Source organism: Arachis stenosperma, chromosome 10 (assembly GCF_014773155.1).
Source record: "Arachis stenosperma cultivar V10309 chromosome 10, arast.V10309.gnm1.PFL2, whole genome shotgun sequence".
NCBI classification, from domain to species: domain Eukaryota; kingdom Viridiplantae; phylum Streptophyta; class Magnoliopsida; order Fabales; family Fabaceae; genus Arachis; species Arachis stenosperma.
The window spans coordinates 6,040,394-6,098,468 of NC_080386.1; the positions used below are offsets into that span (position 1 = coordinate 6,040,394).

General features: G+C 35.2%; 5 protein-coding genes and 1 long non-coding RNA gene across 12 annotated transcripts in view; 3 read left to right on the forward strand and 3 right to left on the reverse strand.

Annotated features, from left to right (window-relative positions):
• The window catches only part of LOC130955283 (uncharacterized), a 7,333-nt gene extending 715 nt beyond the window's left edge, over nt 1-6,618 (forward strand). Inside the window, exons 2-5 of one of the 3 annotated variants that reach the window (XR_009076701.1) lie at nt 214-270; nt 846-1,134; nt 1,372-1,497; nt 6,055-6,618. This is a non-coding gene — a long non-coding RNA (uncharacterized LOC130955283). Of the gene's footprint in view, nt 1-213; nt 271-845; nt 1,135-1,371; nt 1,498-3,955; nt 5,744-6,054 lie in introns of those variants that run through there. The other 2 variants (XR_009076703.1, XR_009076702.1) reach the window with 2 other exon arrangements.
• A 4-nt stretch (nt 6,619-6,622) lies between these two features.
• LOC130955282 (pentatricopeptide repeat-containing protein At2g36240-like) lies at nt 6,623-10,481 on the reverse strand. 4 transcript variants are annotated; one of them, XM_057882116.1, is made up of 3 exons: nt 7,955-10,481; nt 7,378-7,567; nt 6,623-7,233 (listed from the first exon to the last, which is right to left on the reverse strand). In XM_057882116.1, exons 1-2 carry the CDS (start codon nt 9,138-9,140, stop codon nt 7,533-7,535), a joined length of 1,221 nt encoding a protein of 406 aa, XP_057738099.1. In that variant the 5' UTR covers nt 9,141-10,481; the 3' UTR covers nt 6,623-7,233; nt 7,378-7,532. The 4 variants fall into 4 exon arrangements, with proteins under 4 accessions (XP_057738099.1, XP_057738098.1, XP_057738097.1 ...); XM_057882115.1 differs by having other exon boundaries at nt 6,626-7,233; nt 7,500-7,567; XM_057882113.1 differs by having other exon boundaries at nt 6,677-7,233; nt 7,500-9,189; nt 10,142-10,481.
• A 1,769-nt stretch (nt 10,482-12,250) lies between these two features.
• LOC130955397 (copper-transporting ATPase PAA1, chloroplastic-like) lies at nt 12,251-13,424 on the forward strand. Its single transcript, XM_057882246.1, has 3 exons — nt 12,251-12,632; nt 12,709-12,862; nt 13,095-13,424. Exons 1-3 carry the CDS (start codon nt 12,345-12,347, stop codon nt 13,100-13,102), a joined length of 450 nt encoding a protein of 149 aa, XP_057738229.1. The 5' UTR covers nt 12,251-12,344; the 3' UTR covers nt 13,103-13,424.
• LOC130955396 (potassium transporter 7-like) lies at nt 13,399-19,425 on the reverse strand. The gene is made up of 10 exons (XM_057882245.1): nt 18,984-19,425; nt 18,024-18,252; nt 17,675-17,923; nt 17,430-17,480; nt 16,710-16,970; nt 16,294-16,346; nt 16,072-16,186; nt 15,731-15,985; nt 14,640-15,162; nt 13,399-14,388 (listed from the first exon to the last, which is right to left on the reverse strand). Exons 1-10 carry the CDS (start codon nt 19,272-19,274, stop codon nt 13,872-13,874), a joined length of 2,544 nt encoding a protein of 847 aa, XP_057738228.1. The 5' UTR covers nt 19,275-19,425; the 3' UTR covers nt 13,399-13,871.
• A 4,084-nt stretch (nt 19,426-23,509) lies between these two features.
• Nucleotides 23,510-26,413, forward strand: LOC130955077 (serine/arginine-rich splicing factor SC35-like). 2 transcript variants are annotated; one of them, XR_009076581.1, is made up of 6 exons: nt 23,510-24,027; nt 24,143-24,379; nt 24,569-24,758; nt 24,872-25,008; nt 25,267-25,456; nt 25,847-26,413. XR_009076581.1 is itself a non-coding variant. In XM_057881854.1 (4 exons), the coding sequence occupies exons 1-4, from the start codon at nt 23,663-23,665 to the stop codon at nt 24,875-24,877; spliced, it is 798 nt and encodes a 265-aa protein (XP_057737837.1). In that variant the 5' UTR covers nt 23,510-23,662; the 3' UTR covers nt 24,878-25,118. The 2 variants fall into 2 exon arrangements, 1 of the variants encoding a protein (XP_057737837.1); XM_057881854.1 differs by lacking the exons at nt 25,267-25,456; nt 25,847-26,413 and having other exon boundaries at nt 24,872-25,118.
• Nucleotides 26,414-27,027: 614 nt separating this feature from the next.
• LOC130955076 (uncharacterized) lies at nt 27,028-31,502 on the reverse strand. The gene is made up of 10 exons (XM_057881853.1): nt 31,265-31,502; nt 30,887-31,109; nt 29,891-30,016; nt 29,654-29,806; nt 29,025-29,151; nt 28,801-28,842; nt 28,123-28,422; nt 27,926-27,968; nt 27,649-27,726; nt 27,028-27,420 (listed from the first exon to the last, which is right to left on the reverse strand). The coding sequence occupies exons 1-10, from the start codon at nt 31,339-31,341 to the stop codon at nt 27,354-27,356; spliced, it is 1,236 nt and encodes a 411-aa protein (XP_057737836.1). The 5' UTR covers nt 31,342-31,502; the 3' UTR covers nt 27,028-27,353.
• Between the last annotated feature and the right edge of the window lie 26,573 nt (nt 31,503-58,075).

The window sequence follows — 58,075 nt, forward strand, 5'->3', positions numbered from 1 at the left end:
TAGCTCATGAGAATTTAGATAAATGTAAAAACTGCTTTAACTCATGGTTTTCATCTTTCTTCGCTGCATTCTCAGTTATTTAGTGATGTTTCTTCTGTGTGTGTGTTTTTTCTTCCATATGTTTACTAATAAAATTTATCTCTTATATGTTTTGGGATTTATTAATTTGCTTAATATCTTAACATGGTTACCAATAATTTTCCGCGATGATAGACGGCTAAGATGACTTTTCAGCAATTTTTGAGGAGGAAACGCCAATCTCACTTTCATGTAAGCATTATCTCTGCCTTTTCGGTTTTTTTTTGGTATTATAAGGAGTATTTACTTTTGGATCTGTGTTTTCTGTGAAAGATGCACTTGAGAATGAAAAAATGATTTTATCTCTTACCTCCGAGTTTAGAATTAATAGCAGTATCTTTTTGTTTCCTCAAATTCTTTCACTACTTGTTGGAAATGTATCACTTTGCGTTAATCCTATTTGATTGAAACGCTCTTATTTCTGTAAAATAAATTTACAATATATTCAAATAAGACTGCCTCATTTGTGAAAAGCAACTGCACTTGGGCTTTTATATACTAATGCTAGGTTATTATATACTGACAATGCTATGTTTTCATATCTTAATAGTTAATAGTGAGTGAAATAACAAAATTTGTTTCATTCAATAATAGTTATTATGTGAAACTATAGAATTTTAAATTTTAATAGGTTAAAAATTATTAAATTTACATATTTGAAATTATATATAGAATTTTTAATAATTTTGTTTAATATTTAATCAAATTAGTTGAACTCCGGTTAAACCTCAGTCAAATCATAAACTAGTGAACCAGTACTCTTACAGGTTTATTGACCGGTCCAGTTCTCGCAACCTTGGTCGGAACCAACATAGCCTCAGACCCTTTTGTTTAGTCCCTCGCCTCACCACACTTCAACCCTAATTTCCTCTTCCAATCTTCCTCCTACTCCAACGAAGAGCAGCCGCCACCATCACCGTATCCACTCCTCACCGTGGGTCGTCGGTGTGTCTCCCCTCCTCGCCCTGTTCCTCATCGTTTCTGGCTGTCACCTCTTCTATGCTTCCGTCAGTCTTCCTGACTTCATCGCTGGCACTAGAATTGAGGAAATCACAGGTTGTATGATCTTCTTCCTTCATATGTTAATATGTTATGATTTTGATCAAGTGAATTTTCTGGAGGAATAATTCTCCCCATTGATTTTGAATATTGCTATGAGGGAATTGCCTTGCATCCTACCTTTTCACCGAACACTTATCTTTCGATTTTTCTATTTCTTTGAACTCAAGATTACGTAACATGGAACTACCTTCTATGGACCTAAGTTTTTTAATTAATTTCTACCTTTTGTAGTTGCAGTTTGTATCAAGCTGTCCAAATATTGTTTCACAAAGGCTTATATGGAGAAAGGCCTTCAGCAAAAAGTTGAAACGAAAGCAAAGGGAGCGCATGCAACCGAAAATGGATATAGACTATCAGGTTCCATCTGAATACTTCACTCGGTTTTCTAAAAGTTATTTTTCTATAAAATAAATAAAAAACTAAGCTATGAAAATTTAGTACTAATATGGTGCGTTAGCAAAGACACCTTTATGAGAGGCGTTTTCAGTATTGGAGAGTTAATTCGCATATCCGGTTAGTGCCTTCTACATGGAAATTACGATCTCGTTCAGCGTCTTTAGTGGTAAAGGCGCCACCCGGTTCAGTGCATCCTAGTCAACAATGCCAAAAAAAGGATACAGTTGCCACCATGGCAAAAAGAGCGGCTGAGCAGTATATTTCAAAAGGATGACAATTTGATCAATAATTTGCAAAACTTAAAAATATTATAGTTGATAACAGACATGAAAAATGTTTTGATTGACAAATTTTTGTTTAGGTATCATAAAGGGGCCTAACCCAAGGAAAAGAAACAAAAACAATCACAAACACAAATACAACTACTAACTAGTTCATTGTCACGTTAGAAGGAAGTGAAATGTAAAACTCATTAACATCATCAGTCAAAAAAGGGGCTAGTTCTCCAGGAGCATCCAGAAAGTGGAATCCTGAGTAACTCCAAGCTTTGTTTCTCTCTACGTATGTGCAAACTTGATCTTCCATAGTCTCTTTTGCGTTTGATCTATCCTTTTGAGAATAGGGTTTTGATTCAATCTGCACCCAAAATGGGAGTTCAACAAAACCATACGATCAATACATAGCATTTACAATATTCCTTTGGCGATGCTGTCCATCCGTATCAATAGAAAAAGGAACACCATTTGGATTGAAATTTTGGCTTGAAAAACAACATACAAAGTTAGTTCTATAATACACATAAGCACTTTTAATGAGATTCTTATGCAGTGTTTAGTTCCAATGATCCAGCTATGAGTCAATATCTTGTTTTAAAATAATTAGTATTTTATGCGTGTGAACAAGTCCTGATCTCACTCATCAAAAGCAAAAGAAGTGAGTAAAAGCACCACTAAAAATAACTATTTTATAAGTTTCATTCAATAAATAATCAGAAAATAAAAAAGAATTCACAATTACTCAAAAATAATTCAATAAATTACTAAACAAATCATATTCAGGTTTCCCATCCAAGAATCTATTCCACCCCATGGGAGTCATATCCTTGGAATCAGAAATGAGAACAACAAAAGCAGTGGGTGGATATATAATGTATTCTTTTCAATTAACTTGGAAACAAATCATTTCACCTGATTGCTAAGAAGACTTTCACTCTTTCACGGAGAAGTTTTCATGCTTCCTCATTCATATTTCTATGGAAAAGAGCCATGATTACTCATTCATATTTTTATGGAAAAGAGCCATGATTATTGGATTATAACTATCAAAATTTGGAAGGCCACCATTGCCTTTCATCTTAGAAATTAAGGCCTTTGTTTCATTAATAAACCCCTCTTTGGTAAGCCCACAATCCACATATCATAATATTATAAATATCAATATTACAACAATTTTTGACCAAAAACCCTAAAAAAAACTCTCTTGCATCCCTTCCTCTTCCACATTTTCACAAACCATTCAAAGAAGTATTGCACATGGATTGATATGGAGTAATCTTTGTTATTATAAACTTTGTGAAATAGTACAATTATTTTATCAGGACGATGGTTTATGCAAAACAAACATAGTATGCAACAAGTGATTAAATTAGGGAATTGTCTCATTTTTTTCTATCCCATCAAGAAGAGCTTTGACTTGATGAAAGCATCCCTGATTTGCATAAATCACAAATTAAGAAATTGTGCGTTTCAATATCAGGAGCTACACCTTTGGTTCGGATCTTGTTAAAGAGACTAATGGCTTTATCTATCTTTTTGTTCCTGAAATAGCCATTAATCATAATGTTGCAACAATGAATATCGGGTGCCAAACTTTCTCATATAATCCTGTCAAACTAACTTTTTTGTATCATTCACTTTCTTAATTAGAAAGTAACCATCAATTAATACACTATAAAACACAACATTAGGCATATAGTCTTGTTTTAACATCATACTAAGTATTTTTTGAACTTGTCCAACTTTTCTTCTACACAAAGTATTGAATTAATATACTTAATGTATATTCATTTGGTTTGATGCTGTCTTTCATCCTTTTTCTTCAACAATTTATTCTAATTGATTAACACCATTCGTAAATTAAAGAGGAATAAATGAACTCATTGGGAGAAATTTCTCTTGAAATCAAATCTTTGGCCTTCTCTACAAGTCTAATTTTGCATAATGCATCAACAACGGTGCTGTATATTATTAAGTTGGGCTTAGTTGGTTTCTATTCCAGTATTTGCAATGGCTTTTTTATCTGATTTTTCTCACAAATTCTCTTGATTAATGTCCCATAAGTGACTTCGTTAAGTTGAAATCCCATGACATCTACCTTAACGTGAAGCTCCAATGTTTTGATAAGCTTCATGTTTATACAGAATCTTTTTACAAGGATAGTCGGATTAATGACATCTATTTGATGATCCAACTTGATAATCTTGGCCATGCAGAGGAAGCGAAATTCATTTGACCCAAAAGACAGGAAACTTATGGAAGGGTTCTGTATAAACATGAACCTTACGGACGTTAATCAAGGGGATTTGTGAGGAAGGTCGGATAGAAGAAGTCATTGAAGTGCTGCAAATACTAGAGCAAAAACCAACTAAAGTCCAACTTAATAATCTACAGCATCGTTGTTGATGCATTATGCAAAATTGGGCTTGGCCGAAGATTTGATTTCAAGAATGACTGCATGGAGAATTTCTCTCAATATGTTCATTTATTTTTCTTTGATTTATACTGTGGTGATAATAAATCATGAGCAACTGTTAAATTGTTGAGAAAAATGATGAAATGCAACATCAAGCCAAATGAATATACATTAAGTATATTAATGGATGCTTTGTATAGAAGAGGAAGAGTTGCAGAAGCTCAAAAAGTACTTAGTATGATGTTGAAATAAGGCTATATGCCTAATGTTGTGATTTATAGTATATTAATTGATGATTACTTCTTAATTAAGGAAGTGAATGAGGCAGAAAAGTTGTTTGACAAGATGATCAGAGAAGGTTTGGCGTCCGATGTTCAGAGTTGCTACATTATGATTAATGATTATTACAGGAACAAAAAGATAGACCAAGCCATTAGTCTCTTTAAAAAGATTGCTTACCAAAGGTGTAGCTCATGATATTATAAAGTATAATTTTTTAATTTGTGGTTTATGCAAATTAGGGATGCTTTCATCAGTCAAAACTCTTCTTGATGAGATGGAAGAAAGGAGACAATTCCTTAATTTAATCACTTGTTGCATACTGATAGCTTTTTGCATAAACCAACGTTTGATGAAGCAATTGTACTATTTCACAAAATTTATAATAACAAAGAGAGTACTCCATATCTGTCCATGTGCAGTACTCTTCTTGATGAGATGGAAGAAAGGGATGCAAAATAGTTTTTTGAGGGTCTTTTGGCCAAAAATTGTTGTAATATTGATATCTATAATATTATGATATATGAGCTTACCAAAAAGGGGTTTATTGATGAAGCAATGACCTTAGTTTCTAAGATGAAAGGCAATAGTTGCCTTCCAAATTTTGATAGTTATAATTTAATAATTATGGTTTTTTTCATAGAAATATGAACGAGGAAGCATGGAAGCTTCTGCGTGAAATTCAGGGTGAAGGTCTTCTTAGCAAGATTTGTTACAAAGTTAATTGAAAAGAATACATTATATATCCACCCGACCAGAACTTTTTGTTCTCGTTCTTGTTTAGGATTCCAAGATTATGACTCCCCGTGGGGTGGGAAATATTCTTGGATGGAATGTAATTTATTGAATTTATTACGAGTAATTGTGAATTCTTTTTTATTTTGTGATATTTTTTAGATGAAAATTACAAAATAGTTATTTTCTAGTGGTGCTTTTACTCACTTTTTTTTACCTTTGATGAGTGAGATCAAGGGCCGTTTCACACGCATAAAATACTAATTATTTTAAAACAAGAAATTGACTCATGGCTTGATCATTGGAACTAAACACTACATAAGAATTTGATTATGTGTATCATATAACTAACTTTGTAAGTTGTTTTTCAAGTCAGAGTTTCAATCCAAATGTTGTTCTTTTTTCTATTGATACTGATGGGAAGAATCGCTAAAGGAAATATTGTACATGCTATGTATAATGTATTGGCTTTGTTGAACTCTCATTTGGGTGCAGATTGAATCAAAACCCTATTCTCAGAGAATAAATCAACATGCAAAAGAGATCATGGGAGATTAAATTTGTACATACTTAGAGAGAAGAAAAGCTTGGAATAACCTCAGGGATTCCACTTTTTGGATTTTGCCCCGGATAACTTGCCCCTTTCTTGACTGATGATGTTAATAAGTGTTACATTTCACTCCCTCCTAAAGTGACAATGAACTGATGTTGTACTTGTGTTTATGATTGTTTTTGTTTCCTTTTCTTGGGTTAGGCCCCTTTTCATTTATGTAATGATTGTATCGTTTTGTTGAACTCCCACTTGGGGTGCAGATTGAATAAAAATCCTATTCTCAGAGGGATAAATCAAATGCAAAAGAGACCATGGGAGATCAAGTTCGTATATACTTACAGAGAACGAAGCTTGGAGTAACCTCAGGATTCCACTTTCAGGATGCTGCTCCTGGAGAACTCGCCCCTTTCCTGACTGATGATGTTAATGAATTTCACTTTATACTTTCATTTAAACTCTAGTTTGACAAAGGCCAATCTAAACAGGAGGTTGAAGGGTGAACAATGGAGTCAAAGTCTACAGATTGCAATTGTTTCACGAACCTCACTGGTTATTAGTGTGGCCACCGGTCCAATTGACCAAGAGATTAGTTTCGATTAGTTTACGAGGTCTCTATTTTCCTTTTGAGATCTTTGAGTCACCATATTAGTGTGGTCATCGGTCCTATTTGATGGTCAAGTTTTGAGATAGTGTCAGGTGTTATTGTATAGCTTTAAGAGCCATTTTTGGACCTACTTGTTCTCCATTGCTTCCCTTGTCTTTGGAAACACTATATTCTCAAAAAATCATGTCAAATCATATTCACAAAACCTTATTTTATTAATTAAATTTGGTACTGCTAATATATAAACTAGTTATAGTTAAAGCTACCTTTACAGTAGTTTATACACTATGTAAAACGTTAGCAAGTTTCTCTGGGATTTTATAAAATAATAATTGGAGCCCAACTTCCTGTTTTTGCTTAATGATTTCTTCAGATTTTGTATAATTTGAAGGTACTTAATTGCCCACTGCACTTCAATTTCATTAGAAACACATACTGTATGTCGTCTTGCTACACTTTCAACTTGTAGCATGATGATGAAGATGCTATTGATCTGGTATTTTTGTTTCCTCTCAAGGTGCTGGTATTGTCCTGTGTTTTTTACTCCTCCTAATCCTATCTGTAGCAATGTTAATTTACACAATTTGGGAAAGATAGAGAAACACGGCAATACTTAAGTAATGGTATTGCAATTATCCAAAGTACTCAGCAACCACTAGTGTATGCTGCCTAGCTTGGATTGTCTTTTCAACTTCAGCATTCCCTTTCAAAAATGAGAATCACAGCGCATACCTCCAAAAATATCTCCCCAGGTCCTTAGCCGGGGTTATGTGATGGCACATTGGCACCCACATCACCACTTCTATTCTGCTATTAGATCCAATAGGACATCCTCCTGAAAGAATCAATATAATGTGTAAAACAAAAATTACAAAGGCTCAAGGAAAGAAGCCAACAACTAAAATGTATCTGAAAAATACCACTATTCAAGGTATCGTAAATACACAACAGCAAATTCAAATTAGTAGTAAATACCTACAGTTAAAATAATGTCTTGTAATTCAAAGGATTTAGGTTGTGTGTAACAGGGACAATTCCATATAAATCTATAATCTTGTAATATAATCAAATAGGCTAAGAGGATGCAAGTTGAGTACGGACCATCTTCAGAGAAGACTTGCGGATTAACTTCATTCATGCTCCAGCTGACTTCACATGATGGATGACAACTGTCATTAATAAATCATTCATATTAAGCTCTCAATCATTCATATATCATTTATCCTAGGCTTACACTTGTATTATGTGTGGTCAAGTTTGTTAGGCTGACGGGGGGGTAGAGTGTGGTTGACATGTGGATAGTGCATTCATTAATTCATTATATGAAGCAAGATCAGGTATGAATCCCCTATCCAACATCTCATTCACCACTGACTCTCCTTCCATTTTCCGGCCCTCTCCTGTGTATCCATTAACCAAAATTTTATATGTCATGTCGTCTGGTTCCAAACCCTTGCTCGAAGCAAGTAATCTTAATTTATTTGCTTCCTCTGTTCTTCCCACTTTGCAAATATCCTGAAGCACAAAATTAAAAGTCATAACATCCAGTATCATACCCTCTTTAAGCATCTTTTCCACTAATCTCCAAGCTTCTTTAGTGTTCCTCGATCTTCTCAACCCATCAATCATCACAATGCAAGCAATCAAGCTAGGCACACATCCTTTCTCCCACAACTCATAAATTAGCCTCAATGCTCTATCAACATCTCCATTCCCACACAGAGCATCCACCAAATCAAAATAATCATACCGTTTAGGCAAAACGCCCTTTCTGGAGAAATCAACTAACATCTCACACGCCTGCAAAACCTTTCCTTTCTCGCAAAGTCCACGAACCAGAATCTCACAAGTGACATTGGAGAACTCACACCCCAAATAAATCATCTCATGAGCCATCCCAATCCCTTCTTCAACCTTCCCCTCCCTAAACATCCCCTTAATCAAAGTGTTGAAAGTAACCACATTTGGCTCACACCCCATCTTTCTCATCTCCTTGAACATCTCCAATGCTAACCCAAACTTCAAATTCCTACAATAACCACTGATCAAGATGTTAAAAGTGAACAAATCAGGCCTAATCCTAACCCCAACAATCTCATCATAAAACTCCAGAGCCCTATCAAGCATGCCCCATTTCACAAATCCATGAATTATGATATTACAAACGGCAACATTAGGCCTACCGTCGATCAACCTGCACATGGAACGGAACGAGGAGACAGCTTCGTCCAATTTGCCGGCTTTGCAGTAAGCGTGGATGGCGAAGCGGAAGATGGATTCGGTGTGGGGGCAGGAGAAGATGGAGTCGGAGCAGGGGCAAGGGTTGGAGGCAATGAAATCAAGGAGGATGCGGAGGTGGTGGAAGCGGTGGGAGAGAGCTAGGGTTTGGGCCATCCAATGGAAAGTGGAGTGGTTGTGGCGGAAGGAGTCGACGAAGGAGGCCCAGGTGAAGACGTGGAAGTCGTAGTGGGAAAAGGAAGGGTGGTGGTGGAGCTTGGATTTGAGGAAATGGAGGAGGGATTCTGGGGTGAAAGGTGGGGAAAGATGGGTCTTGAGAAAGTTGAGGAGGCGGTGGTATTGGGAGTTGGGGATTGGGGTCACTGTGAGTGTTGGTGGTGGCGGGGGGAGGGAGGGATCTGGCGGCGGAGATGGGAGAGGAGGGTTTGGAAGAGGAGAGAGTGGGTGCGGCGACGGTAGGTGTAGTGGTGTTGCTATTGGTCTGAGCATTTTCTTCAACCCCATTCCTCAACTGTGCATACTACTTCCTCTGCTTCTTCCCTGAGCCTGAAAGCTGCATCCAAAAGGTGGGAAGAAGAATACGTGTGCATATAATATAATAATATAATTGATACATGAATATATTCCAACTCATAGTTATCAAAACCAAACCGGTAATCAACCTGGTTGATCCGGTCACAATTAAACATAAATATAAAATTACAAAAAATAAGCTTAAAATTAAAAAAGCATGGCTTCACAAACACATTAATAACAAACAAGTATTAATTCTTAAACATAACTAATGATGTAAAAATAGAAAATAAATTAGTTACCAGTACAAAATACTTTCTCAATTTAAATGAAGAGAGCAAAACATAACACAATAACTAAATCAAGTCCAAGGAGTGATCTCAAAATCGGCATCTATATCTTTATCGGACAAATTTGGAGCTTGCCCAACATTGCCTTCATTTTGATTTGCATCTATATCTTCCATAGCATTCTTACCAACTAATTAAAAACTAAATTCAACTAATTATACCAAATCAATACTGCCTGTGTAGGAATCAACTCAATCAATACTAAAAATAAAATCTATTCTTACAGCAAAAAATTCAGTTCATTGATAACTTTCAGCAACAAATTCAACTATGATAACTTTCAGCAACAAAAAGTTTAGCTCCAAACATTATTTACAGTGGCAAAAAATTTAGCTAAATGATTATTTCAGCAAGACTGCAACAAATTCAAGGTTCAGTGATAATCAGCAACAAATTCAACTTAGAGATGATTTTCATGAATCAAAAAATCAGGCCAGTGATATTTTCAGCAACAAATTCAACCTAAAATAACAAATTCAGTAACAAATTCAACTTACAACAACAAATTCAACAATTCCTAATTCAGTCATGATTTACAGCAACATTTAGATTAACAAGGCAAATTAATTGATTTTAGCAATTCAGCAACATCTCAAAATACAGGGAAAAGAAAAATCTGCAAGAGAGAGAACGGGGACTCACCAACGGTCCACGGTCCACGGCGATGACGACGAACAGAAACCAGAAGATGACGATCTCACGGAACGCGACGAAGCAAGCCACGACCCCACGAGTAGCCTCTGCCGCCGGCGACGATGAGCCCAGGGATGAGACTCGAGTGAGACGACGAGGAAGGCCGCGAGACGTCGGCAAGATGAACAACGAGACGCCGGCGAGTGTGACTGAGACGAGACTCGAGTGAGATTGAAAGAGACTCTAGTGGGCTAGGCAGTGAGAGAGGAGAGAATTTTGAGTCTGAGAACTGAGGGAGACAGAGCCACAGAGGTTCCGAGGGTGTTAGGGTAAGCTCACAATGATTCCAACCCTGTTTAACCTCACAATTATTTTTGGAATTCTTGGTAATAAGTATGAGTAAATAGTCAAATTGGTCCCCGAAAGATAGCCCAATCTTCAAACGAGTTTCCGTAAAAAAAAGATAATAAAATTTGTCCCCGAAAAATTTAAAATTGGTAACGTTAGTCCTTCCGTTAGTTGGATAATGACGTGTCACGTTAAGTGCCACGTGGCATATGATGACGTGGAGGGCTAATGCCACGTGTCACAAGATGATTGGTTGACATGTCAGATCGGTGACACCTGGCATGCCACGTGTCAGGTCAGTGACACGTGGCACTTGACATGTAAAAAAGTTATTTATAATCAAAATAGTCCTTGAAAGTTCAGACGTAAGTCATTTTCATCCCTAAAATTTTAAAAATTAATCAAATTAGTCCTTATATAATTTTTTTATTTTTTCTTGATAATATTAAATTTAAAATATTTTTTGATACTACTAATTTTAATAGAAATGTAATTGACAATAAAAAAATTAGTAATTGTATCTTTTCTTCTTAAAAATTTGTTCAATAAAATTATCTCTCTCCTCTAATTCTTGTCAAAATCTCTCTTTTTCTTTTCTATTCTAAAACATTTTTCTTACATTATTACATTTTGCTGGAATATATATATATATATATATATACTCAAAATTGAAATGTATGTATTTGTTACCCTAAATAAAGTTATATGCTCAAAATAAAAATTTATGTATGTTAACCTAAACAAATTTAATAAAAATTTATACATCTTTTTTTTCATTACGTTATTACTTTCATTTAGATTAACATACATAAATTTTGATTTTGAGCATATAACTTTGTTTAGGTTAACAAATACCTACATTTCAATTTTGAGTATATATATATATATTCCAACAAAATATAATAATGTAAAAAAAATGTTTTATAATAGAAAAGAATAAGAGAGATTTTGACAAAAATTAAAGGAGAGATATAATTTTATTGAACAAATTTTTAAGAAGAAAAGATACAATTACATTTCTATTAAAATTAATAGTATCAAAAAATATTTTAAATTTAATATTATCAAGAAAAAATAAAAAAAATTATATAAGGACTAATTTGATTAATTTTTAAAATTTTAGGGATGAAAATGACTTACGTCTGAACTTTCAAGGACTATTTTGATTATAAATAACTTTTTTACATGTCAAGTGCCACGTGGCATGCCACGTGTCACTGACCTGACACGTGGCATGCCAGGTGTCACCGATCTGACATGTCAACCAATCATCTTGTGACACGTGGCATTAGCCCTCCACGTCATCATATGCCACGTGGCACTTAACGTGACACGTCATCATCCAACTAACGGAAGGACTAACGTTACCAATTTTAAATTTTTCGAGGACAAATTTTATTATCTTTTTCTTACGGGGACTCGTTTGAAGATTGGGCTATCTTTCGGGGACCAATTTAACTATTTACTCTAATAAGTATAAATGAATTTTTTTGTATATATTTTCAACGCATTTTTAACTTCATTATTTAATTTTTATTTTTAATTAATGTTTTATTTTTATTTTTAGAGTATTTTATTTTCAAAATTCCATAAAAAAATTATTATTTTTAATTTTTTTACTTCAAATTTTTTAAAAGCAAAAAATAATAATAAGTTCATTAGTTTATTCAGTCACCAAAAAAGTTCATTAGTTTATTAATGTTCTACATGTTTAATTAATTAATCAACTGTATTAATGTTCAACATGTTTATATTATTGTGGTTCGACCCGAATTGGCTACACTAATAAGTAAACAGCTTTCTTTAGAGGATCTATTGAGAGTTCTAACCTGTGACTTTGGTGAGAAGTGCTGTAATCGCAATTATGGAATCTGCTTTGTGCCTCAACATGCCGATGCAGATACAGATGAATTTAAAGCCACTCTTCAAACCTCTCAACCGTCAATTCGCCACGTGGACGATTCAATCAGCAGCGAAACAGAAGCCATCACTCGTCTTCCGCTTCAACCACTCGTCTCAGCTGCCTCCTCTACGCTGCGTTTCCAGCTCAGCTGGTGGTGGTGACATTCCCTCCGATGCTATTGTTCTCAACGTTGAGGGTATGATGTGCGACGGCTGCGCCAATAACGTCAGGAAGCTTCTAGAAAGTCGAGTATGCTCTTCCTTTTTCTATTCCATTTTTTTTATCTTTTATATATTAATAATGAAATGAAATGATGAACGGGCAGCCACAAGTGTCATCTGCTACTGTGAATCTAACCGCCGCTAAAGCAGTAGTGTCTGCCGTATCCGAAGAAAAAGGTTCCCCCAACTGGCAGAAGCAATTAGGAGAAGCACTTGCTCAGCATTTAACTAACTGCGGTTTCAATTCTACCTTTCAAGGTATGATTTTGCTAATTATCGTTCTCTTCTAGTTTTTATCTGAATAAAACTAAGCTTTGGATTACCGTTTAGAAGTTACCAATCAATTGCTTTACTTTTTGCCAATACCGTACTCTTTTAGATGATGAACGCTAGTTACATGTTAGTTACAGCACGCACATGAATTTCGTAGCGTTGATTTGGTTTGGTTTGGTTTGCAATTTTTCATGAACCTTGGTGGATTAATTGGCAGGCGAGTGATGCTATCAAGAATTGTATGGACTCGATTCATGTGAAGTTAGCTGTGTTCATGTATTAGTCTTCTTTAACAGAGCAACCTGAATTGGGATGGCTATTGTTTTTGTGGACGTGGAAAATTAAAAAATTGTGATGTGTTAATTTCTTTTATCCATATGTTCAATGATCAAGCAAAATATATTTTCATGACAGTACAACAAGGTAGGAATTGGACACACCGAATATCAATACACGTTTTAGGAACAAAAGCAAGTGAAACAAATAAAGCTTATCAATCTTAATTCTTTCACAGGAAAATAAAGGTTTAAATCCCATCTACTGAATTGAGCAAGTCAAATTGAAATATTAGCTATTTGAGATGCAGTAATGTCATGAGATATGGCATTATTTACCGCAAAGTTGACAGAAGAATAAAATGGGCAAAATGCCACTGTACAGTACACGGTGTCCATACTTACATTGGCGTGAAATTTGACCCATTCACGAAGTGCCTATATAATTAACCAAGTACAGTTTTTCTCATTTCTGTTTCTTTATGTTATCAGCCTATTCCAACTACATACATAAATATGCAGATGGCAAAGCTCGCAACCACAAAACTTCCTCTATACGAGAGATGGGAACCGGAAAGATATTTAAACAATTTGGAGATCCAAACTAGAAATGATCAGATCAAGGAAACACTTAAGATTGCATTCGAAGTATGATCTTTCTGATCCTCGCTCTCTGCTATCGAAGTCTAGTTTCTAAGAAAATTGTCATCTGTTTTCTTTCAAACCATGTATGTCATGCCAACTTGCATCAGATTTGAGTGAGGTACAGTTAAAGTCGTGATACCCCTCCTGCTGTTCCTTCTCAAAAATGCATAGAAGTAGTTTATTACAAGCTTCTTGATAAACCATGAGTCCTTCCTTGCCCTTATATCCCCATGACCAAGAAGATAAACAACTCCAGATTCTTTAGCCTTGTGAATAAAAGATAACTCCCACTCAAGGCTCTGCTCAGCATCAAGTGCCGGGGTTACCTCCTCTGAAGTGCTTGCTTCTAAAGTGAGCTTTTTTGTGTCCTTATGACCAGCCAGAAGAGGAACCCCAAGTGAGTAAACACTCCCATTGGGAGCTACAAGAACCCTGGAATCATAGTGCCCTTCCTCTGAGTCAGAATCTTCATCCCCATCACTCTCCAGTGACCTCTCTTGAGCCTCACGTCGTATAAATTTTTCTAGGCTTTCAATCAGCAGCTGCTCAAAAGTCTGGTGATTTTCTTTACGGACATCCTTATAACCATACCTGTAGAAATTACAGAAGTCTGCATTTGTAAGATAAAAAGACATCTTCATTATGTGGATAGACATAATTTAACGAAGTTATTGATGTTCACGTGAAGCTACTGTATGCTTTGTTTGTAAAAGTAACTTTTAAGGTCACATTTTCATCATTCAAACAACTTTCCCAAGGTAAAAGTCAATTAGCTTGGATTTTGAGATTCATATCTAAACTGATCTCATGCCAAAATAATTCAATTAGACAGATCTAGTTACCTGGCAATACAACGGAATATATGATAGCTTTTTGGGCAGACTCTCCGGAAAAGGAACCTTTCACTTTGAGGCACCACAGAAACAGGAACATACTTAATACTCACAAAAATGATCATGGAGTGTATTGCTGGAAGCGTAGTCAAAAAATGGCCAAAAACTCCTGGGATTCCTTTGACTAACTCATTATAGAGAAGACCAATTCCAGGAGCCCGTATTGTGCCTAGATTGCTACCTAATTCTCGCATCAAATCCATTGACAGCTTTTGTTTGACTTCAGTTTCATACTTGAGCTTGCTTCCATAATTCCAAACATACATGATAAAAAACATTATCACAGCAAGGACCAATATAATCCAACTTCCATCTGCCACACTCCCCAAAACAGATGAGAAGAAAATCAACTCCAATCCCAAGAAGAATACCACAAATGTCAGCACTATGATGATGTGTATTTGCCATATAAGAAGCATAACAAGGGTTACTAAAATAGTGGTCATCATCATCACTCCAAGCTCCGCAATACCTGAAAGAGGACCAAGGATCAACCTGAATACAAATTCATTATAATATTACATATAATTTAGTAGCAGCAAAGGAAGTGCAGTGTTTAAAATACTATGGAAAGCTAAACTATGCAGTCTCCATATCCTTGTACTCTGTTTACCCAGTCAAACTGTTATTGATGTATTCACTATGTGAATTCAGAGGTATGCGACAGACATCCATTTAAAATAAAATTATAATAACAACTAGCTGATTGACCTGCGTGCGTGTGTGTGTGCAGAAATTGTGTTCCGACCTTATGATCAGTGCAAAGCAAGCACGGTAATAATGGAGTTTAGGGTTTCTTGAAGCAAATGGGTCTTCTTACAGAAGACTTAAGTTGTATTATTATCTCTCCGATGTAGTTGAGAACATGAAAAATGAAATATTGGTAGAAGAGTTCGAAAATTTTTAATAGTCCGAGTAAACTAAGTTTCCTATGCAGACTATTATATTACGATGCTTTATTCCACTAGGGGTAAATCAATGTGCTTGATAAATCTAATGAATAAATGTGGTGATTATAAAAATAAACAGAAACACATTACCATAAGCATTTCCAATCTCATCAATGCTGGATATAGTGCAGACCAAAACCAGAGAAACAGCCAAGAGAAACCAGTTTAGGACAGGAATATAGATCTGGCCCATAAATTTCCGGGAGGTATGAACGATCTTAAGACGAGGGAAACAACCAAGTGCTGTTGATTGTTTTATGCATGAAAATGTTGCTGTTGTCATAGTCCGACTTGCAATTAGTGCAGCAACGTTTGCAATGAGGAAGGTTGGCCAGAATGCACCACCTGCACACATGGAATGCGATTGCTTATAGATCCTGTAAATTGCAAAGACAGGCCTATGTAAAGAATGAAATGATAAAAACACTCACTTGGAACAGAAGAGAAAAAGGCTCGACCAGCATCAGCATGGTTTTCCATAAGGTATGCAGCTTGACCCAAATAACCCAATACTAGGCACGGCAAAACAAGAAAGACAAAAGAAAGCTGCCAATTACCACAATTAGTTTTTATCAGCACATAGTTGACATGACAAATGAAATAAAAGAAATGATTAAATGAAAGAAGCCTAATGGTCTAACATAGTTTGTTACCTGAACTGATTGTACAGAAAAGTAGCAAAGATCTGCAAACATGGCCTCTGAACCTGCAAAATGGCCCAATAAGTGATGTTAATCAATGGATGAAGAGTTTTGCATATGCAACCACAGCGACATTATACTGTATATTCATCATACTACATATTATAGTGGATGTTTACAGCGATAGATCAAGCTCTGGTTGAATTATTATTATCGATGAACCTTGAAATTTGGACTGTTCCACTCAAATAGTAACAAAGACTAAATGAAAACTTTGACACTGACCATCATACTTGCTACCAATGTATTGCCTTCGGAACAAATATAAAAGACTCACTAGGAAAACCAAATCTACAAATCTACATGACAAGGCAATGTATTTAGTATTATTGCATCCCTGTACCAAGATCCAGGATATATGTATTTACCAGTAGCACAAAGGAGACAACCCCCAAGAGAATACCATGCTTTAGTTGAGTTCCTCTTGAAAAAATAGTAGATGTGAATAGGATTAAATGCCTTCAAGACACCAGTATCATATTTGAGAAGATTGTATATCCCAATTCCAGCAAGAGAACAAAACCATATGAACAAAGCAGGTCCTACTAAAAGTCCCACTTTACTTGTTCCATACTTCTGTACACTGAACAAAATTATAAGGGATGCAACTGAAATCATCACCACTTCATCTGCATGGTTGAAAATCAACACAAGATTAATGCAACTATAAAAAATGCCTGCCAAATAAGGATATGAATAAACTCATGAATATGGCAACCTCCCTAATGAACGAGAAAATAAGACTATTGCAACTAAGAATGTCATCTCCATACAGAGAGTTAAATTACTATAGCCAAATCACAGCTAGGTAATTATCACCCTCAATAAATAATGCATGGGCAAGCCACTCAAGGGTGCATCTAACCTAACCACGAACATATACTTTGTAGATCAAATGATAACTGGCATAATATTGAATGCATTTTACAAGTACCCAATACACCCTTCTCTCTTTCCCACTAATCACAGCACCAGAATCAACCTTAGATCAAATATCTGTTCACTCCTTACAAGCACTCAATTCTCCCCCCAAAAACAAACAATAGAAAATACAGATAGTGGATTTTATTAGTAGCTTAAGGCAATACCTTGCTCGATTGCATCTACCCCAACTTTTAAACCACCAACAGAGGAAAGTACTGCAGGAAGACATAGATATAAAGTGAGACTAACTATAAAGAACAGAAGATTAGAGCTTGTTAATGAAACAACATCTGGCCAAGAAAACAAGCAAAAATTTAATATTACAAGTAACATGGGAATCATCCCAAACACTAGCACCAAATAGCCTGGAAAAATTGCAAAAATGAATAAAGTAGCAGCAGCAACTAACCTGACATTGCCGGTGTAACAACCCCATTAGCAATCACCATAGAAGTACCAGCAAGAACTAATATTAGTAGAATCTTCTTCAGAGTCAAAGAACTCTCAAGTCTTTCCTTGATTTTTAGGGACCTTTCAAGCTCAGCAGATGGGACCTTTAGTCTAAAGCTTGATATACGGGCATCTGATGGTAATTGATTGGGGAGAAGGCTCACTTTAGCATGACGACATATCAATGAGTACAAGGCAAAAGTACCACCTGTAGTGTTTGACAACGTAAGTGTTAGCAAACTAAGTTCAGAAGACAGAGAAAGACAAAGAACATTGGAGGCTTATTTAGAATATGTAACTTAATATACCTTCACCATCATCATTGGCCCACAGAACGACCAGCACATACTTCAATAAGGGAATCAGGATTAAAGTGTACAACACAAGTGATAATGCTCCAAGAATGTCCTCATCTCCATTGATGGGTGCCTTTCTAAACATGACACTAAAGGTATATAATGGACTTGTTCCCACATCACCAAAGACAACGCCAAGAGTCTGAAAAGCCAGCACGATTTTCTTTCCCATACTGATATCCTGCAAAGGAATATAAAGAAGAAAACAAGCAAAAAACATTGACATAGATTGTTCTAGTAGAGCTATATAATCTTATCATGAGCCATTACAGATTTTTAAGAGAAGGACAGTGACTGTTGGGCACATAGAATTTCAAGTACTCAAGGTAATTACAAACTAAAATTCATGTATTTCAGAAACTCAACAAGAGAATCAACACCAAGTATCTTTCTTTTTTCTACGTTACTCGTGTAGCTACTCTTTATGATCTTGATTGAACATAGTGAAATTTCTCTCTATCTTGCTCATGAATGTATATTTGCTGTAGATCACCATGGTAATTTTTGTTTGTGCCCCCAAAAAAAAAAAAAAAAAAAAAAAAAACAGACGCACACACAGAATATAAGCAAGAAAGCTCTCAGGTTGTATTCAATTTTTCTTTTCCTCGTGTAAATTCGACCTCCCATCATAACATTGAAGCTCACAGCTTTCTCATTTCTCAACTCGTCCACCCACTTCAACAACTTGTACTCTCTTCTTAGTTTCTATGAGCACACTATTCAAGTATCCCATGCCTTCATAAGAAGGATATCACACCATTCAAATCTTAACTTCCTTTTCATGCTTATAATTACTGCGTACATGCTAATTCTTAACCGAGTAAAGAAACTTGCACATAGATAGAAAATTGAATCAGCTACGACACAATAATTCCATAAAAGAAAAGCAAACCAAAATTTGAGAAGCAGCACCTCATAGTCAGTTCTATGAGCACCGGGGACATCAAGAGCCTCGACGTCGAAGGAATCAATTCGAGGTCCAGTTCGAATGAGTCTCTGCTCACCAATGTCCTCATCGTCAGAATCAAGCACGGAAGCGTAGCGACGGGTGTGATGGTGTCTCAAATCGGCGTTGAATTCTTCTATGTCGGAGTTATCCTCCTCGTCCCCCTGAAAAACCCACCTGGATTCGGTTGATTCCATGGAGTGTCCGCCATTGATATCACCTCTCTCCGGATCCCCTTCCTCCGTCGCCATGGCCATTGAATATACTGCTTTCTTCAGAAGCTATGAAAATGAGGACAAAATTTCTGTGAATTTTGAGCTCTGTTTTCTGCAAGTGAAGAAGGTGGTGAAGTGCGAAATTGCGCGCATCACGGCTTAAGGGACAAAAATGGAATTTTCCCAGTGGGGAACTGTGGATCACTGTGTCTTCGTGTCTAGAGAAGTTCAATAAATAATTAACTGTGATTTTATATTTTTTATATTTTACTTTGGGTTACTAAAATAATTAATAATTATTCTTATCCATTATCAATATCTTATGGGCCTATGGTGTGCCCATGTATATTATGCGAGGTGCCTTCAACAATTGATCACCTTTCATTGTTTTCGGATGATGGGTTGTTTGTATTGTTTTAAGACAGAATCCGAACAATGTGGTTTTATATTAATGTATGAAAAGTGACACATTCTTTATATATTATTTTCTTATTCATTTTAAAATATAAGTTTGTTACTTATTTATTATTTTGTTATTATATAAAGTATTTGAGTTCATTTTTATATTAATAATTTTGCATATTGATTGTAAATTTATTTAAAAAATACTGATCAAGTTCAAGATCAAAATTAGATATTTAAACATAAATGACTTACATATATCTAGGTGTATTTAAATATATTTAAAGAATATTTTTATTTTTATTAAGACAAAATACATAAAAATACGTGTGCTAAAAGCACACAAATATATGTTGAACATCACATAAATATACTAAATTAATAAATTATTTATAGAATATTTGAGTTAAGTTTTAAAGTGGTCTCTAAAATTATATTTGATATTTAAAGTGGCTCCTATAATTAATAATTTTTTATTTTTATCTTTAAAGTTGTACTCTAAAACTCATAGTAGTCTCTTAAAAAGTTTTCGGTCATTATTTATCATTGAAAAATTGAAGTGAATTGCATCCTGCGATGTTAGTATTGTAACGACTAACTGATATGACAAAAAAAACTCTTTTTCTATGATCCGATTTTTTTCTCCCTCTTAAAATCCTAACTCCCAAATTTTGTTCATTCTCTATAGAAAATCACATTTTTTTTAACAATCATTCATACTTTCACAAGATATTCCTACACACATAAACACATTTTTTTTCGCTAATTCTTGTTATAGTCTCAATAAAGAGTATGTACTACTCTTAATTTAGTTAAGATTAAATAGATACAAAATCTATAAACTTTTTGATAAATCTCTTTACATGAGCAGACAAGAAACTTGAGATTCAATTGCAAGTCTTTTCATATTTTTTGTATATCCAAAAATCACAATTTTTTTTTACTGTTGCAACTCGTCAATGACATCAATACAAAGATTAAGAACTTATTACTTAAATTACTCTACTCTGGATTCAACAATTGCAAAAAAATAATATTTTTATCATTTTGCACAAATCTCTTCTTATACTTTACAACTATAACCATCTTGGAGAGTATCTTTGTCATCATTTTTGTAACCTCGAATGATTTTGCATTTAAAATTTTAATAAGTTCTGCCATGAATTTGATTAAACATTATTGAAATTCTCAATCAAATACTACAGATAGAAGGCAGCAATAATTTTTTCAGTCTCACTTGAACACTCTAAAATTTTAACCAAAGACACAACACCAACACTAACAATAACTCCTTTATGAGAATTATACCTCACAATAAAATAAATTACTTTTGCAAACTCTTGTTGAATCTCCAACTCAAAAGACCCACAAAATCAACAAGAACATGAACAATATTACTAATTTGAACAATCACCTTCACGTATTTGTCATCTTTCGAAAACAACTTCGTGGAGGTTGATCAATCTTGAAGTTTGGAGTTTTAAAAAGGAAAAAGGGACCAGATTAAAAGAGAAAAAGAAAGAGTTTCTTTCACTACATTAGCCAGTTGTTACATTGTTATCGTGGCAGTTCAGTCCACTTTAATTTTTCGATGATCAGTAATGAATATGAGAAGGTAGAAACTCAGGTACAATCGACTTCATGTGAAGTTGATACTTAAGAGTCGTTAGATGATTTGACTGATTTGACTAAATTTTTCAATTTCACGTGAAATCTACTTCACCTGAATTTTCACCATATGAGAAACTGTTATAAAATTTAGAATGCAATTTTAAAGATAAAATTATTAATTGCTAATTTTAATGATTATTTTAAATTTTGAATATTTCAGAAACTATTTTAAAATTTAAATTAAGAAATTTAAAAAAATTAAATAGTATACCAAGATGTTCCACTTTGAAACAAATCTTTTATTAAAGTTTTAAAGCATTTAATTTAAGGAAACATATTTCAATTTATATTTATATGCGTTGGGTAAAAGCTGTATTTTGATTCTTACAATTGAGTTTAATTTATGAAAAAAATCCTCTAAAGTGATAATACTAGTAAAGTAGTAAAGTAATACTTTAATCAATATTTATTATTTGTGAGTCCTATTATCTTAATTCAAAAATAATTAATGATGTATTTTTTTTCTAAAGTAACAATATAACTTTAGAAAAGTTAGATCTATAATTTATTATATCAAATTTCTAATAAATTTTAAAAATTAGAATGACAAGATGTTTTCCTACTAAACAAATACACTTAATTCCTTTTAAAGAAAATCTAGTTAAATAATTACTTTAATTCTTAATATTCTTTAAAAAAAAGAACTCTTGTCATTATGTATCATTTTATGATAATTTTTTCTCTAAAATTAAACTCTCTTTATTTGTCATTAACTGATATGAAATTATAAAAAATATAATATTTAATTTATGAACAATGGAATCAAAAGACCTAAAAAATAAAAAAACTACTTACCTAAGAGTTTGGGAAATGGGAATAGCGATTTTTCTAAAATCACCTCCAAATTAAAATCAATTCTCATAAAAGTAATACTTATTTTATTGGAAAAATTATTGTAAAGGACCGTTAGGAAGATTTAATTATTAAAAAGGACTTTTGATATTAAAATTATTAAGAAGGACCAAATCTTTTTATAATATTTAAGAAGAAGAACCAAATCTTTCTATAAAGAGACAAATATATCTTTAATTATTTTTTATTTATTTTTATAATTTTTATATTAACAATTTTTTTCTAAAATTTTAGTAATTTTTATTATTTATTTATGTATTTTTTTACTTTTCTGATTTTTTAGCTTTATTTTTCTTGTTGGATAAAGATCACAAAATTAAAAAAATAAATAAAAATTATTAAAATTTTAAGAAAAATAAAATTTATCAACATAAAGATTATAATTTTTAGAGACCCTACATTTTATATTTTCTTTGGGGTATAGCATTCATGTTAATTTTTTTTTAAGAGGTCGCGGATTCGAGTCTTCTATCTTTGGAAAAAAAAAGCATTCATGTTAATTTAGCCATTAAATTATAATAATAAAACATGATATAAATTCAAAGATAATTTACGTTAATAAATAGAGATTAAAGTTATACAGATGTCCTACATAAAATTATTTGATTACACATCTGTTTTAAATATATCTATATAAATTAAATTAGATAAATTTAATTATTAATAAGATAAAATATCTAAATAAATCAAATTAGGCCATTTCAATTTATTAAAACAAGTGAAAAATTATATCTGCACTAAATTCTTTAATAAATCTAATCAATCCAATTTAATTTATTATTATAGAAAATACATGATAAATTGAATCAGTTTATAAACTCAATTTACTATAATACATAACACGAAATAAGTATTATTGTGTAAGTATCTGAAGAATAATTATTAATTTAAAATTTTAGATGACCAATTTTAGAAAATAATATTTAGTAAAACTGTTATTAAAATTTTATTTTTTATTATTATTTTAGTAATTTTTATTATTTAAGGGAAAATTATAAAAAATAAATAAAAAATAATTAAAGATATATTTGTTTCTTTATAAAAAGATTTGGTTCTTCTTCTTAAATATTATAAGAAGATTTGGTCCTTTTTAATAATTTTAATATTAAAAGTCCTTTTTAATAATTAAATCTTCCTAGCGGTCCTTTACAATAATTTTTCCTAATATTTAATTACATTTTTATGTTTTAAAATAGTTTTATTTAAATATAATAAGTTATGGTTAATAATTTACGAGAAATAATGTCTTTGCCAACTTTTGTTTAGGTTCAATTTACTAAAAGTAATTAGAAATAAATAACCGATAATAAGTCAAATTCGAATAATAATATTTTTTTAAGATATGCGGCAACGTATTATCTTCGTCATTGAGCTCAGTCTCTGAAGTGCGTAAGTGTTGAAGACGCTCGTGCGGCTCACAAACCCTAATTCAAATCCCTAATCCCCAAAACCAATAGCATTGGGTGTGGCTATTGCTGTTGCTGCAATCTGCAAAGGCACCAACCATGTCTCACTTCGGAAGGTCAGGTCCACCAGACATTAGCGACACATACTCCCTTCTCGTTCTCAACATCACCTTCCGTACAACCGCCGACGACCTCTTCCCTCTCTTTCACAAGTACGGCGACGTCGTCGACATTTTCATTCCCAAGGACCGCCGCACCGGCGACTCCAGGGGCTTCGCATTTGTTCGCTACAAGTATGCCGACGAGGCTCAAAAGGCTGTCGAGCGCCTCGACGGCAGGGTCGTCGACGGCCGCGAAATCACCGTCCAGTTCGCCAAGTACGGTCCCAACGCCGAGCGCATCCACAAAGGTAGGATTGTCGAATCTGCTCCCAGATCTAAGCGCAGCCGCAGTCCCAGGAGAAGGTAGCGTTTCGAATTTTGTATTTCTTTTCACTAGTTCCCGTAGTTTGTTTTCGAGTGATATGTTTTGCTATGGTTTTGCATTCACGGTTCGCTTTGATGCTTGAATCGGATGCAGGTATCGTGATGATGATTACAGAGAGAAGGATTATAGGAGGAGGAGTCGCAGCAGGAGTTACGATAGGTATGAGCGTGACAGGCACCGTGGCAGGGACAGGGATTATCGTCGCCGGAGCCGGAGTCGTAGTGCCAGTCCGGACAAGGGTCGTGGAAGGGGACGCTATGATGATGATGACCGCCCTATCCGTAGTATAAGCCGTAGCCGGAGTCGGAGCCGGAGCCGGAGCGTAGATAGGTCTTCTCATGCTCATAATTAACTTATTCAACTTTTTGTTATGATGGTGTTATAGATTGTTATAGGAGCATGCTTGGGTTTGATTAGTTTTTAAGAAGCTTTTATCATAAGCTGTTTTTGACTCCAAATAAGCTCGTGTAATGTACATTGACTTTTCCATTGTTGCTGCTGTTGTTTATTTCCCTGTAGCCGCTCTCCTGCTAGGCGCAGCCCCAGTCCTCAAAGGAGTCCATCCCCTAGGACAAGTGCTTCCCCAAGGAAGAAGAGCCCTAGGGGTGAAAGCCCTAGGACTCGCAATGGACACTCCCCTACACCTGTCTCGCCACGTGGTCGTCCTGATGCTTCCCGTAGTCCATCACCTAGAAATTCTGATGGTGATGTGAGTAACACTAATATTCACCTTAAAAGTCTCCAGAGAATGTCATACTTGTTTTTATCAAGTGCTTCCTTTTGGCCTGTTCTGACTGTTAGATTCTACTATTCTTTTTTCAGGCATGAGCTATGTTTCTTGAAAATTCGGGAGACACCTTGAGTAATGCAGATATGGCTATTTTGCTTATGTTGGATGTTTTGATCATTGTGAACGGTCTTGTTGGAGTCAAGAATTTTAAGAACTATGTGCTGGTTTGGTAGCATCATACTTCCTCAATGTTTGAATGCTATTCATATTTTGATGTTTCTTATACTTTGGTATTTGGTAATTATTGCACCTTGTAGTTGGTAGATTGATCTTTCATTCCATGACAATTGTTTCTTTTGTTTCATCCTGTTTGCATTTTTTTTATTCGGGTTGCATGTCACTTTATAGGAAGCTGTGATTATGACTTAATTTAAGCTCAGTTAATAGAAGTCGCAATTTATGCTGAACAAATTTTTTGGTTATATAGCTATGATCGGGAAAAGTGAAATGGACTGATAGTGTCATGTTGAGATTGCTGCCGTTGATGCTAATTCTGTGTTGTTGATGATTGACCGTGAAGTTGGTGCTGGTTGCAAGAAAATGCTGGTTTTAGAACTATGATTGTTGGTTTGAGAGATTTAGCTGATTTGGTTTACACCTGAATAATATGATTATTGGTAAGATATTTGGTTTGGTTCCTTATTTCTTCAAAACACGCTCATAACCATTCAGATTTTTTATATATTTATTTGGTAACAACATTGTCCTGCAAATATTTCTGCAACTTGATGTACACAAGTTGAACATATTTTTGTATGAAGTAGGAATCCTAGTCTATCGTAGTGAGTCCTAATTTAGTGTAGCATTTCCAGTCAGAGGGTGTTGGGAACATTATGGTGACACTTTATGGCCTGTTTGTTTTCCATGCCAAAAGCAATGACATGCTTCCTTTTGGCAAGAACTGCTTGGAAAGTGTAATGGCAGAAAACAAACGGGACATCAGTATGGTATTTTGGGGGGATATTTTGCACTTGTCATTGGTTATAACTTTTTCCTATTTAATGTAGTTAGGTATGTTATATATAAGCACGCACGTGGCCGAAGTGACGTGGTAGCTGATACATCTTATGTATGATATGCTTTTGTTCGTGAATAATATGAAGAATTAATCAATAGCTGCTGCTTGTGGCTGGCTGTTGCTGCCTTTTTTGGGTTGGTCGGTTTGGCAGTGGTATTATCACTTGGCACTGAACATGGCTATCTAGCTTTGCTACTTCAAAGATACTTAACACATGTTTTTACTGTTAATAGTTTATGAAGCAGCATTCTCATCTATTCTCTTATGTCATCTGAAGATACATAAATTTGTCAATTAGGAAATCGTGGCGCCATATGTGATCACAATTACTGTTCTTTAATGATTAATGTGTCATAGGATAGTGCATGAACCGTCCATCCCCCTTGTTTGATATCCTTATGATATTTTAGTAACTAATTTAGTAAAACTTATGCTGGCATTGTCGTAAGCCTAAAGATTTTATTGGTATGAATTAAATAGATGGCAGTGACTGGTTCTCCAACATATTCATTCTTAGACTTTGATATTGGAGTTAAGTGATTTAATGCGTTGATATTTTGGACTCATTTTGTAAATCTAAAGTCTCACCCATTTTTAATGCCTGTATCTCTTTCTCTCTGCGTTGAAAGAATCTGTTTCTTCGTGAAGTACAAGCATAGTGTTTCAAAGGCTGTAAAAATTACGAAAGATTGAAAACTAGGTTAGCAGTTAAAAAGGTCGGATATTGAAATACATGAATCTGTCGGGTTGTAAATATTTGAATTTCTGTGCTTTATTAGGGATTTGGAGTCCGTAACTTTTTTAAAAAATTCTCATAGATATTTGATCATTTAACGGTGTATCTAACTATTTGTCATAAAAGATGATTGTTTTCTATGCATGTGTGTATGTATATGGTGATGGCTAGTTTTTATATATTATTGTAATATATTATAAAATATTCCATGTACTAAGAAAAATTACATTAAAATTTGACTTGCATGCAAACGACGGCCCGTGTCAATGAAATGAATAAGCACGTGTGTTTGCAGAGAACTAGGGATGGACGAGATCAACAGACCGTCGGCAGTTATACCTTACAGGTTAATAACTACCACATATCAGAAGCTCCAGTAAATTTAATGTCACTTGAATGCCATTCTGCGTACTCACAAGTTACGATTAACGGCATGAGCTAAATATTGTTCCAATACATTATGAATAATGAATGATTGTGCTTTTCATTATGTAAAGGCAAAACTGCATAAGTCTCGCAATCGTAATTGCTCCTATCAGTCTAACAGCTATGTCGTAATTCTACGTGACTTTTCTGCACAAAAGCAACTTTAAATAGAGAAACACTGTTGGGAAGCATAGTACCAAGTAACAAGAAAGTCCCACGCTAAAGGGTAAAGAAAAACTCAAGAAAGCTTCTGTCTGTACATATGGCCAGGGAAACGAAGGTGGATATATTCTTCCGAATTTCCAATAGTCAATACTTGGGCAGAAACAGTCCATCAACTGGTATTGGATGCAACCTCCTTAACTTCGTCATATGTGTTAGTCTCCTCATTAAATGAATACCTGCGTTTAACATTCCAAGTAAGCTAGTCACAATTATAAACATATAACTCTCATACTGCTTGATATTATCTTCTATTACCATATATCTATCTATCAAATAAACAAAAAAATGAATAAAAGGGGGTAAAGTTTTAATCAATGCATGACTTAGCAAAGTCATTAAATAAAGACGTCAAATATCAAGATGAATGCAGGCGTACAACACAAGCTGTGATAAATGTGCAGTACCATTGGCCCGACACCGCAGAACAATATAGTCCTGAGTTTGGGTCGTAATAATAGCCCAAACTACTGCTGTAGTAGTACCTGGACCAAAAAAGAAATTGATATCAGATCAAGATTTGAACAACATTTCAAGTTCAAAAAATAAAAAAGAACGTCATTTTAATAAAAGAATTCATTCATGGAAAGAAGAAATGTAGATATGTATCCTTATTCTCTTGTGACTAACGTCACACTTTTGAAACTATCTACTAAAAAGTAAAACACAAGAGAAGAGTCATACCCAGAAGATTCGTCATACACATAATCATTTTGTAATGCTCCACCTGGTAAGAAAAGTACAGCCATATCAAGTTAAAAACTAGTTTCATTTTTTTGATAGAATTGTTGAAAACCAATTTAATAACTATCAGCAGCAATAATTTCTACTGCAAATGCAAAATCTGTTTATGAAACGAAAATATCTTACACACACTTTACCTGAATTTACGGCATCCGTAGATGGTTGACTAACTAAATTATTTTCATCGCTATGCTTAGTGGTAGTATTCTCATCATCAGCAAACATATCATAATCATCTGCACCACTGCCAGAGACTTCGGCAGAAGCTAAATTTGGATTTGATGTGCCCATGGCCGCAGTGGAGAATGTTGCAGAGGGCAAACCAGAATCCATGTCATCAGAAAGCAAGCTTTTCTCCCCATTTAGAGAAGTATTCGCTTCAGTGGAAGGCATAGATGTGCCTACTCCTTTTGCCCGAGCCAGTTTTTCATATCCTTCTGGAAAAGGGAGATTATGGAATATGTAAGCACCAAGCATTTTATTTCTACAGTGCAAAGGTTCGCTTGCTTGCTCCTCATAAAACAATAGATATCATCAATTAAGGGTGATAGGTCAAAGAGAATGTTGAATAAAAACTGTCAAGGACCACTCTGAAAAGGAGAAAGCTAAAGCTATTATGTGGATGTCCAAATATGATTTTCACTACCACAGTACCACATACAAAAAGAATTAAAAAAAAAAAGAAAAGAAAAGAAAGAGATCATATAAAAGCAAGTTCTATCTCACATTATAACCAACATGAAAAATTTAATCCCTGCAACATAAAGTAAATAATATAAATAATAGAGTATAATGCCATTATAGACTATGCTTACCTGCCTCGCGCTCAAAAACCTCTTTCTTTTCATGATAAACATCTGCAAAAGGTGGGGGGGATAGGAATTGAAAATAAGCATCATGTAGAAATACACAACTATTAGAAATCGAAAAATAAATAAATGAAACAAGGCAATTTGCACAACACCGAGGATCTCAATAGGCTATTATAACAAGTATATTTTTCAATTATGCCTAATCTAGTTGGTCAGAATAACTTAACTGTATTCACCATTCTCCATCAGCTTCATCGCATCCTCAGTTAGTTGGTCAAACACAATCTTAGTCTCGGCAGACATTTTTGCCTTTCTGTCACTGTTACCTTTTAACCTTCTCAAGGCTTGTAAAACCTATTGGAAGAAGTTTGAGTTAATACAACGCAGAAGACCACCAAGCCACTTAATAAAAATAAACGTAAGTATAAATTCAATCCTGCTTAAGCACAATGATCTACAATTAGCTACAGAGAGAAAGCAACTGATCATGATATAAAATTAGTGATGAAAGTAAGTTATCCATTGCATATAAATTTATCATAACCCTTTTCTCTGGGTGAAAAGGAATCTGCCAACAATGAATGAGATGGGAAAATACAATTGCAATATTTCAAATTTTCTGTATTTCATTGTTCATTGTTTAAAGTTACACTGGCAGATCTGCATATTCTGGACAGGTTAAAGTATAAATCAATTTTTACAACTCATGGTCATAACTAAACCAATTTCCACCTAAATAAATAACACAAAAATGAGTTGTTGAATAAATGTGTTGTACTCTACAATCATGCCTCAGTAGAGGAAAGACTTCAAAATCAAAGACCAGAAAATTAAGAGTGGGGGAACATAGGCTGACCATTTCCCCAGGTTCAAGAGCATTTGCAATCCGCCTCTTCATGGTTCCAATATCTTTAGAAGAAAGGTCTTCCACCTCCTCTTCCTCATTAGTTGCTTCATAGCTTAATGCAGCATACTTTGGATCAACTTCAACATTATCAAGCCATGCATCCTACAATAGTCCACAATAATTTATCGACAGGATCAAAAGGAAATAGAAATGAAGCAAAAGTGAAAAACAGTATAAATGCCATACCTTGATTTCTTTCTCTCTAACATATTCAACAAAATTTCCAGCTGCATCAAAATAGCCTTCTTCCCTTTCTTTATCTAGGTTGAAGGGTTCAATTTGGATTCCATCATCAACAAAATTCTCATTATCCTGTTGAAGTAATCAACTATCATGACCTGCCTATCACTTAGATGAATAAAATAAAAGGCGAACATTGGAACACCTTGAATATAGCAATAACTGCAGAGTTCCGATAGTCTGATACTAAAAGTACATAAAAACAACATCCTACACGCAACAAACTTCAAAACAATATAATTTACGTTAATAAATCTTCCAAGTTCTAATGTTAATTGGAATATATCAAAAGACTGGATACAGCAAGTTTAGGTTAAACTCCAACTAATAGCAGGGTGCATAAATGCAAAATGAAACTGTCAACACCGTCCATCAATCATATAAAATGTAACCTGCTAACAAAATTCTATCACTCTAGATTATTATCAATTCCATTCCACAGACAAAAATCGGCCACGAAGTAATGTATAGTCACCCTAGTTTTCATTTGGATAAATCTACAAATCACTCAAGGTAATCTCAACTCCTTTAGGCTGCGTTTGTTTATAGGCACAGAATACAAAATCGTGTTTGGCAGATGAGACATGAACAAATATATTGTGACCAGAGACACTACTGAATTAGTGTATTTTCTGTCCATCCTGATAGAAATGACACAAAGACACTAACAAGAGACACCACTTATGTTTTATTTTTTCTTTCATTATTCTTGTTAATTTTTCATAATTATACTTTTTATTATTATATTTTCCTTCTCAAATCTTTTGAATGAAAATAAATAAATAAATAAATAAAACTTTCATAATTTGTTCTAGTTGATTACCAAACAATATACAATAACACTAATTTGTATCTCTCTATCCTTTGTGTTTTTGTTCAGTGTTGCTTTCAAAGGTATACTATCAACAAAACAAGTGAAGGAAAACTCTTTCAAGAACAAACCTCATATGTGACTTCAGCAGCAGTTACATCATTTGAGGCGCCTCCAGTGTCATCAGTAAAGAGTTCAGAAGTGATCTGGCTCCTGCGTTTGGCGCGCTCTTTGGCAGCAACTTGGGGGTTCAACAAGTCAGTTGGTTCCTCCTCCTCAGCCTTTGCTTTCTCCACCACTACTTCCTCTCCTGGCTTCACTTTCTTACCCTTTGGAAACCTAACCCTTTTTGCTCTGCATACATACATTCACAAATTCAATGCAAGCGTAACGAAAAGTCATAGCACGCATGAACATCATGCAACTTCGAGGGAGCTCAATTCGCAATATTCCGGAAAAATTGTTATTGAATGAGATTAGGGTTTAAGGGTGTGATGAAGAGAGATTACGGTGGCTTTTTGTCGAGATCGTCAGCATCTTCCACGAAGGGACGTTTACCGCTACTGCGAGATGATTCACCCGCCATTGATGCTGCCCAACGACAACAATGACAAATTCAACAGATTTGAGCTGCTCAGAGAGAAAGAGAGAGAGTTATAACTCGCGCCGAGTCGCCGACTCGTCCTCGTGGGATTTTTTGCAGGGTGCACTCGCCCGAACGTTCTCTCACTAGTCACTACTCTCCCCTTTTTTTTCTCAAAAAAAAATTGATTAATTAAATATATATCTACTTAATATACTAAAACTGGGTTTTCCCCAGCTAATAAGGGTGATGTGTCGATCTCTCGTGAGTTCATTTTCCCTCCAAAACGAATGAAATTTTTCATCTATTCTAAATTATTTTATAAAAAATACCTTTATTATAATTATATTATTATATTATAATTAATATTTAATGAATACTACATAATTATACTAATTTAGAAACATATTTTCATTGTAATTATATCAAATCAATATTTAATGCACTATTAAACTACTTATCAATTATAATGCGTAATTACTGTACATAATAAAAAATTGCCTTAATAAAAAGTAATTTACATATTTATTTTTGTTTTACTAAAGTCTATAAATAGTGTTTTTCTGTGGTACATGAATCTAAATTTGAGAGTCAGCTCATAATTTTATATTTAGTATTTTTTTACTACTTCGTAGAATAAGAATGTATTTTTCATTTTTTTATTGAAGTTTATCCTTTTAAGGTACAATTTATAATTTTTTATAATATTTTTCATATACTCATTCTATTATATTATTCTTTTAATAATTTATTAATTATTGTTACTCTAAGTTATTCTTATCGTCTAATGTTCCAGTTCGATTATCTTTTACCACAATCGTTTACAATGTATCATATCCATGAAATACCTCATCGAGTTGTCTTCACTGATTTAGGTTCCAACTACATGGATGTAAGCGTTCAAAGAAGGAGCAATAATCTCTACTTTTTCGAAGGATGGTTGGATCTACTCACCTATTATGACCAACTTAATGGAATGTGGTTAAAGTTAGCTTTCTTGGGAGGAGCTCGATTTTTTATTGAGGGATTGCATCCACGGAATTTTACAGGGCAAGTTCAAGTTCCATCCCCTCCATGCTTTTTTACGTCTGTCCAAAAATATTCAAAGTGGAGCACATAATGAGATTGAATTCTCTCAATTTAAGTTCAGTTTTGCTAAATTTGTGACAAACTCGGATATGCAATTTTAACGATTGGTAATATATTTAAATTTTCTTATTTTAATTTGTTCATTATTAGAATAATTTTATAACATATTGTGATTTTTTTTCAGAAATTACCAGCTTTCTTTTGCATGCATGCAATGCCATTCAGAGGAATAAGGGTTAGTTTGATTTCTCGGGGTGGCAATTCTATACCTTGCCACATTGCATAGATAGCGAATGATGAAGCTTATTTAACAAGAGGATGGTTTGAATTTGCACGAATTCTAAATGTTGATATTTACGATGTTATTTCAATAGGTTATCGTTACGAGAATGACTCTATATTATACGTGACTAAGAACTAGAATAGATTCAATATTGTTTAAGTAATTTGGTTTTAATATTAGTATTTGATTAAATTATAATTAGAAAATTTTAAATTATTGCATCAATTTATATATTATGAGTATTTTTCGTGGATGTACTATTTTTAAATAATTTAATAATTAATAAAATGAAGTGATGCCAGATATATTATTTAAGTTTGTTTTTATCCTTTATTTCTTTATTTGTATTTTCATTATATTTGACAAAATATCTCTACCTAAATATATAGTTTTCGTTGACCTAAACACAATTTAGTTGCCAATAAAAACCGATTTTATCTATAAAAAAAAATAACATGTATCTTTTGATATTATATTAGTAAGTAGACATTATGATATAATATTTTTAATTGTATTTTTTCATTATATATTATTTTTTATTTTTTCAAATTATATCAATATATTTATTATGATAAAATATGTTAATTATAACTATATCATAAAATTAATAATTACGATAGTTATATATTTTAATCATTTATGTAAGTAAATAAATTAGAAAACAATTAAATCAAATCATGATGGTAAATAATAATATAGAATATATTACATTTAATTGTATTATAATTAGCTCATGAATATGTATGATTATATTATTTTAGAAAAATATTTTTATTATAATTATATCAAATTAATATTTAATATATTATTTAAATTTATCTTTTATATAACAATAATATTATATATATTTATATCACTTTTTTAAACTTATTCTTACAAATATTGGCATATATATAATTAATATAGATAACATATATACTTAATAAATATCTTTATTAAATTAATTATAATGATTAATATAAGATAATCTCATAAGTATAACCTAATTATAGCAAGAATTTTCATAAAAATAATTGACTACTAATTTGAATATAATTGATATAGTTAAATTGATACAACCGATAAGATTGAGAATATGTAGCAATTATAGCAATTATTATATCAATTATATCTATTCTACTTTATTCTATTATATAAAAATAGAATTTTTGCATTTAATGATGGAACAGATGTGGCATGCTCTTGAGGTGTTTCCAAATCAATTTCATTTAATTCGTCAAAGCAAATCAATTATAATTAATTAATTATATCAATTAATTAATTTGATTAGCCATTCAAATCTCACCATTTATTATAATTTATATAAATTAATTAATTATAATCAATATTCAATGCGTTATTAAACTACGTATCAATTATCGATATTTTTAATCATTCTAATTATATCAATTGATATAGTTATAATTTGCATTTAAGTATAATAATTTTATTAGAAGATAGTTGATGCACATATTAATAGTGACCTATTTAATTTGATATCAATTAGTGGATAATAATAATAATAATAATAATAATAATAATAATAATAATAATAATAATAATATAATAATAAAAGGTACATAATACATGCATATTTTAAAAAGGTAAAATATATTTTTAAAAAAATAGGATCAATAATTAATTGTGATTAATATCAACATCAATAATTAATTCTTATAATTTTTTTGTACGACTAAAAATTACGTATAGTGTTTTTTTTGTAGAATAAAAAAGTTTGTGATTCATAACATTTTTATAAACACAAGATTAATTAGATAACAAATTAAATTTAATTATATTTTATTTTGTTCATATTTTTCATTAATTATCTTACTTTTTATATTTACAGTAAATATTGAATGTAAAAAGAAAAAATAATATTGAATGTTATCTATTTTATTTATTTAGAGTCATAATTAAATTTGATATAATTATAGCAAGTATCTAGAATTAATAATAACATGATACTACAATTTTAAGTTGTATAATATAATAAAAAAATGTATCAATTTATGTATGCTTCCTATTAGGACCGTCAAAATGGGCTAAACTAATCGGACCAACCCGTTTACCCATTTAAATGGGTGGACTTTGCCTCTAAAATTAAACCCGTTTAAATTTCGGGCTAAACGGGCTAGCCTGTGTGCTAAATGGGTGGCCCGTTTATTTTTTTTTTACATTTTTTTCAAAAAAATCAGTACTTTTAGTCGATATTTCTCTCGATTCGACCTAAAAATCAGACCTATCAACTAAATAAAAAATTTATTTTTAAAAATTTTTGACCTAAAAGTGATTTTTTTGTCAAAATATTTTTCAAAAAATAAAATTAAATGATAAATGGGCTGGCCCGTTTAACCCATCGGACTGACCATAAACGGTCCGGGCTAGAAATTAAAATTCTGGCCTGCGAATAAAGTGGGCTTAAATGGGCTAGCCCATTTAATCCACTGACTTAATGGGTCAGGCCTAAATGGACCGGACTAGCCCGTTTGACAGCCCTACTTCCTATATAGCAATGATATTATATATCTCCTCTTTTAGCTCTTTTCTAAAAATATTGGCATATAATTAATGTAGATAACATATATATTGAGTAAGTATATCTATTGAATTAATCATAAAGGTTAATAAAATATAATGAAATAAATTTCACCTAATTGTAGTAAGTATCTCCATTAAAGATATTTGCTAATTATTACCGTGTATAATTAGTGTATAATATATATATATATATATATATATATATATATATATATATATATATATATATATATATATATATATATATATAGAAGGAGTAATAGTGAATTGTTACAATTATTTAATTTATCATCTAGAAATTTGTACCTCAGACATAAATTTTCTTCTGTTTATTATTTTTCATACCTAAGGGCTACTAATTACGATTCTATCAACAATGTTACCTATGGTACGGTAGATTATGTAATAAAAAAGTTTGAAAAATAAAGGCAAGAATTATAAGGTTATGGAAAGTCCCATACAAATTTGACAAGAACAAGACGACTTACGTAGAAATGGTTCTCATGGATGATAAGATAAGTTGATTATTTTCCATGATTCTTTCAAGTGATGCTAGATCTATTTTATAAATATTTTTTATTTATATTTTAAGTTTATTTGACAAGTAAACCCTCGCACGAATTAAAGAAAGTGCGATTTTATAGATTTATAAGTGTTAATAGTCTTTATATTTAATTTATTTAATAGTGTGATAATATAGCTAATATATTTGTTGGTGGATTTAACTATTATTACTATATTATTTATGATCACATTCAGTATATATGTGTGATTTATTGAAGAAAGTAAATTATTAAAACCGATTAATAACTATTTTAGAATTAATCCAATTAACACTGAATTAGAAAAAAAACAAACAATGCATAACATGTTACTTTTTTATTGATCAAATTATTATAATTCAAATTAATTTTAAAAAAATAATTTAAAATTATAATTTCAATATTCTCACGTGCATGGCACGGGTAATTATACTTGTTAGTAGGATTTAATTTTCATACATTAACATCAAAAAATGTTATATAGATATTCAATTAAATTAATAGTGAATTTAAAAATTAATTATTATTTATTAATATGATAATATATAATTAAATGTTTGTGTAAACTTATTATATAATTTATGTATAAAAATTAAATTCTTATTATTTCAAAAATTTATTATCCTGTTCAATTAAAAAGGAAGCTAGATTTTGTTTTTTTATTGGGTAAGGGTTATTATAATCGGGTTGTAGTCTGGTACCATTGGGCCCAAGGGGGCGAGGAACCAAAGCCCAATATTGGATTCGGACTTGCTTACTTAGTATAAAAATTGACTTGGCCCGTTTTAATATCTTGAAAGCTTGCATGACCAAAAACAAAAAAAGAAACCTTGAAATACAAAGGGTTACTGCTCCACAACCAAAAAAAAAAGGGGTTGCTGCTACATATTACGTGGCTCTAAAGCAACATTCTCAAATTAGGGGTATGATTAAGGAGAAATCTGGTTTTTGTTTTCAGCACTGTTCATGTGCATGACAATGATATCGTTAAATAAAAAAAGTGTCTTGAACAGACCAAGCAGCAATTAACTGAGTAAAGAATTGAAGTTTGTAAAAGATTACCAAAGTGAGGCTTCACATATCACAATTTGGCTGCAGAGTTCTCTATTATTGCACGCTGTATTGTGAATAATTGTTGGAATTTGAAGTGTATAACTAGAAAAATGTGAAGTTATTAACTTATTATTATTGAGACCATCTAGCTCTTCTCACTGCTGTCATCAGGATCTTATTCTTATACCTACATTCATCATATATAATCAATCAATATCTATAGAAAAAGTATAGGTAACCAACAATATTTTTGAACAATGTGAATTAATAGGGTTAAAAGAGTAAATTTAATGAGTAGCATTAAATTAAGGTATAATATATTTGTATTTGATTGGTAGTTGTTCATGTTGTTCAAGATAGTCATTATTTATCTAGCACTTCACATATCTATATCTATATAGTACTAATTTTTTTAGTGAAATGGCCAAAGATGAAGTTATGAATAAACTGTGACAGAATATTAATAATCTAGCTAGAAACAATAAATGATTATTGGAATGGTTACGTTCTCCTATGCAGTTTTCTTGGCAATTGAAAAGTGAACGAAAAAACAAAATGCTTGATCTATGCATATATGTATGGACACAATATGGTTGTTAATGAAAAATCTCGGTCTACAACACTGTACTGTAGACAACACAACCTACGTATATTCAATTCACGTAAGGAAATTACACGTGCGTTAGATCATCAGTTGTCTTGTCGGATAATATACACAAGACTCATATTTTTTAAAAGATATATTTTTAATTATAAAAAATGTAAAGAAAAGATACATAAAAAAGAATATATAGCAATAAAAGATTTAATACCTATGTTTTTGTTTTAAAAATATATTTCATTCTTACTAGTTATCTAAACTAATTTTATATTTATTGTAATAATTTTACATATTTAGTGAACAAAAATGTAAATTAATGGATACATTAGTACTGTGCTATGAATATATACATTACAAGGAAAAAAGGAAAGGAAAAACATAGAGAATAGGAACGTGTAATGTTCTATAAAGAAAAGTTTCATGGCCAGTTAAGCCAAACATACAGTCATACATCATGGCAGGAAATGAAAAAAAAAAGGAAAAAATGATAAGCATACGCAAGTCTTTTTGGAAAAAAAAAAAAACATAACGTCGGCAATACCAGCGAGTATTCTTATTGGTTTATTGTTCAGCTTTTTATCATAGAGAAATGAGTTCCATGATTTCATTGATTTGTACCACTGTTATATGAAAATATTTCAAGTGTTTAAAGTTACAGTGATTAATATTCACGTATGGATTCAATGATCTTTTTAAAATCGAGTGCTATTACTATCACTCATCTGTCATAAATAATACTATTTTTTTTTTTAATTTATGTCATATTTAAGCCTTACATAATTTATGAATTTCGAAAAACAAATACTTGTGCAAATAAATTGACATGATAAGGACATGAGCTTTAATTAAAATGTTTTTTTTTTATTCTCGTATATTATTTTAAAATTTTGATACAAATTTTATTGGAATTGCTTTCTCTAAGATAATTTTTGTCTAATTTTCTTTTTTTTTTTCGGACTTTATATCCCAATAATGTCTATAAAAAAATACAATGATTTTAGCTATTTATTTCAATTATATATATACTTGTTAAATATATTATAATTTATGTTTTTCTTTTTACACGTTATTTAAATTTTTAGAATTAAAAAGTTTATAATTCGATTTTTGTGAAATAAAAAATCTACAAAAATCCAGTATAAAGAAAATAAAAAATAAAAAAATTATATAAAAAATTCATTTTAAATTTAAAATTTTGAAAAAAAAATAATTTGTTAAGAGAAATTAAAAGGCAAAATTACTGAAACAGTTGAAATATTTTTCTATTATATATATGTAATGGCTTTGCTTTTGTAACTTTTTTAAGAAGGAAATAATGGACATATATATGCAGTAGTGGCTCCACATGAATCACCAAGTGTGCAAACTAAACGAAAGCGAATGCATGCAAACTCCATTTCCTTTTCAATTTTGCATCATTTCATTTGGTTACCTTGCCAATGTGGCGGACTAGTTCAGTTGAAAGTGATCGACACTTTTCATGTACATTCCAAAATAGCAACTTATTTATATATATCTATGTGTCGTACAAGCAGGGAAATCATCTAGGTTGCGTTTGTTTATAAAGACACGACACTAAGACACGACATTAGATATGGATACAGAGATATAAAATTATGTTTGGTAGAGAATACATGAATAGTGTATCCAGAGGTACTGAATTAATATATTTTATGTCCATCTTGATAGGAAGAACACATGGACACTAACAAAAAATACAACTTAATTTTCATTTTTTTTTATTATTTTTGTTAATTTTTTATAATTATATTTTTTATTATTATATTTTTCATCTCAAATTTTTTAAATAAAAAAAATTAAAAATAAATTAAATTTTTATAATTTATTCTAATTTATCACCAAACAAAATATAAGAATTGTCTATCAATATTTTATCTTATTCTATTTTTAATGTCTTATCCTATTCTACTCTCAGAAACAAACGTATAAGTACTAGTTGGTAAGGTGTTTAATAACATGAAATATATATATATATATATATATATATATATATACTTGTTATGATATAGTGTCATCAATATTTATTATTATGACAATTATTCTATTAATTATAATTTGTAAGAATTATATTTTATATAATTAAAATAATAAAGAGTAATACGAGAACAAAACGAGAATATAGTTCGACCCAAGTAACGTAACAATAATTTTTGTCTAACGATAATATCAATATCGAATGAATCGAGACAGCTACTGAATATATATCCGAGTCGCATGTCAATTCAATCAAAAAGGGATTTTGTCCATATACCAATACAATGGAGCATATATATCTAGTGTGCAAGATATTTTTCATAAGTTAATGTCACTGTTTTCCTTACAAAAAGAGAAAGAAAATGTATATTATATTGTATAGGAATTAATTCCTATAGGAATTAATTTCTCTAATAATTAATATTAGATAAAGTTTTAGGTGTTAAGATTATTTGTTTAATTCTTTATACTATTTATGGTTTAAAATGTAGAGTGTACAATTTTTGCATTGTAGTATTTATATATAGTTTAATTTAGGGGGTGGTTACTGGTTAGTATCGACAAAAACTGAAATTGTGAATTTGTGATAGTGTTGAAAAAAACAAAAGAAGAAAAAGTGAAAAGAGAGATTGTGAATAATAATAATAATAGAATATTGTTTCTCTTGTAAGGTTGTAATCAAAATGCTAAGTTTGGGTTGAACTATAATTATATGGTATTTTTTTAAAAGAAGATATTAGTCCTAAACTCTCACATATAATTATTATTGAAATATATATGACTTTTAAGTCCTCTATTTTTTCACCCAATACAAAAATTTCTTAAAATTAATGCACAATTTTTTTAAAGACATATATCATGACGAAACAAAAGAGAAATTCTATATAAATAGCGCCTAATATATATATGAAGGAGAGAGGACAGAGAAGAAAAAAACGAAAGGAGGGGGAAAAAGACAAAAAGATCAAGAGAAAGAGGGGGCAAACAAGAAAAATGTAGGAAAAAGAAAGAGTTGCACCAATAAAAGAGGAAGAGGAAAATGAGGAATAAAATCAAAAAGAAAGAGAAAGGAAAAAAAAAAGTAATAGGAGACAAGAAAAATGGTAAAAAATGAGAACTTGTTAAATGCTTAATTTAAAAAATAATTATATTAAGTATATACTAAAATTAATTATTAATATAAATTATATATTAAAATATTAAATTATTTATATATTTATATAAAAATACATCATAATTAATTTTTTTTTTACTAAACCTTAAGTCCTTAACTATAGGAACGAATATGCTTCATATGTATGTTATATATGTGGCCAAACATATTTTTTTTTACAAAGCCAACCAATTTATTAGCTAATATATGTAATATATATACTTTTCTCTGTTTTTATCATATGTTTAAAGGTTGACTAAATGTTGACACAACAACTATTCATCTTCTAACAATATTTTTAATTATAAAAAAATATTAAAAAATTATCACAATTTATTATTTTTATAATTATTTTTAGTTATTAATTTAATTTTTTTAATTTAATATTATAATAATATACATCATTTTATATTTTTAATTAAATATTAATAACAAAAATTAATAAATTCTAAAAACTCTTTAGTATTTAATTATATGTTCTAAACTTCTTATGAATATATATTTATATGAAAAACCTTCGTGATAAAATAATATTTTAATTATTTTTTAATTTAATATTTAAATTTATCATTTAAATCTAAGAATAATTAAAATTTATGAATAATTAAAGTATTATTTTTGTTCGGTTGTTCGGGTACCAGATGTTTCGGGTGATCCTCGGGTGAACAGGTGGGACGTAGCCTGGGAAGGAGTCGTGAGGAGGAGGCTGGGAAACCGACGATCCGAGTTCTTGATGCAGAGAGGTGGTGTCACCTGCAATGACACTCCGACGTTCAAATCAGTCAAGTGTGTAGGCGAAAAAGGAGAAAAGCAATATGTGACATACCTTGGGGGAGGGGTAGGTCCCTCCCCATTTATACCATGTCAGAGGTAGGCCCTGCAAGAACAGGCCCACCTTCCTCGAGGCTTCCTCGCACAGCTGTAGCAGAGAGCTGTCAAGGATGCGTGTCCGGGTCACGGAGTGAGCCGTATGTGCCCGACCGTTCGGGTCAGGTCATCTGTGGGTCGGGTTGACCCGCGAGTGGCCTGGGCCAGGCCGTAACAGTGCCCCCAACGCGCCGGCAATAGTCACGTGGGCTGTTGGTGGCGTGTTATCTCTTCTCCCATATGTTGTCGCCAGGTCGGCCGTCCGTGGGGGGACGCGCCTCTTGTGTGCGTGCCCATTCGTTGCTAGGACGATCATTCGTTGCCTCATTCCTCGCGCAGAGCATTAAATGTTCATAATGGGTTGAGAGACCCCGCGTGCAAAGACCGATTTGCCCTTGGCCTTTTCGCACTCCTTCGAGGAGCAGTTTTAAAACCGTTTTGTATTCGCTCCTATTTCTAATGTTTGATTATCTCCATCCCTCCATTTGATCATCTCCCTCTTCTTGGTTCCCAGATTTCCCCAGAGGGCTGTTCTTGTTTCCTTGTGCATCTGCTTCTCTTCTTCCTTCCTTGATACTTGAAAACTAATCCAGGTAAACATTTGGTTTTATATTTTCTACCTTGCGTTCGTTTTAGCTCTTGCCATTGCTTCTTATCACATGCATGCTGTTTGTTGGATCTTCTTTAGTGTCGAGTAGGTGTATTATTAGGGGGTTACCATTCCAGGGTAGGTTTTTGTCAAGGTTTATCTTTAGGCATGCTTAGTTTGGGTTGTAGAATAGGTTAAGTGTAGTTTCTGGGTTTTTTCGAGCTTCCGACCTCATAGACTAATCGAGTGGTACCCCCACTGTAGGTATGCCTCATGTTGTCGCCCGAGCTTCTATCTTCGACGCGAGTTATGACCCGTATGCTTGGGTGATTTTCGACCTCAGGGACTCCCCGAACCAGATGGGTGAGGAGGAGCTCACCGAGTTCCATCAGGCCGAGTACCTATGTAGGGGCACTGACGAGGAGGCCAACTATGAGGTTTACATTCCTGCTCCTCATGAGCGGTTATACGAGCTCAACTTCCATGCCCCCCGGGTTGCCGACTGAATTTGGTTTTACAAAGCCATGTTCACCCAAGTGGGGGTTTGCATCCCCTTCTCCGCGTTTCAAATGGGGCTTCTTAGTCGGATCTCCGTGGCGCCATCGCAGCCGCATCCGAACAGTTGGGCTTCAATCCGTTGTTTCGAGATGGTATGCGAGTATTTGGAACTGCCGGTGTCCGTCGACGTCTTCCTTTACTTCTTTAACCTTACGAACCCTTCCAAAGAGGGGAAGGCGAGGAAGGGGTTTATGTCCTTCCGATCTGCCCAGGGGCGGAAGATATTTGGCTTGTTCGAAGACTCTTACCATGGGTTCAAGGACAAGTATTTTAAGATTCGACCGGTTAAGGGTCGTCACCCTTTTTGGTTGTTGTTGGAGGGAGAACGTCTCATCCCGACGTATTGGAGTTTTGGGACGGGGTCCAACGCTTTTATCAAGGTTACTTACAAGGGGATGTCGGCCGTGGACCGAAAAATAGCCGACGTATTGTGGGCTATTTTTGGGAGAAACCTTGTGAATCCCCACCTCCTCATGGGTAGCCGGGGGGTCGCCCGGGATTATATTCGTGAGTCGTCTACGTCGCGTTGTTTTTTGCCTGGTTGCTTGTTTTGCCTTAGTATGCAGATTACTGACTAACTTGTTCATTTCTTGTTTGTAGCGGGGATGTCTACCGAAGTGACCGGCCTTGAGAACTTGTTCAAGACTTTCTTAGAGGAAGATGATGGGGAGAAGGCCGGGGAGCAATCGGTGGTGCCTCCCAGGAATGAGGGGGAACAAGCGGCGCCCACACCTCCTGACGTCGTCAAGTCGGACAAGCTTGTCAGTGCGACACGTGATTTCCCTGTTCTTGAGGAAGTGGCGGGTTTCGGGCACTCGTCTTCTGCTCAACAGGCTGAGGATGAGGAGTTGAGGGTCATTTCAACCCCTAAAAGGCAAAGGTCGCATTCTAGCCCTGAAGGGGTCCTTACCGTGATGGAGAGGAACTTCGATGCTGGGTCGTTTATTGATGAGCGGATATTTTATACGTTTTTTTGGGGTAATTTCATGTAGATTTTAGTATGTTTTAATTAGTTTTTAGTAGAATATTATTAGTTTTTAGGCAATAATCATAATTCTGGATTTTATTATGAGTTTGTGTGTTTTTCTGTGATTTCAGGTATTTTCTGGCTGAAATTGAGGGAGCTGAGCAAAAATCTGAGTTAGGCTGAAAAAGAACTGTTGATGCTGTTGAATCCTGACCTCCCTGCACTCGGAATGGATTTTTTGGAGCTACAGAAGTCCAATTGACGCTCTCTTAATTGGGTTGGAAAGTAGACATCCAGGGCTTTCCAGCAATATATAATAGTCCATACTTTGCGCGAAGATAGACGATGTAAACTGGCGTTTAACACCAGTTTCATGTTGCAGTCTGGCGTCCAGCGCCAGAAACAGGTTACAAGTTGGAGTTCAATGCCAGAAACAGGTTACAACCTGGCGTTGAACGCCCAAAACAGCCCAGGCACGTGAAAAGCTGAAGTCTCAGCCCCAGCACACACCAAGTGGGCCCCAGAAGTGGATTTCTGCACCAATTATCTTAGTTTACCCATATTCTGTAAACCTAGGTTACTAGTTTACTATTTAAACAACTTTTAGAGAATTATTTTGTACCTCATGACATTTTCAGATCTGAATTTTATACACTTTGACGGCATGAGTCTCTAAACTCCATTGTTGGGGGTGAGGAGCTCTGCAGCGTCTCGATGAATTAATGCAATTGTTTCTGTTTCTCCTTTCAAACATGCGTGTTCCTATCTAAGATATTCATTTGCGCTTAATTATGGAGAATGTGATGATCCGTGACACTCATCACCTTCCTCAATCCATGAACGTGTGCCTGACAAATACCTCCGTTCTACATCAGATTGAATGAGTATCTCTTAGCTTCCTTAATCAGAATCTTCGTGGTATAAGCTAGAACTGATGGCGGCCACTCTTGAGGATCCGGAAAGTCTAAACCTTGTCTGTGGTATTCCGAGTAGGATTCAAGGATTGAATGGCTGTGACGAGCTTCAAACTCGTGATTGCTGGGCGTGATGACAAACGCAAAAGGATCAATGGATCCTATTCCAACATGATCGAGAACCAACAGCTGATTAGCCGTGCTGTGACAGAGCATCTGGACCGTTTTCACTGAGAGGATGGGAGGTAGCCACTGACAATGGTGATTCCCTACATACAGCTTGTCATGGAAGGAACCTTGCATTTATGAAAGTGAGTAAGCATTATGTTGCAGGGATTTAGAGGACAAAGCATCTCCAAAAACCCCAACATATTCTCCATTACTGCACAACAAGTAACTATTTCACACTCTTTTATTTTTCTAATAATTCCAACTGATAATTTTAATTAATATCCTGACTAAGACTAATAAAATAAACATAGCTTGCTTCAAACCAATAATCTCCGTGGGATCGACCCTTACTCACGTAAGGTATTACTTGGACGACCCAGTGCACTTGCTGGTTAGTGGTACGAAGCTGTGTTAAATAGTCCATTAATATTGGCATACACAATTTCGTGCACAAAGTTTTTGGCGCCGTTGCCGGGGATTATTCGAGTTTGAACAACTAAAGGTTTATTTTGTTGCTTAGATTAGGAATAATTTATTTTTGTTGTTATAGAGTCATTAAATTTTGAGTCCTTTATTCCCTTTCCAAAAAAAATTTTAAAAATATTATTTTTCTTTATCAATTTCTAATTTTTTTTCGTAAGTTTAGTGTCTTGTTCTAAGTTTGGTGTCAATTGCATATTTTATATTTTTCTTTAGAATTTTTGTATTAGTGTTCTTTGTTCTTCCTTGATCTTCAAATTGTTCTTGTCATTTTTTCTTGTTTTTCTTGTGCTTTTTCAAAACATTAGTTTTTAAAAAAAAATTATTCTTATCTATAAAAATAATACATCTTTAAAATACGTTACATTTTTAGCTCAGTTGGTTAGAGCGTTGGCTTATGTTCTTGGCAATTGGGTATCTTCTTTTTAAAATCTCTTTCAAAAATAATTTTTCTTGATTTAATCTTGTGCCAAACTTTAAGTTTGGTGTTTTCTTGTTGATCTTTCTTTAATTTTCGAAAATTTATCTTGGTTTTCTAAAAATTTTAAGTTTGGTGTTCTTTCTTTTGTTTTTGGTGTTCTTGTGAATCTTCAAGGTGTTCTTGAGTCTTTTTTGTGTTTTGATCTTAAAATTTTTAAGTTTGGTGTTCCTTGGTGTTTTCCCTCCAAAATTTTCGAAAATAAGGAGCATTAGATTTAAAAATTTTAAGTCTTGTGTCTTTTGTGTGTTTTTCCCTTTCATCATAAAATTCAAAATTCAAAAAAATATCTTTTCTAACTAATTTTAAACTATATTTTCGAAATTTTTATATAAAAATTCAGATTTCATTTTTAAAATTTTCCAATTCTTATCTTTTTTAAGTTTTAAAAAAAATATCTTTTTCAAAAATATCCTAACCACTTTCTCTCTCCTCAAATTTTCGAAAATCTTCATAAAAGTTTTCAAATTTTTAATTTTTAATTTTCTTTCTTTATTTATTTTATTTTTATTTCGATTTTTATTTTATTTTATTTTATTATTTCGAAAATCAATTTTCTTTATATAATAAATTAAATAAAATAGACAATATCAACATCTATACCATCTCCCTTGCTCCATCATGGAACTAAGTGGAAATGAACAGTCCAGGAGGACTCTGGGGTCATATGCTAACCCCACTACTGCTTCATATGGGAGTAGTATCTGTATACCCTCCATTGGAGTTAGTAGCTTTGAGTTGAATCCTCAGCTCATTATCATGGTGCAGCAAAGCTGCCAGTATTCCAGTCTTCCACATGAAGAACCTACAGAGTTTCTGGCACAATTTTTACAAATTGCTGACACAGTACATGATAAGAAAGTAGATCAGGATGTCTACAGATTATTACTGTTTCCATTTGCTGTAAAAGATCAAGCTAAGAGGTGGTTAAATAACCAACCTAAGAACAGCATAAAGACATGGAAACAGCTGTCAGAAAAATTCCTGAATCACTATTTTTCTCCAAAACGGATGACACAGCTAAGGCTAAGCATCCAAGGCTTCAAACAAAGAGATAATGAATCCCTTTATGATGTCTGGGAGAGATACAGAGAGATGCTAAGAAAATGTCCCTCTGAGATGTTTTCAGAGTGAGTGCAATTAGACATCTTCTACTATGGGCTTACAAAAAAAGCTCAGATTTCTCTAGATCACTTAGTTGGTAGATCTATACATATGAGAAAAACAATTAAAGAAGCTCAAGAGCTTATTGATACAGTTGCCAGAAATCAGCATCTGTACCTAAGCAGTGAATCTTCCATGAAAGAAGAAGCTAAAACAGTAACTGCTGAACTCAGTCCTGTAGATCAAGCTAACAAATTCAATCAGCAGCTGGATTTTCTAACTCAGCAGCTAGCCGAATTCAAGGAAATACTACAAGAAACAAGAATGGCTAACAGGAATATGGAAGTACAGTTGAAGCAAACAAAAAAGCAACTGTCAAAATAAATAACAGAAGAATGCCAAGCAGTTCAATTAAGAAGTGGGAAAACATTAAATACCTCACTTCAAGGCAGCAAGAAGCCAAGAAATAAACAAATGGCTAACCAAAATCCCTCTGAGGACAATCAGAGCCGAGAGAGGAATAATGCTGGCGCTGAACGCCCAAACCATGCTCATTCCTGGCGTTCAACGCCAGAAACAAGCAAGGACTTGGCGTTGAACGCCCAAAGGGAGCACAGTTCTGGCGTTCAGACGCCAGAAACAGGCAAGGAGCTGGCGTCTAACGCCACTCCAGCTTCCACCCCTGGCATTCAAATGCCAGTGGGGGATCAGACACATACAAGTGCTGATAACAACCCTTCTAAAAAGGCTTCCCAACTCACTTCTACAGGTAATAAACCTGCAGCAACTAAGGTTGAGGAATACAAAGCCAAAATGCCTTATCCTCAAAAACTCCGCCAAGCGGAACAGGATAAGCAATTTGCCCACTTTGCAGACTATCTCAGGACTCTTGAAATAAAGATTCCGTTTGCAGAAGCACTTGAGCAAATACCCTCTTATGCCAAGTTCATGAAAGAGATCTTAAGTCATAAGAAGGATTGGAGGGAAACTAAAAAAGTTTACCTCACTGAAGAATGCAGTGCAGTTATCCTGGAAAGCTTACCTGAGAAGCTTAAGGATCCCGAAAGCTTTATGATACCATGCACATTAGAGGGTACTTGTACCAAGCAGGCTCTATGTGATCTTGGGACAAGTATCAACTTAATACCTGCATCTATTATCACAAAGCTTGGTTTGACTGAAGAAGTCAAACCAACCCGGATATGTCTTCAACTTGCTGATGGCTCCATTAAATACCCATCAGGCGTGATTGAAGACATGATTGTCAAGGTTGGGCCATTTGCCTTTCCTACTGACTTTGTGGTGCTGAAAATGGAGGAGCATAAGAGTGCAACTCTCATTCTAGGAAGACCTTTCCTAGCAACTGGCCGAACCCTCATTGAACCCTCAATGAGGAGGAGTTCAAGTTGAATGTTGTCAAAGCCATGCAACATCCAGACACCCCAAATGACTGCATGAGTGTTGATATCATTGACTCTTTGGTAAGAGAGGTCAATATGGCTGAGAGTCTCGAATCAGAGTTAGAGGACATCTTTAAAGATGTTCAGCCTGATTTGGAGGAATCAGAGAGAATAATAGAACCTCTGAAAATCCCTCAGGAAGAGGAGAAACCTCCCAAACCCGAGCTCAAACCATTACCACAATCCCTGAAATATGCATTTCTGGGAGAAGGTGATACCTTTCCTGTAATCATAACCTCTACCTTAGAGCCACAGGAAGAGGAAGCACTAATTCAAGTGCTAAGGACACACAAGACAGCTCTTGGGTGGTCCATCAGTGATCTTAAGGGCATTAGCCCAGCCAGATGCATGCACAAGATCCTATTGGAGGGTGACGCCAAGCCAGTGGTCCAACCACAAAGGCGGCTGAATCCAGCCATGAAGGAAGTGGTGCAGAAAGAGGTCACTAAATTACTAGAGGCTGGGATTATTTATCCTATTTCTGACAGCCCCTGGGTAAGCCTTGTCCAAGTCGTCCCTAAGAAGGGAGGCATGACAGTGGTTCATAATGAAAAAAAGGAACTGGTTCCTACAAGAACAGTTACAGGGTGGCGTATGTGTATTGATTATAGAAGGCTCAATATAGCCACCAGAAAGGATCATTTTCCTTTACCATTCATAGACCAGATGCTAGAAAGACTAGCAGGTCATGAATACTACTGCTTCCTGGATGGATATTCAGGTTATAATCAAATTACAGTAGATCTCCAGGATCAAGAGAAAACGGCATTCACATGCCCATCTAGAGTATTTGCATACAGAAGGATGTCATTTGGCCTGTGCAATGCACCTGCAACCTTTCAAAGGTGCATGCTCTCAATTTTCTCTGATATGGTGGAAAACTTTCTGGAAGTCTTCATGGATAACTTTTCAGTATTTGGAGACTCATTCAGCTCCTGTCTTAACCATCTAGCACTTGTTCTAAAGAGATGCCAAGAGACTAACCTGGTTTTAAACTGGGAGAAATGTCACTTTATGGTGACTGAAGGAATTGTCCTTGGGCACAAAATTTCGAACAAGGGAATAGAGGTGGATCAAGCTAAGGTAGAGGTAATTGAAAAATTACCACCACCTGCCAATGTTAAGGCAATCAGAAGCTTTCTGGGGCATGCAGGATTCTATAGGAGGTTTATAAAGGATTTTTCAAAAATCGCCAAACCTCTGAGCAACCTGCTAGCCGCTGACACGCCATTTGTCTTTGATAAGGAGTGTCTGCAGGCATTTGAGACTCTGAAAGCTAAATTGGTCACAGCACCAATCATCTCTGCACCAGACTGGACATTACCATTTGAACTAATGTGTGATGCCAGTGACCATGCCATTGGTGCAGTGTTGGGACAAAGGCATGACAAGCTTCTGCACATCATTTACTATGCCAGTCGTGTTCTAAATGATGCACAGAAGAACTACACAACCACAGAAAAAGAGTTACTTGCAGTGGTTTACGCCATTGACAAGTTTAGATCCTATTTAGTAGGATCAAAAGTGATTGTGTACACTGACCATGCTGCTCTTAGGTATCTACTCACAAAGCAGGATTCAAAACCCAGACTCATAAGATGGGTGTTGCTTCTGCAAGAGTTTGATATAGAAATAAGAGACAGAAAAGGGACAGAGAATCAGGTAGCAGACCACCTGTCCCGAATAGAACCAGTAGAAGGGGCATCCCTCCCTCTTACTGAAATCTCTGAAAACTTTCCAGATGAGCAACTCTTTGCCATCCAGGAAGTGCCATAGTTTGCAGACATTGTTAATGGACAGAGAGTTAAACATTATCTTGAAAGTAATTTTGAGCAAGAATGCTCAAAACTGAGACTTGATTAGAGCTCAGTAATAGTCCAGCTAAAGACAATAAAGAAGCGCTTGCTGGGAGGCAACCCAGCCATTTACAAAATTTAATTTCATTTGTTTTTGTTAATTAAATTTTTACAGGTATATGTCAAGGTATCTTCAAAAGGTAAAATAGCAATTGATTGAATTCACAGAGTTACAGGAGAATTTGGAAGCTCACTGGCGTGAAAAAGCCAGTAAAAAACGTTTTGGGCGTTGAACGCCCAAAAGAAGCATCCACTGGGCGTTCAACGCCAGTAAGGATAGCCATCTGGGCGTTGAACGCCAGAAAGGAGCATCTTCTGGGCGTTAAACGCCAGAAAGAAGCTCCTTCTGGGCGTTTAACGCCAGAATTACAGCATCCTGGGCGTTTAGAAAAACGCCCAGTGACAAAGGACTTCCTGGCGTTCAACGCCAGAAAGAAGCAACAGCTGGGCGTTGAACGCCCAGGAGAGACAGCAATTGGGCGTTAAACGCCCAAAACATGCAGCGTTTGGGCGTTTAACGCCAGAATGGTGGGGAGGAGGTAAAATTCGTTTTTCTCCACAAATTTTCTAATTTTTATGTTTCAATTCATGATTTCTTGCATAAACATGTTTCAAAATATCATCCTTCAATTCCAAAAATTTTAATCCTAATTTCTAAAAACCCTAATTTTAAAATCCCTTTTTCAAAAATATCAAATGTATCTTAATTCATAAACACAAATCTTTTTCCAATCCAAATCTTTTTCAAATATTTTTCAACTCATCATATCTTTTGGATTTCGAAATTGCCTCTCCCTCTATTCCTCTCCTATCCTTTCTTTTGCTTGAGGAGAAGCAAACCTCTAAGTTTGGTGTGATTTGCCATGATCACTGAGCTAAAACTCATCAAGATAATGGCACCTAAGGGAACAGGAAGAGCAAGGATGTGACTTGAAGGAACTGAAGTGTCAGAAATTATCTCTTGAAGGATCAAGCATCCCACAGACTAGAGGAACCCTCACTTCCCAAAATAAAGGTTGTTGAGTCCTAATCTTTGCCTTAACTCTGTGATAACTGTTCTTATTAGAAATTTACCTTAGAAGTTATATATTAGTAGTAGTAATTAGTATCTCTACTTTGATTTTAATTCCAATTAAGTTATAATTTATTTTTCTCATCATCATCAAACATGAATAAAATAGTAGATTTTTAGAATAAAAGAGGCAATATTTTTTTTTCGAGTTCTTAATAAGAAAAATTCTAATTATTTATATGTGGTGGCAATACTTTTTGTCTTCTGAATGAATGCTTGAACAGTGCATATTTTTGATCTTGTTGTTTATGAATATTAAAACTGTTGGCTCTTGAAAGAATGATGAATAAAGAGAAATGTTATTGATGATCTGAAAAATCATAAAATTGATTCTTGAAGCAAGAAAAAACAGTGAAAAAGCAACGGCTTGCGAAAAAAAATAATAATAGAAAGAAAAAGAAAAAGCAAGCAGAAAAGCCAATAGCCCTTAAAACCAAAAGGCAAGGGTAAAAAAGATCCAAGGCTTTGAGCATCAATGGATAGGAGGGCCCAAGGAAATAAAATCCAGGCCTAAGCGGCTAAATCAAGCTGTCCTTAACCATGTGCTTGTGTCATGAAGGTCCAAGTGAAAAGCTTGAGACTGAGTGGTTAAAGTCGTGATCCAAAGCAAAAAGAGTGTGCTTAAGAGCTCTGGACACCTCTAACTGGGGACTCTAGCAAAGCTGAGTCACAATCTGAAAAGGGTTCACCCAGTTATGTGTCTGTGGCATTTATGTATCCGGTGGTAATACTGGAAAACAAAGTGCTTAGGGCCACGGCCAAGACTCATAAAATAGCTGTGTTCAAGAATCAACATACTAAACTAGGAGAATCAATAATACTATCTGAATTCTGAGTTCCTATGGATGCCAACCATTCTGAATTTCAAAGGATAAAATGAGATGCCAAAACTGTTCAGAAGCAAAAAGCTACTAGTCCCGCTCATCTAATTAGAATCTGAGCTGCACTTGAAACTCTGAGATATTATTGTTTCTTAATTTCTTTTCATCCTATTTTATTTATCTATTTGCTTGAGGACAAGCAACAGTTTAAGTTTGGTGTTGTGATGAGCGGATATTTTATACGTTTTTTGGGGGTAATTTCATGTAGATTTTAGTATGTTTTAATTAGTTTTTAGTAGAATATTATTAGTTTTTAGGCAATAATCATAATTCTGGACTTTATTATGAGTTTGTGTGTTTTTCTGTGATTTCAGGTATTTTTTGGCTGAAATTGAGGGAGCTGAGCAAAAATCTGAGTTAGGCTGAAAAAGAACTGCTGATGCTGTTGAATCCTGACCTCCCTGCACTTGGAATGGATTTTTTGGAGCTACAGAAGTCCAATTGACGCTCTATTAATTGGGTTGGAAAGTAGACATCCAGGGCTTTCCAACAATATATAATAGTCCATACTTTGCACGAAGATAGACGACGTAAACTGGTGTTCAACACCAGTTTCATGTTGTAGTCTGGCATCCAGCGCCAGAAACAGGTTACAAGTTGGAGTTCAATGCCAGAAACAGGTTACAACCTGGCGTTGAACGCCCAAAACAGCCCAGGCACGTGAAAAGCTGAAGTCTCAGCCCCAGCACACACCAAGTGGGCCCCAGAAGTGGATTTCTGCACCAATTATCTTAGTTTACCCATATTCTGTAAACCTAGGTTACTAGTTTACTATTTAAACAACTTTTAGAGAATTATTTTGTACCTCATGACATTTTCAGATCTGAATTTTATACACTTTGACGGCATGAGTCTCTAAACTCCATTGTTGGGGGTGAGGAGCTCTGCAGCGTCTCGATGAATTAATGCAATTGTTTCTGTTTCTCCTTTCAAACATGCGTGTTCCTATCTAAGATATTCATTTGCGCTTAATTATGGAGAAGGTGATGATCCATGACACTCATCACCTTCCTCAATCCATGAACGTGTGCCTGACAAATACCTCCGTTCTACATCAGATTGAATGAGTATCTCTTAGCTTCCTTAATCAGAATCTTCGTGGTATAAGCTAGAACTGATGGCGGCCATTCTTGAGGATCCGGAAAGTCTAAACCTTGTCTGTGGTATTCCGAGTAGGATTCAAGGATTGAATGGCTGTGACGAGCTTCAAACTCGTGATTGCTGGGCGTGATGACAAACGCAAAAGGATCAATGGATCCTATTCCAACATGATCGAGAACCAACAGCTGATTAGCCGTGCTGTGACAGAGCATCTGGACCGTTTTCACTGAGAGGATGGGAGGTAGCCACTGACAATGGTGATTTCCTACATACAGCTTGCCATGGAAGGAGCCTTGCATTTATGAAAGTGAGTAAGTATTATGTTGCAGGGATTCAGAGGACAAAGCATCTCCAAAAACCCCAACATATTCTCCATTACTGCACAACAAGTAACTATTTCACACTCTTTTATTTTTCTAATAATTCCAACTGATAATTTTAATTAATATCCTGACTAAGACTAATAAAATAAACATAGCTTGCTTCAACCAATAATCTCCGTGGGATCGACCCTTACTCACGTAAGGTATTACTTGGACGACCCAGTGCACTTGCTGGTTAGTGGTACGAAGCTGTGTTAAATAGTCCATTAATATTGGCATACACAATTTCGTGCACCATTTATAGACTCCCAATTGCTTCCTGGCACGGAAGAACATTTTCATGGTACCGACCTTTCGGGGCAAGCACGATGGATGTATCGCATTCTCTTTCGTGGCACAGCTATAGCCCGGAAGGCTGAGTTCGAGTTGTTGGGTATGGCATCGCTGCACCAGAAGCTCAAGTCTGCCGTCACAGCCAACAATAAATTCAAGGTTCAAGTTGAAACACTCCAAGGACAGCTGTCCGAGGCGAAGGAGAAGCTTAAGACTGCTGAGGAGAAGGTCGCGTCTGCTGAGGAAAAGTTGAAGACTGCCGATGCCTCCGTGTCTCGTTTGACTGAGCGGGAGATGACTCTGGAGAGCCAGCTGAGTGCCGTGCAAGGTCGAGTGGTCGCCTTGGAGAAGGAACGGGATACGGCCGTTGCGGCTGCTAAGACTGCTCAGGACGAGGCTGAGGAATTCAAGAAGAAGTATAAGGAGGTTAGAGAGCAAGGAAAGAGTGTGATCTTCATGACCGAAGAGGCACTCAAGGCTCAGGTGAAGATCGTTGCTCTGGATTTTGACACATCGGCAATCGGCGTTTTCAAGACGATTAAGGACGGCAAGGTTGTCGATATGCTTAGGAAGTGATCTCTTGTACCTTGTGTTTTTCGTGGGTTTGTTATAGAACTTTTTGAAACTTTTTGTCATACTTTATTAGCCGTTTGATCGGTTTGTGGATATATTTTTCCGTTTATCTAGTATGTTGCTTCCATTTGCCCGTTGCTCGTTTATTCGTTTTACCGTTATATTGGTATCTTTGGCGAGGCTGTGTTGTGCCTTTATTATTATTGTGGCCGTTTATTATGGCTTTCTAACTTGGTTGGCTTCCGGGGTGCCGTGTTGTTGTCCCGCTTATCGTTCGTTACGAGGGACGTGTTATCGTAGGGTGCATAGTTGAGCAAAAATGGAAGAGCAGATTTGTTAAGTAAACATTAATCGGCAGTTAAACAGAGATATAGTCGTGTTAAGTGTTTAAACAGCAGTGAATCACTAAACTCGTCGAGCCGCCAAGTCAGCGTGCTCGAGCTAGGAATAAAACCTTCTCAAGTTACCTATATTCCAAGTTCTCGGTATCTCCCTACCGTCGAGCTTTTCCAACTTGTATGCGCCTTTGCCGAGCACCTCTTTGACCCTGTAGGGTCCTTCCCAATTCACCGCGAGCTTTCCTTCCCCTTGGGTCGTAAGCCCTATGTCGTTGCGTCGCAGGACCAGGTCATCTTTTTTGAACTCCCTCTTGAGCACTTTGGCGTTATAACGCAAGGCTATTGTTTGCTTTAGCGCTACTTCTGTCAAATGGGCCATCTCCCTTGCCTCATCTACCAGGTCTTTCTCCACTACTTCTTCTACCCCTTTCAGAAGTAGTTGCGGGCTCGGCTCGCCAATTTCTACGGGTATCATTGCGTCTACTCCGTATGTCAGGCAGAAGGGGGTTTCTCTAGTGGTGGACTGCTCGGTTGTACGGTATGACCAAAGGATTGAAGCGAGTTCATCGACCCATGCACCTTTCTTGTCACCCAGTCATTTTTTGAGGCCCTGTAAGATCATCTTATTTGCGGATTCGACCTGTCCATTTGTTTGGGGGTGCTCTACTGAAGAGAACTTCTGCTTTATACCTAGGCCATTGAGAAATTCTACGAACTTCTTATCGGTGAATTGCGTCCTATTGTCCGAGACAACGACTTCTGAGATGCCGAATCGAGTTATCACCTGCCTCCACATGAACTTCATGCAATTGGGTGAGGATATGTTGGCTAGTGCTTCGGCCTCTATCCACTTGGTGTAGTAGTCAATGGCGACTATGAGGTATTTAACTTGTCCTGGGCCAACCGGGAAAGGGCCAAGGAGGTCGACTCCCCACTAGGCGAAGGGTCGGGAGGTCGTGAGTAGGCTTAGTTCGGAAGCTGGTGCTCTGTGAAAATTGGCGTTCTCTTGACACTTGGTGCATTTTTTCACAAATTCCTTGGAGTATTTCATCATTGATGGCCAGTAGTATCCAACTCGGATGAGTTTCCTTGCTAGGGCTTTGCCCCCGATATGGTGGACGCAGCATCCTTCATGGACCTCCCTAAGCAAGTAATCCATTTGCTCGGGATGTAGGCACTTCAATAGGGGTTAGCTGAGTCCCTTTTTGAACAGTTGTCCCTGTATGGTTGTGTATTTGGCTGCTTCCCTTCTCAACGCTTTAGCTACTTTCTCGTCGTTAGGGAGTCTGCCGCTTTCGAGGAAATTGACGATTGGATCCAACCAGGAGGGATTTGCCTTTATCAGATGGAGGGTAACTGCCAGTTCTTTTAGCATGCCTTGGATGAGAGATCGGTTGCCTACTCCTGGTTTTGTGCTTGCTAACTTGGATAGGAGATCCGCTCGTGTGTTCCTTTCCCTTGGGACGTGCTGGATCGTGACCTCCTCGAACTGGTTACTTAATTCTCTAACTTTTTCCAGGTACTTTTGCAACAGCGAGTCTCTGGCTTGGTAGCTCCCATTTACTTGCGAGGTGACGACCTGCGAGTCGCTGCACACCTCAAGCCTCGTCGCTCCGACTTCACGAGCCAGGGTCGAGCCTCACAAGAGGGCTTCGTATTCTGCTTGATTGTTTGATACCGGGAACTCAAATTTGATCGATTGCTCATATACGACCCCGGTAAGACTTTCCAAGATAACTCCGGCTCCACCAGACTTTTGGTTGGAGGCTCCGTCTACGTGGAGCCTCCACCATGTGCCCGTTTCCTCGGTGGAGTCCCCCGTTACCTCTACCAAGAAGTCGGCCATCGCTTGTGCCTTGATTGCGTGCCGGGGCTCATACCACAGGTCGTACTGGGAGAGTTCAATGGCCCAAGTCATCATTCTTCCTGCTAAATCGGGTTTTTGGAGGACCTGACGGATTCCTTGGTCCGTTCTCATGACGATCTGGTGGCCTTGGAAGTATTGCTTTAGTTTGCGGGAAGAGGTCAAGAGCGCCAGTACCAGTCTTTCCAGTTTGCTATACCTCGCTTCTGCTCCTTGTAGCGCCCTACTCACGAATTAGATTGGCTATTGAGCCTTTCCTTCTTCCCGCACCAGGACTGCCGCGAGCGCCCCCTCTGTTATGGCCAAGTATAGGTAAAGTGGTTCCCCGACTTTGGGCCTTCCGAGTACGGGGGGTGCTGCCCAGCATCTCCTTGAAGTGTTTGAACGCCTCCTCACATGCAGGGGTCCACTCGAATGCTATTCCTTTTCTCATCAGATTGAAAAAGGATAGAGCTTTTGCCATCGATGCTCTGAGGAATCAAGACAGCGCGGTGAGCCGCCCTGTCAGCCTCTGGACGCCTTTGATACAGCATGGGCTCTTCCTTTGTAGTATTGCTTGACATTTTTCGGGGTTGGCTTCTACCCCCCTTTGGGTGATCATAAATCCCAGAAATTTTTCGGCCTCCATGGCAAAGGCACATTTGAGCGGGTTGAGTCTCATGCCGTTTTGTCGGAGGGACGCGAATACGTTCCTCAAGTCTCCCAGGAGGTCATCTGGTCGGGTGGTCTTTGCGAGGATGTCGTCTACGTAGACCTCCACCGTTTTGCCTATGAGATCGCTGAATATCTTATTCATCAATCACTGGTATGTGGCTCCCGCGTTTTTCAAGCCAAAAGGCATCACCTTGTAACAGTAGGTTCCTTTTGGTGTTATGAATGCTGTTTTGTCCTCGTCAGGCCGGTGCATCAGTATCTAATTGTAGCTGGAGTAGGCGTCCATAAAGCTAAGATACCGGTATCCTGCCGTCGCGTCGACGAGCGCGTCAATGTTGGGAAGAGGGTAGCTGTCCTTGGGACACACTTTGTTAAGATCAGAGTAATCCACACACATTCTCCATCTCCTATTATGCTTTTTTACTAGGACTACATTCGACAACCAGGTCGAGTAGTCTAGCTCTCGGATAAAACCTGCTTCTAGGAGGCTGGCCGTTTGCCTGGCCACCTCCTCTGCTCTTTCTTGCAACATCTTCCTCCTCCTATGAGCCACTGGTCGGGCTTCAGGCTTGACGGCTAGGTGGTGCGACATGAGATGAGGGTCTATACCTGACATGTCAGCTGGCGTCCAGGCGAACAGATCGCCGTTGGTCCTGATCATCTCTACTAAAGGCTCTTTCAATTCATGCGGGAGGTTTCTATTTATAAACGTGAACTTTTCCTCTGTGTCCCCAACCCTGAACTTCTCTAGGTCCCCCTCTGGTTCAGGTCTAGGATTGTCGTCGACCCGGGCATCCAGGTTGGTGAGGAACACCCCCGGTGCTTCTTTGGACTTTTTCCTCAAGGAGAGGCTGGCATTGTCGCAAGTGACCACCGTTTCCAACTATCCTCTTATGGACCCCACAGATCTGTTGTCCG

Bases quoted from the DNA above. Each gene is read 5' to 3' on its own strand.
- LOC130955077 (XM_057881854.1), top strand. From the start codon at position 23,663: ATGTCTCACTTCGGAAGGTCAGGTCCACCAGACATTAGCGACACATAC. The intron at 24,028-24,142 runs GTAGCGTTTCGA...AATCGGATGCAG, and splicing joins AGCCGCAGTCCCAGGAGAAG to GTATCGTGATGATGATTACA. The intron at 24,380-24,568 runs GTCTTCTCATGC...ATTTCCCTGTAG, and splicing joins CGGAGCCGGAGCGTAGATAG to CCGCTCTCCTGCTAGGCGCA.
- LOC130955282 (XM_057882114.1), bottom strand. From the start codon at position 9,140: ATGGGGTTGAAGAAAATGCTCAGACCAATAGCAACACCACTACACCTA.
- LOC130955396 (XM_057882245.1), bottom strand. From the start codon at position 19,274: ATGGCCATGGCGACGGAGGAAGGGGATCCGGAGAGAGGTGATATCAAT. The intron at 15,986-16,071 runs GTGAGTGTTTTT...CCATGTGTGCAG, and splicing joins CTTTTTCTCTTCTGTTCCAA to GTGGTGCATTCTGGCCAACC. The intron at 14,389-14,639 runs GTAACTAGATCT...TAATTTCTACAG, and splicing joins ATATTCCGTTGTATTGCCAG to GTATGGTTATAAGGATGTCC.
- LOC130955076 (XM_057881853.1), bottom strand. From the start codon at position 31,341: ATGGCGGGTGAATCATCTCGCAGTAGCGGTAAACGTCCCTTCGTGGAA. The intron at 29,152-29,653 runs GTCAGCCTATGT...TTCTTCCAATAG, and splicing joins CTCTTGAACCTGGGGAAATG to GTTTTACAAGCCTTGAGAAG. The intron at 28,843-29,024 runs GTTAAGTTATTC...CACCTTTTGCAG, and splicing joins GATGGAGAATGGTGAATACA to ATGTTTATCATGAAAAGAAA.
- LOC130955397 (XM_057882246.1), top strand. From the start codon at position 12,345: ATGGAATCTGCTTTGTGCCTCAACATGCCGATGCAGATACAGATGAAT. The intron at 12,633-12,708 runs GTATGCTCTTCC...ATGAACGGGCAG, and splicing joins GGAAGCTTCTAGAAAGTCGA to CCACAAGTGTCATCTGCTAC.